Source organism: Rhinolophus ferrumequinum, chromosome 15 (assembly GCF_004115265.2).
Source record: "Rhinolophus ferrumequinum isolate MPI-CBG mRhiFer1 chromosome 15, mRhiFer1_v1.p, whole genome shotgun sequence".
NCBI lineage: Eukaryota > Metazoa > Chordata > Mammalia > Chiroptera > Rhinolophidae > Rhinolophus > Rhinolophus ferrumequinum.
The window spans coordinates 47786891-47857579 of NC_046298.1; the positions used below are offsets into that span (position 1 = coordinate 47786891).

General features: G+C 46.4%; 4 protein-coding genes across 11 annotated transcripts in view; all 4 read right to left on the bottom strand.

Annotated features, from left to right (window-relative positions):
* Positions 1-203: 203 nt before the first annotated feature.
* On the bottom strand, positions 204-3284 carry LOC117034517 (L-lactate dehydrogenase A chain-like). Its single transcript, XM_033127538.1, has 2 exons — positions 2287-3284; positions 204-2116 (listed from the first exon to the last, which is right to left on the bottom strand). Exons 1-2 carry the CDS (start codon positions 2978-2980, stop codon positions 1848-1850), a joined length of 963 nt encoding a protein of 320 aa, XP_032983429.1. The 5' UTR covers positions 2981-3284; the 3' UTR covers positions 204-1847.
* LOC117034506 (leukocyte immunoglobulin-like receptor subfamily A member 5) lies at positions 3281-27560 on the bottom strand. 6 transcript variants are annotated; one of them, XM_033127514.1, is made up of 7 exons: positions 27380-27560; positions 27185-27220; positions 6273-6557; positions 5823-6125; positions 5414-5512; positions 3578-3628; positions 3281-3435 (listed from the first exon to the last, which is right to left on the bottom strand). In XM_033127514.1, exons 1-7 carry the CDS (start codon positions 27411-27413, stop codon positions 3281-3283), a joined length of 963 nt encoding a protein of 320 aa, XP_032983405.1. In that variant the 5' UTR covers positions 27414-27560. The 6 variants fall into 6 exon arrangements, with proteins under 6 accessions (XP_032983405.1, XP_032983408.1, XP_032983409.1 ...); XM_033127512.1 differs by lacking the exons at positions 3281-3435; positions 3578-3628; positions 5414-5512; positions 5823-6125; positions 6273-6557 and adding exons at positions 23759-24093; positions 25467-25585; positions 25861-25959; positions 26270-26572; positions 26717-27001; XM_033127517.1 differs by lacking the exon at positions 5414-5512.
* A 32112-nt stretch (positions 27561-59672) lies between these two features.
* Positions 59673-65008, bottom strand: LOC117034513 (leukocyte-associated immunoglobulin-like receptor 2). 3 transcript variants are annotated; one of them, XM_033127532.1, is made up of 6 exons: positions 64956-65008; positions 63670-63763; positions 63182-63217; positions 61625-61921; positions 59994-60044; positions 59673-59851 (listed from the first exon to the last, which is right to left on the bottom strand). In XM_033127532.1, the coding sequence occupies exons 2-6, from the start codon at positions 63701-63703 to the stop codon at positions 59697-59699; spliced, it is 573 nt and encodes a 190-aa protein (XP_032983423.1). In that variant the 5' UTR covers positions 63704-63763; positions 64956-65008; the 3' UTR covers positions 59673-59696. The 3 variants fall into 3 exon arrangements, with proteins under 3 accessions (XP_032983423.1, XP_032983422.1, XP_032983424.1); XM_033127531.1 differs by lacking the exon at positions 64956-65008 and adding an exon at positions 64050-64068; XM_033127533.1 differs by lacking the exon at positions 64956-65008 and having other exon boundaries at positions 63182-63271; positions 63670-63756.
* Positions 65009-69204: 4196 nt separating this feature from the next.
* Positions 69205-70689, bottom strand: part of LOC117034516 (leukocyte-associated immunoglobulin-like receptor 1) — a 6808-nt gene continuing 5323 nt past the window's right edge. Inside the window, exons 5-6 of the mRNA XM_033127537.1 lie at positions 70435-70485; positions 69205-70292 (exon numbers count right to left, since the gene is read on the bottom strand). Of these exons, the coding sequence (XP_032983428.1) occupies positions 70224-70292; positions 70435-70485 (120 nt within the window). The 3' untranslated portion in view covers positions 69205-70223. The remainder of the gene's footprint in view (positions 70293-70434; positions 70486-70689) is intronic.

Genomic DNA, 70689 nt, shown 5'->3' on the forward strand with positions numbered 1-70689 from the left:
TGCGTTGCTGGCAGCAACGCCCCTGGGCCCCAAAGTTTGTTCATGTTTTACCTTTTGCTGCACAATGGGCCAAACACAGGGGTGTGGGATGTCTTCAGGCTCCCCAACGTCTTCCGCCAGGAACTCCGGGGGAGCATGTGTTTCAGACCCCGACCATGGAGGTCCTCCTGGAGCTGACAGACTCGGGTCTCCAGTGCTTCCTCTTGAGACTGCAGGTCCCACATTCAGGCTGCTTCAGCGAGCACGTCCTCTTTGGAGCTACGCAGTGCAGTGAGGAACGTCCAGCCCACATGGCTGGCAGCGACTTTCGCCTGTTCCAGCAACTGCTCAGTTAAAACCTGTCAGGCCTTTTCTATGCGGGCCGGAGAACCATCCATATCTTACCACCCTCCACGGGAGCCCAGCTCCTGAGAACAGTGGCCAACGGATACCGCACACTGTGTGGGGCCATATATTCTCTTGTCCCTGGACGAACAGCTCTCTTATCTGGCCAGGACCCTGCCCACTGCACCACGTGTCCGAGTGGGTAAGGGGTCCACGGCTCTGGGAGCTAGAAGAAGATACATGGAACCGAAGGCAGACATACTTTACTCAGGCTTATTGGGCACAATCTGTCCCATCACAGGATGCAGCCAGCAGCCCCCGTCCTGTCTCAGCAGCCCTCCTCATGAAATGGCCAGTCCCCTTTATACCATACAGAGACAAAGGTGGCTCACAGCCAGGGTGCTTACATAAGGTTATTTACAGTATGTCTGCAAGGTGGACGGCGCCTGCACTGCGTTGCATCTTATAGGACCGGCAGGTCTCCAGGTCAGGGCCAGCAACTGGCCGGGGAGGGAACCTGACCAAGGCTATTTTCCCTGCAGGGCCTCCTGAGACCATAGAGTGTTGGATGCCAGGCGTATGAGACTCCTTGCTCTGCTGTGACAAATTTGCACAAGCATGATGGCTCACAACATGCTTTATTATCTTACGGTTCTGGAGGTCAGAGACCAAACTGGTCCTCACTGGGCTGAAATCCAGGTGTCTGCAGGGCTGCGTTCCTTCCTGGGGACTTAAAGGGAGAGTCCATTCCTTGTCTTTCCAGTGTCTAGAGGCCCCGCATTCCTTGACATGTGGCCCCTTTCTCTGTCCTCAAAGCCACCCCTGCCGGGCTGTCCTTCCCAGGTGGCATCACTCTGACACTGATCATCTGCTTCCGTCCCCACGTTTGAGGAGACTGGTGATGACACTGGCTATCATGAATACTGCTGCTGTGGGCGTGAGAGCACAGACGTTCAGCTGTCATTTCTTTGAGTGTGGGCCATTCCTTCGCTGAGTTGTGTGGTGATTCTGGGCTCAGGTTTTCAGGAGCTGCCACGTCACCTTCCGGTGGCTGCACCATTGTGCAGTCGCACCAGCAGGGCACCAGGGTTCCGATTCCTTCAATTCCTTTCCACATTCATCCTGATGAGTGTGAAGTGATATCTCACTGGGGCTTTGGTTTGTGTTTCCTTCCCTGGACTTATTTATTTATTTTTTTCACTGTTCAAGGTTTATTTGGTGTTTTTGTTGGTATGACACTTGGATAGTTGGCTGCATTATTAATATGTAGAGTTTTCATTTCACATTAGTCTCCAGTATACGCTGACACATATAGTACATAAAAGAAGATCCCTTAGAACATGCAATTTTGGATTTATACATTGGATCCCCAGCTGTGGGACTGGAGGAAAAAAAGTTGGATTAGGCACACAGGGTAAAGGAACCCGAGTTATGTAACACACAGTAAACACACATCTAGATTGAAGGGCAACTGTAGCATCGTGTGCACCATTGGCAGTGCTGGTGCCTCTGAGCGGGTGGAACTATTCCACACTAACCAGGTTAGGACGAGGTAAGTGCCATCCAGCATCAGGATGTAGCCGCAGGGTTTTATGAACCATTCCTACTGCTAACTGTAGGAAATTGATGTTTTCCCTAGGCTGCCTCAATAATATTACTGCTTTAGTACAGATCAGATAAAAAGGACAATATGTATAACCTCCAACTAAAATCCTGTTGTACCCTAGACAGTGAAATGGCACGACATTAGAAGACTTTAAAACTGCAGCTCTTTTTGGATCCCCCAACGAAGGAAGATGTCATCTTTTATTCCATAGAGACCCTTAATCATGGTGGAAATTGGATGCACCCGCCTAGGATTCTTCATCATACTTTCTGCCAAATCTGCCACGGATAGTCCAATGGCCCAGGATCTGTAGCCTTTCAGTTCGATCACCTCATAAGCACTGTCAACCATCTGTCTGTGAACTTCTTTCCACTGTTCCTTATCAGTATCAGTGCCTAAATTAGGGTACAGAGACTTCAGGGAGACACCAGCAACATTCACTCCACTCCATACAAACACACTCGAGTCTCCATGCTCCCCAAGGACCCACCCCTGACAGCTTGATGGGTGAACTCCCAGCCTTTCCCCCATGAGATAACGGAACCGGGCTGAATCCAGATGGCAACCACTTCCAATAACACGGTTTTTGGGAAAGCCACTAATCTTCCAAGCCACATAGGTCAAGATGTCCACTGGATTGGAAACAATAAGCAATTTGCAGTTGGGGCTGTATTTGACGACATTAGGAATGATGAATGTAAACAAGTTCACGTGACGCTGGACCAAATGAAGACGGCTTTCTCCCTCTTGCTGACGTGGCCCAGCTGTGATAATCACCAGCGTGGAGTTTGCAGTCACATGACAATCTTTGCCAGAGACAATCTTTGGTGTTCTAAGGACAAGGCTGCCATGTTGGAGAGCCATCGTCTCTCCCTTCAATTTGTCTTCCGTGACATCAGCAAGAGCAAGCTCATCTGCCAAGTCCTTCGTTAGGATACTGATGGCACAGGCCATGCCAACAGCACCAACCCCAACGACTGTAATCTTATTTTGGGGGCTTTGTTCTTCCTCCAGAAGATTCACAGTCAGCTGATCCTTGAGAGTTGCCATAGTGAAGTTAGGACCAAAAGGAATCTAGTCCGGGGAGTGCACGGCAGGTGAGCGGGCGTCTGTGGTGCGCAGAGTCGGATCCGGACTTGGCGGCAGAAGCTCCGGTACCTCCCTGGACTTTTGATCGAAGAAACTGGGAACCGACAAGACCACAGATCAAGGAAGGCAGACACCATTCCAGGAAGGGAAGAAGTGGGGTGCAGGGAGGCCCAGGGCAGGTGCAGTTTGAGCCCCTGGGTAAGGCGGGTGACAGATGTGAGTCTTGGAGCCCTGGGGAGGTCCCTCCTGGGACGCTGGGGTCTAATCTCTCTGGTTCGTACCCTCCTGAGTTCTGTGTGGGGACGTGCGCTGGCTGTGCCCATCTTCTGCCAGAATCACCACCAGGATCAGCAAGACCACACTGGCCAGGCCGATACGGATACAGTTCCCCACCATGTAATTCTGGGAGGCAGGGGCTGGAAGCAGAGGACAGGGGTCACTACCAGGCGGACAGGACCCAGCCCAGCCCTGGACCTAGGAGACAGGGCATCCTTGTCCTTTGGGCACAGAACCTGTCCTGCCCAGCGCTCCCCCTGGACACACTCCCAGGTGACTTACCTGTCTGGGAGCCCACTTCTGTGGGCAGGGGAGTGACTTCACCGGGGCCTCCTAGGAGTCAGAAAGAGTGGATGGACGTCTCATTCAGCCTCACCTTCCCCCCGTTCTCAGGCTGACCGGCCTCCTGAGCCCCAACCAGGCCCCTGCCTCCCCTGAATGCCTCCACTCCACCCTCACCCCGCGAACGCTGAGTCCACAACCCCATGTACCACAAACAGTCAAGTTTGATCCAGTGCGAGTCTCCCCCCTCATGGCTCTGAAACACCCCAGAAATGAACAGGCCTTTTGGTGTAGGAGGATGCAAGATTTCACTGCCCGCTCAGTGTCCTCTGAACCACTGAGAGAAGCGGGACCCCTGCCCCACTGCCACCACACTGCCCACTCCCCAGCTGAGCCCCTCGGTGTGGACGCCCAGACTGAGAGGTCTCTGCTCCCCAGCCCAGGAGGGGGCTCAGTGTGGGGAGTGAGGGGGCCCTGTGAAGGGGACAGGAGAAGGGCTGAGCCTGAGCTCCCTGGTCAGTTCAGCTGTTTCTGGCCCCGCACGTCCTGCAGCATCCACACCTGGCCCCTTTCTCTCCACCTATCAGTATACATGACGCTGTCTGGACTCCCAGAATAGCAGACAGGGAAACATGGGGGCACAGGGATGGCACTCTCTCTGCTTCCACTTGGCTGAGGCTCTGGGCTGAGGGTCTGAGGAAACTGAGGCTCACAGACATAAATCTGATGACGTAAGTCACCCAGCCTGAAAGTGGCAGAGCTGGGATTTGAACCCAGAACTGTGCTCTCCTCATGCTGCTCCACCAGGCAGACACCAGCTTCATGCTGTGGTGGCTCTTTCTCTGACTGTAATGGCCTGTTCCCTGGTCCCTGCGTGCTCCAGCTCTCTCCTTTAGCTAGAGCTGAATGCACTTCTGCACTGTCACTCCCACTCAGCAACCCATCAGAGACTTTGGGGGACCTAAATAGGACCACTCAGAGCCACGGCCCGTGTGGGATGGACTCTGTGCCATCCTCAAACCTCAAGTCTTTCCAGGATCTGTCTTCTGTCCTGCTGACCTCACACTCCCCATGGGACCTGCCTGGACTTTTCCATGTGCATATCTGGGAGGGGACACAAGGATGGATCTGCCATTTCTTGAGCACTGGGTGGGTCCACCCTATGCTGAGAGCTTCTGCTTCTGGGGTCTCACCTAAATCTTTCAGCAAACCTATGAGGGAGATGGTAGGAGACATGTTCCACGGACAATGAAACTGGGACCCAGGGAGAGAATGTGGCCTGTCCATGGTCCCACAGCAAGAAATCAGCAGAGCTGGGATTTAATATCCTGTAGAGCCTGGTCTCCAAGCCCTTGTTTATTTTTGTTTGATTTTGACGTTTCTCCTTTGCTTAGAACAGGCTGAGCACCAGAGAGCTGATAGGAAAGTGCTCGGGACGTCACCTGTGTCATTGCTCTGATCTTCCCTGTCACCTCAAACACCCAACATTGCCCGTTCTTCACTTCTGCACACCTGAGGTGGTGTCCTGCATGGACAGGACTGAGATGTCCTTTGAGATATACTGTACTACACGGGAGAAATTGAAACCCAGATAAGAAGGGACCTGTGCAAAATCACCACCTCTGGGAGCATTGAGATCCCCTCTGCCCGTGGATCCCACCCCATATATCTCCCTCTGCCTTGACCGCCCCACCCGTCATCTGTCAGCCTCAAAGCCCCTGGACTCTTCTGGTGCCCCCTGCCCTGGATCTCTCCCCGACTCGCAGCCTCCCGGGAGACAATTCAGTCCTTGAATATCTGAGGGACGTTATATCCTCTGAGAGACTCAGAACTAACCTGGGGTGGTCTGTGCTCCCTCTGAGTAAAGTGAACCCGGGGACTTGCCAGCTGTGGAGGTGGGTCCAGTGAATGAGGGATTGGGGTCCCCTGAGGGTCCTGGGCAAAGGACAAGAGAAGGATGAGCGCCTGGCGCTTCCCACAGAGACCCTGTATTTGTTCACACTCTTCTTCTGCCCTATGGCCTCCACCAGGCCATCCTTTCAAGACCTGGAGAATTCTGGTGACAGGTATGTGGAAGGGGCAGGGCTGGGAGGGCCCTGTTGTTTTCCATCCCTCTCAGGGGCAGATCCCCATTGGGATGACACTCCCTTAGAACCCCCTCACTCCCTTCCTAGATGGGGGCTGACCTGGGTAGGGTCCTGAGCTGATTGTACAAACATAAAGAAAACAGGTTTGGGCTCCTCACCTGAGACCAGGAGCTCCAGGAGGTCACTGGGGAGTGACCACACCTGGGGGGTGTTCCTGTAACAGCCATAACATCTGAATGTCCACCAGTGGCTGGGGGTCACTGGGCCCACAGGGAACAGGGCCTGGGAATCCCCACTGGGGTGTAGCTTTGAGACCATTATCCAGGGGGGGCTGTTTTCTCCTTCCTTAGTCAGAATGAACCTGCCAAATCTCTCCCGTGAGCCACACAGTAGGGTCACGTTCCCTCCTGAGGTCACAACAGGGCTCGGCAGGGCTGAGAGGTAGGGTTTGCTGTAGGATCCTAGGAGAGAAGGAGGCAGCATATTAAATGGGGCTCACACCTCCCTTCCTCACACCCCCACGGCTGGATGTGAGGGGGAGACATATTGAGAGCAGACCCCCTTCCTGAGGGCACAGGCTGAGAATGGGACCCTGACTATCCTCTCACCTGTCACCACCAGCTCCAGGGGGTCACTGTGCTCTGACCAGCTCGTGGATCCGAAATAGTAACAGCGATATCTCCCTGCAGTGTGCTCTGTCATGTGTGTGATGGAGAATGTGGCCTTGTCCACGGGCTCCAGTGGCTTCCGTGTATACCAGGGTGCTGTGCTTCCCTCTTTATCCACACGGAACTCCTGGGCCTTCAGGGTCCCCTGACACCAGATGGTCACAGGGCTCCCCCAGGGGATCACAGAGCCTGGCTCAGCCTGGACTGTGGGCTTGGGGAGGGACCCTGGAAGGAATCAGAGGCTGGGTTAGAGACACTCTCCACTCCCATTTCCCAGCTCTCCACCCCAAACCTCCCAGGCGTTCCCCATCTGTCAACCCAGATCTGTTCTCCATCTCCAGGAGTCCATGGGATGGTCCAGTGTCCCCAGTGAAGAGATGGGAACGGGGACACCTGGGGATAGACTTACCTGCCTGTACTTGGGTCCTCGGCCCCACACTCAATCCTGGAAGAGAGACCCCGTGAGAGATTTGCCCCTGAGTTCTGAGCAGATCTCTCCTCCCTGTGAGCCTCCTGAGCCCAGGGGTCTCCTGAGTGGCCAGAGTCTGCTTGTGGGGCAAGTTTCTCCCAGACCAGGGCTTCCCTCCCCCTTGTGAATCTCACCAAGGCAAAGCAGGATTGTGAGGGTGGGGATCATGGCCTCTCCTTCCTCCGGTTTGGGCTGTGCAGATGCAGGAAAGCACAGAGCTCTCAGGACAGACAGACGCACAGGGTGTGGTCACTCAGAGGATGTCCCTCCCTCTCATGGGGTTGTCACATCAGCAGCTCCAAAGAAAGAGGAACAACCCCTCCTCAGGAGCCTTTTATCATTTCTAGGATGGAACAGCAAATAGACCTAGTGAGTTCCTGAGATACCTCTCCCAGGTGAGGTGACCCAGGGCACGTCCCTTTCCTGTAATAGCCTCTCCCATGGGGTCTCCTTCATCCTCAGCTTGTCCACCAGCACCTCCCTGTGGGGTCCTGACCATGGACAATGGGCACCCAGGCCCTGGAGAAGCTTCAAGAAGACATGGGTTCCTGCTGCGGAGCTCAGATCAGCAGAGAAATACATTTGACATCTCACTGTGCAGTTCAGGGAGCATGACTGTGACAATGAGCACAAAGGGAAACACAGGGAGATAACGGAAGGAAACGTGACCTTTCCTCTGGCCCAGAGTGTGGCTTTCTTTCTATCACAGCCCCCATCATGGACTTCTCCCTTCTCTCAGTGACGGCATGTACCCTGCCTTCCTGGAACAAACCTCTGAGTCATTCCTGCTCCTCAGTTCCCCTTGTTCCTTGGCAGAGCTGTCCCCTCATCCTGTGATCCCACAGGTAAGCTTTAGGCGACTTTTATTTGGGTTAGAGTTTTAATTTTTAAGAGAAAGATGACCTTTATGTCAGTACTTATCTGTCACCCACTGCCTATGTGACCTGGACAATAACACATTATCTACTTCGTTGTCTATTTCCTAGTTTGGATCACACTGTCATAAATCCCACTCTTCAGTAATTCCAGGTGTCACTGGTTCCTGGTTCATGACAGGGGATCAATCACTGTTGACTTTTAGACCAGGTCATGGTGTCAGACTTCAGTCAAGATGGATGTTTGTTGTGTTCACTCCAGAGCCCTTGTCTGCTTCAAATACCAATAAACGCTACTCAGTATTTCTGAAATATGTAGAAATAATCATTTGCAGAAAAAGAGAAATGAAATTTCCACAAATAGACAGGAAACCACACAAAAGAATAGAGAACAAAGCTGAGTAGCTGCCTGTACCCGGGACCATCCAAGGGCCATAGAGTGGAGATTTCCAGCTATGTGGACACAGAGAGGGACCTCAGATCCTCACAGGAAAGGAGGGTTAAGGCTCAAGTGAAGGTTGGAAGCTGTGGTACTCCCTACCTAGTGTTTTTGGGCACAGGAATATCTCTGCTCACTCATCCAGGCCCATGGTCAGCACTGAGTCACCTCCCTGTGAGTGTGTGTGGAACAGATTCATTGCAAGTTTTGCTGATACGTGAGCATGAGGCCAGCAGTGACACATCCCTGTCTAGCCCTGAGCAGGAGCTAAGTCTGAGAGAGTGGACACCACGGAGCAGGAGAAGCTGCAATTATCTCTCCTGGTCAGCCTGACTCCCAGGACAGCCCTGGAAGAAACCTTTCTTGGAAGATCAGGTGTGTGGGAGGAGTGCCTTCCAACAAGAATGGACAATAGAGGGTAATCCTAATAATGACAAACAGTGCTATAGACAACAAGCTACTGATAATGGGGAGCATCATATCCAACAAAATATAATCAATAGGAAGATATGAAAATTACTTAGAATTAAGCATGTTTAAATATCTGAAAAAATAAAGGGGAATACTGAATTTTTGAGACAAAACTATGAATTAAATTACAGAAAAAAAGGCAGTTATTAAATTATTTAGAAATATTAGAGATGAAAAATCCAATAGAATGAACACAGTAAAAATGCATTCCAAAAAAAATTAAAAACAAAACAAAAATGCATTCCAAGAGATTGCAATATGGCAAAGTAGACAAACACTGTGCCTGCATCTTTCTGTGAACACGTTAAAATTACAACTAAATTATAAAACAATCAATCTGGAGAACTATCTGAAGTCTAGCTGAACAGAAGTCCTACAATAAAAAATATAAATAAGAAGCCACATATGAATGGTGTTTTCAGGTGAGCCTCTTGAAATTTACAACAAATTGAACAACTCTAACTCCACAAAGGACTCCCTCACAGCAGACAGGCAAGACTAAGAGGCACATTACTGAAATCACCTAAAGGTGGGCAAATTGCACGACTAGGGGAGGAGGAAAGGAAAAAGTGCAGAAACTGGATGCGTGGGCACAGGACGCAGACGTAGCTCGGTGCTCTGTGCTCGCTGCATTCTGGAACTACCACAGCTGTGGGAGAAGGAAGAATTCAGACTGCTAGTGCTCCACTTATGGCCCACAGGTCTGAGGGGACAGCATATAACATGGCTGAACCCAACACTCATGGCAGAGACCTCGGAGCAAAACTGAGGGAAGAAGACTGAAAATGGTGGTTTAAGACCTCACTGCCTAGCAGAGAATGGAAGCCTTAGGCACTGAGCCTAGCCAACCCCTCCCTACCCTCCCAGAGCTCTCCCCACCTCTACCAGTCCAGTGCTAGAAGCAGAACAGTAGCAGTGTCAGATCAAAAGAACAGAATATTTCCAGTTCTGAGAACTGTGGACCGCAGACAAGGACTCGCAGCCCAACTAGTTCTGGCAGAGGGGAGGAAGCTGTGGAAGCAAGACTGACTGTGGTGGTGGTTGCCACCGTTGCTCTGGGCCACATTTCACAACCCACCATGCCCCTGTCCCCACCTATCTGAGCGAATTCCTGCAGGCATAAACAGAGCTGCTGAAACACATTGTCTCTGAATCTGGTGCAGGTAGAGCTTTGGAACTTCAGAATCTCTCCACATCACACCAAGGATGCGATGCCCTATGACCCAGGAGAACTGTTCACAGAGGAGAAGCCCTCCTTCCATGGAATCCCCCCTTTGTGTGAGAAGCTGGAATAGTGCAGAGAAAATATAACACTACAGCATGAGAGAGAATAAAAGGCTGCGGTTGAAGAGAAAATAAACATTCTACCAACACGTACTGGAAAACAAAAGAAAGACCTCTTCCAAAAATACCTTAACATAATAAAGGCCATATTTGACAAACCCTCAGCTAATCTCATAATTAACGGTGAAAACCTGAAGCCCTTTGCTCTACATTCAGGAACACAACAGGCCTGACCCCTATCACCTCTGCTTTTCAACATAGTGTTGAAAGTCCTCGCCAGAGCATTCAGGCAAGAGAAAGAAATAAAAGGCATCCACATTGGAATGAAGATATTCAATTGTCACTCTTTGCAGATGACATGATGCTATATATAGAAAACCCTGAAGACTCCACTAAAAAGCTATTAGTTAGAAACAATCAACGAATACAGTAATGTGGCCAGCTACAAAATCAACGTACAAAAGGCCATTGCATTCCTATATACTAACAATGAAATCTCAGAAAAAGAAATGAAAAAAAATTCCTTTTGCAATTGCAGCAAAAAGAATAAAATACCAGGAATAAACTTAACCAAGGATGTGAAAGACTTATATGCTGAAAACTACAAGACATTTTTAAAAGAAATTGAAGAAGACACAAAGAAATGAAAAACATTCCATGCTCATGGATTGGAAGAATCAACATAGTTAAAATGGCCATATTACCCAAAGCAACATACAGGTTTAATGCAATCCCCATCAAAATCCCAATGGCATTTTTTAAAGAAATAGAACAAAAAACCATCAGATTTGTTTGGAACCACAAAAGACCCCGAATAGTCAAAGCAATCTTAAGAAAAAAGAACAATGTTGGAGGTATCACACTCCGTGACTTTAGCTTGTACTACAGGGGTACAATAATCAAAACAGCATGATGTTGGCAGAAAAACAGACACATACACCAATGGAATAGAATTGAGAACCCAGAAATAAAACCCCATAAACATGGACAGACAATTTTTGACAAAGAAGCAAAAATCATACAATGGAGAAAAGACAGCCGCTTCAATAAATGGTGCTGACAGAATTGGATAGCCACGTGCAAAAGAATGAAACTGGACTGCTATCTGTCACCATGTACCAAAATTAATTCAAAATGGATCAAAGACTTAAGCGTAAGACCTGACACAATAAACTGCATGGAAGAAAACATAGGTACTAAAATTATGGACCTCAAAGAGCATTTTATGAATTTGACTCCAAAGGCAAGGGATGTAAAAACTGAAATAAATGAATGGGACTATATGAAACTTAAAAGCTTCTGCACAGCAAAAGAAACCATTGACAAAATAAAGAGGCAGCAAACTGAATGGGAGAAGATTTTTGCAAACAGTGCCTCTGATAAAAGGGCTAATATCCAAAATATACAAGGAACTCATGAAACTCAACAACAAAAAAACAAACAACCCAATTGAAAAATGGGCAGACGACCTGAAGAGACATTTCTCCAAAGAGGACATACAAATGGCAAATAGACATATGAAAAAATGCTCAACATCACTAATCATCGGAGAAATGCAAATAAAAACTACAATGAGATATCACCTCATCCCAGTTAGAATGGCTATCATCAACAAGACAAATAGTAACAAGTGTGGGAGAGGCTGTGGAGAAAAAGGAACTCTCATACACTGTTGGTGGGAATGCAGATTGGAGCAGCCGCTATGGAAGGCAGTGTGGAGGTTCCTCAAAAAGTTACGAATAGAATTACCATATGACCCAGCATTCCCTCTCCTGGGTATCTACCCAAAAAATCTGGAAATATTTATCCATAGAGACATGTGAGCTCCAATGTTCATTGCAGCTTCATTTACAGTGGCCAAGACATGGAAACAACCAAAATGTCCTTTGATAGATGAATGGATGAATGAACTAATCAGAAACAGTTTTGGAGACAAAGAGGAAAAACTGATGATTGCTAGATGGCGGGAGGGGTGGGGGGTAGGGGGGCGGGTGAGGGGATTGGAGGGCAGTTGGTGACCACAGGATAGCCACGGGTTTGAAAATTAATCTGGGGAACGTAATTTGGTGGTTACCAGAGGGTAAGTGGGTTGGGGGGTAGGGGATGAGGGTGAGGGGGATCAAATGTATGGTGATGGAAGGGGAGCTGACTCTGGGTGGTGAACACACAGTGTGATTTATGGATGATGTGAAACAGAATTGCACACCTGAAATCTATGTAATTTTACTAACAATTGTCACCCCAATAAATTAAAAAAAAAAAAAAGAAAATCCCCCCCCCCAAAAAAAAAGAACTTGTGGTATATATACACAACGGAATAGTATTCAGTGGTAAGAAAAGATGAAATAGTACCATTGGTGACAACATGGATGGATCTTGAGATTATAATGCTAAGCAAAATAAGTCAGACAGAAAAAGTAGAGAACTATATGATTTCACTGATATGTGGTATGTAAAACTGAAAACAAAAAAAGTACAAGACAAAAAATGAAGAAACAAAAACTCACAGGCATAGACAATAATTAGAGGGTAAGGGGGGAGAGGGGGCTCTACAAGAGGGTAAATGGGGTCAAATATATGGTGATGAAAAGAGAACTGACTCTGGGTGGTGAATACACAATGTGAGATATAGATAATATATTACAGAATTGTACACCTGAAATCTATGTAAGTATACTAACAATTGTCACCCCAATAAACTTTAATAAAAAAAAAAAAGGAGAAGCCACGTCGAGACTGCTAGAGGGGCGGAGATGTGAAAGAGGCCTCAAACCCCTGTGTGGCACTTGAGAATCAGGAGGGATATCTCAGCCACAGTGGTTTGCCCCAGAGGAGTGAGGAGCCCAGCCCCCTACACCAGGCTCCCCAGCCCAGGGTACTGGTGCCAAGAAGAGGAGACCCCACAACATCTGGCTGTGAAAACAAGTGGGGATTCAAACAATTTTGGTGGGACAGAAGGCTTTGGGAAACCCAGATTTTCTCTTAAACAGCCAGGGCACAGACTCACTCTCTCTCAGCACTCACCTTGGGCTCCAGGAGAGAGACAGTGACTCTGAGGGCCTCAGAGACATACAGGGGGCAGACAGAGGTATGTGTTTTCAGGGGGAGGAATGGAAGACAATTGATATTATCCCAGCGAGGTGTCCTCTTCCCATGCAGCAGGCAGGCAGGGCCCATCTTTCCTGTGTTTAGCCCTCCCCCACAGACCAAATCTGAATCTGACTGGCTTGGTGAGCTCCACTGTTCCACCCTGCTGACCCAACTGGGACCCTGCCCCACCCAAGGCAATTTCTCTGAGAGCAGCCAGCCCCACCCACACTCTTTCTGGAAAACTACTGGAATCCACAGTCTCTAGGTGGGCAGTGACTAGCCTCAGTGTGCTCTGAAGTTTTTGCTGATTTGTTTTAGGTTCAGCACTGGCACTAAACCAGAGTCTACATTAACCTGGTAAGCACATCTCTTCCCACTCTAGTGACTCCCTGAGACCCTGCCTCACCCAACTCGTGTACAGCATGAGGCTTTATCAGTGGCTGAACCTTAAGGGAGCTGGCAGGTGCGAGCAGGCCTCCGGGTATCCTGGCTTTTTGTGGAGCTACCCTAGGCCTGGTGCTGGCGGCAGCCATCCTCAATTCACAGCGTGGCCTCTCGCATGTGCCTCCAGGTTTAGCACAGGCAGAGAACAACTGCGGATCACTTTGTAGCTCCTACCAGGTAGCTGTCAGCCAGTCACAGGCAGTGGCTGACCTGGGCCTGCACCACAACCCCTCTCAAGGGGCCCCATAACCAACGTACTTGGCGGTTGGCTTCAGATCAGAGCAAAGCATAACCTAATTAGCCCCACAAGTGACATGCACAAAGGGCGGTCTCAACAGGTACCAGAACCCACTGGGACAAATCCTACTGAGTGGGGTAAGCCTCCCACAAAGCAGCCCATAACTATGGATGTGGCCAAACCCCACAGCCAGCCAGCCTGAGGGTCAATCACACCCACTGACATGCCAGTAGCAATCAAGGCTCAACTATAACAGAAGAGCACACACAATCCACACAAGGGACTCTCCTGGAGCACCCAGAACAAATGACCATGGAAACTGTGCCACTGGGTCCCACAGGACACCTACTACATAAGGCCACCCTGCCAAGACTGGGTGACATAACAGATCTACCTAATACATAGAAACAAACACAGAGAGACAGCAAAATGAGGAAACAAGGAAATGTGTCCCAAATGAAAGAATAGGAGAAAAATCGAGAAAAAGAACTAAAAGAAATGGAGGCAAACAATCTACCAGAGAGACAGAGTTCAAAACAATGTTTATAAGGACGCTCAAGGATCTTCGTGAGAATTTCAAAAAAAAGATTGCAAGAATGAAAAAAAAAAGGACATAGAAACCATAAAAAAGAACCAGTCAGAAGTGAAGAAAACAATAACTGAAATGAAGAATGCACTAGAAGGAATTACCAGCAGACTAGATGAATCGGATAATCAAGTCAGTGATTTGGAAGACTAGGTAGCATAAAATATCATTTTAGGACAGGAAAAAGAAAAAAGAATCCAAAAAAAAAAATGAGACTAGTTTAAGAGATCTCTGGGACAACATCAAGCATAATAACATTTACATCATACGGGTACCAGAAGAAGAGAGAGCAAGGGATTGAGAACCTATTTGAAGAAATAATGACTGAAAACTTTCCTAACCTGGCAAAGGAAATAGACATTCAAGCCCAGGAAGCCCAGAGAGTCCCAAACAAGACAAACCCAAACAGGACCACACCTAGGCACATTATAATTAAAATGGCAAAGGTTAAAGACAAAGAGAGAATTCTAAAAGCAGCAAAAGAAAGGCAACTTGTAATTTGTAAGGGAGCTTCCATAAGATTGTCAGCTGATTTCTCAACAGAAACTTTGGAGGCCAGAATGGATTGGCAGGAAACATTCAAAGTGATGAAAAGCAATGACCTACAACCAAGACTATTCTATCCAGTAAGGCTATCATTGAAAATTGAAGGACAGATCTTTAAAGAGCTTCCCAGACAAGAAAAAGCTAAAGGAGCTCATTATCACCAAAACAATATTATAAGGAATGTTAGAGAGACTTCTTTAAGATGGAAAAAACCCTCAAAATTATAAATAATAAAATGGCAATAGCTACATGTATATGAGCAATTACTTTCCATGTAAATGGATTAATGTTCCAACCAAAAGACATAGGAGGGCTGAATGGATAAGAAAATAAAACCCTACAAAATGTTTGTAGATTCCTGACCATTGTGCTGTACACCAGAAGCTGAAGCTGAATAATATTGACTTTAACTATAATTAAATGTATATAATTTATTTATAATAAATATTTATACTTATTATAATAAATACTTATATTTATTATAAATATACATATATAGTTATGGGATGTGGAATACAGCATAGGGAATAGAGTCAATGGAATTGTAACAGGTATATACGAGGTTAGAGGGGTAGTAGATTGGAGCAGGGTTTATTACTTTGTGACAGGTATAAAGGTCTATTACATTGTTTGGTACACCTGAAACTAATTTAAAAAAAGTAAGCAAATCCCTTACACATGCTGCCTACAAGAGACTCACTTCAGATTGAAAGTAAAAGACACACTGAAAGTAAAAGACACATAGAAAATAAAAGGTTTGAAAATGATATTTTGGTAGAGGAGGGTAAACAGGGTCAAATATACGGTTATGCAAGGAGAACTGACTCTGGGTGGTGAACACACAAAGTGATACATAGACAATGTATTACAAAGTTGTACACTTGAAACCTGTGTAATTTTACTAACCATTGTCACCCCAATAAATTTTAATTTAAAAAAGGAAAATGATATTTCATGAAAATGGAAATTAGAAAAACAAAAAATGCTGGGGTAATAATACTTATACTAGACAAAATAGACTTTAAAACAAAGTTTATAAGAAAAGACATTGAAGGACCCAGTAATTCCACTTCAGGGTATTTATCCAAAGAAACCTAGAGCACTACTTCGAGGGGACGTGTGCATCTATATGTTCGTTGCAGCACTGTTTACAATGGCCAAGATGTGGAGGCAGCCTGAGTGTCTGTCGATGGAAGAACGGATAAAGAGGAGGTGGCACATATATACAATGGAAAATTGCTGGACCATGAAAGGGAACGGGCTCTTGCCATCTGTGGCAGCATGGATGGACCTGGAGGGTATTGTGCGGAGTGGAGTGTCAGATGGAGAAAGACATATGCAATGTGATTTTACTTCTGTATGGAATCTAAGAACAAAATTGACAAATAAAACAGAAACAAACTCATAGATACAGAAAACATTTTGATGGTTGCCAGATGGGATAGACCTAGAGAACATTATGCTAAGTGAAATAAGTCAGACGGAGAAAGACAAATACCATATGATATCACTTATATGTCTAAAGAATTGAATAAATGAGCAAAGTAATCAGATGTAGTCTCATAGATATAGAGGAAAAACTGATGGTTGCTAGATGGGAAGAGGTGGGGATGAAGGAGAAGGGGAAGGGCTTAGAAAGCACAAATTGGTCACTACAATATTGCCACAGGATATGAAAGACAGTTTGGGGAACACAATAATGTTGTAAAGATTTTGTAGGGTGTCAGATGAGCACGTGTCTTATTAGGGAGACTACTTCATGGACAGTGTAGATGCCTGACCACTGCAGTGTACACCTGAAGCTGAAGCTGAATAATATTGAATGTCAACTATAATTTAATATATATATATATATAAAATCTATATATCTATATTTATATCTACATCTATATCTATATCTACTTAGTCACAAGATGTGGAGTACAGCATAGGGAATAGAGTCAATGGAATTGTAACAGCTATATACAATGTCAGAGGGGTAGTAGATTGGGTTAGAGGGGTATTACTTTGTGAGGGGGCTGTTAATGTCTAGTTAGTAATAGTTTTACATTGTTTTGAACACCTGAAACTAATAAAAAATAAATGTTTAAATATTACATTGCTTTATAACTAAAAAAAACTAAAAAAATTTTTTTAAATTAGAAAAAAAGAAACAGAAGCAAAAAATAAATAAAATAAAAATAATGCATTCCATCAATGACAAGACACAAGCGAAGGGCCAATTATGAAATTGGAATACAATATTGAGGAAATTTTCCAGAATACAGCTTAGAGAGACCAGAAATGGAATTCAAGATACTTGAATGAGGAGCTCCAATGTCATATCTATTGTGTCAGAAGGAAAGAAGTGAGAATGATGCCTAATAACAGTTCAAGAGATAAATAATTCAACACATTAGAGAGATGAAGAAAAACCCACTAAGTATTAGGGTTATATACTAGAAACAAAACCTGTATCTTGAACTTCATTGTAATTAAGAGAATGAAGATGCATTTGAGAGGGTAGGTACAACTTTTTCAATGCTGCCCTCCCCCCAGGTGACACAACATTGAAAGGGAGAGTAGTGGGTGAGTGCTTGGCTTCCCCAAGCACAGCTGTGTGGGGCTCTGCACCTACAGAGAAAGCCTACAGAATGGGAGAAAATTGCAAACCACGTATAAGATACAGTGTTAATATCCAACATATGTAAAGGACTCATACAACTCAATAACAAGACAAACAATCCAAGTTAAAATGGGCAGAGGAAATAAATAGACATTTTTTTCCCAAAGAAGACACCCAAAGGGCCAACAGGTACATGAAAAGATGCTCAACATCACTCATCATCAGGGAAATGCAAACCAAACCACAATGAGATATCACCTCACACCTGTCAGGGTGCCTATCTACAAGATGACAAGAGATAAAAAGTGCTGGCAAGGATGTGAGAAAAGGGAACCCTTGTGCGCTGTAAGAATGTAAATGGGTGCAGCTACTATGGAAAACAGTATGGAGGCTCCTCAAAATATTAAAAATAGAAACTTACCACATGATCTAGCAATTCTAATCCTGCGCTTATATCCAAAAGAAATAAAAACAAGATACCCAAAAGATATATGTACTCCCATGTTTATTGCAGCATTATTCATAATAGCAAAGCTGCAGAATCAACCTAAGTGCCCATCAATGGATGAAAGGATAAAAAAAGATGTGAAATATATACAATGGAATATTATTCAGTCATTAGAAGGAAGGAAATCCTGCCATTTGTGACATCATGGATGGATCTTGAGAACATTATGCTAAGTGAGATAAGTCAGATACAAAAAGACAAATACTGTCTGATTTCACTTATATGTGGAATCTGAAGAGGTTGAATTTATAGAAACAGATTAGAAGAATGGTTGCTAAGCGATGGGCGTGGGGGATAGAATAGCAGTTTTTTTAAAGTATTTTTTTAATTAAAATTTATTGGGGTCACAATTGTTAGCAAAGTTACATAGATTTCAGGTGTACAATTCTGTATCACATCATCTATAAATCACATTGTGTGTTCACTACCCAGAGTCAGTTCTCCTTCCATCACCATATATTTGATCCCCCTTTCCCTCATCTCCCACCCCCAACCCCCTTACCCTCTGATAACCACTAAACTGTTATCTGTGTCTAGGAGTTTTTGTTTCTCATTTGTTTGTCTTGTTCTTTTAGCAGTTGTTTTTAAGGGGACAAACTTGCAAGAGTAATCAATAGGTCCTACAGATCTAAGGCAGAGTATAGTGAATATAGACAACAATATTGAGGTATAATCACTGCACTTGCAAAGAGACTAGAACTTTATCCAGTAGCTAAAAAAAAGAAGAATAATTATGTAATAGGATAGAGGTGATAGTTACACTACAACGCAATCATATTACAATATACACTTGTAAATGTATCAGATTAGCATGCTGTACACCTTAAACTTACACAATGGTATATGTCTAATACATTTTAGTTTAAAAAAAGAAAGTAAACTATTTAAGGGCATCTGGTGCACAAAGAAGCCATACACATAATAAAAAGAATTCAAGGGAATTGCTGTGCCTTGACTTCCAGAACATAGAATGTGAGGGACTGAATGATGGCCTCACACAGACCCCACGTCCTGATTTCCAGAGCCCGTGAATAAGTTATTTACCTGGCAAAAGAGACTCGGCAGATGTGATGAAATAAAGGACCTTGAGGTGCAGAGATTACCTTGGAATCTCCAGGGAGCCTTAATGTGACCACAGGTCCTTAAATGTGGATGAGGGTGGCGGGGGGAGGGTCAGAGAAAGAAATGTGATGATGGGAACAGGTGGGGAACAGGTAGCACGAGAAGGACTTGCCCGGCCATTGCTGGCTTGGAGACGGAGGAAGGACCCTGAGCTGAGGGATGTGGGTGACCTGTAGACGCTGGAAGAGGCGAGGAAATGGATGCATCCCTGGAGCCTCCGGAGAACACAGCCCTGCAGACATCGTGACTTTAGCCCTGGGGACCTGTATCGCTGATTGGCAACCAAACACGGCCAAGCAAACAATAACCCTGTAGCAGTGTCCACTGCTCTGAACGCACAAGTGCATTCCAGGCTTTGGGCAGGGGTCCTATATAATCTACTTGCCAACGAGTGAGGGGCACTCTCCCTCGCGTAAGCTGTTGTGTCTCTCAAGGGAGATTTAGCCGTTGGGGGCTAAAGTTTTAGCCATCCTGGGCACAGACGACACAGTCATAGCAGGCATCTGCTATCTCCTGCCATTTCAAGGGCAGACCCCAGTGTCTGCTCACCTGCCACATGGTTCGGCTCCAGCGTGCTGCAATTCCCTACTCAGCCAATGGGCCACATCAGTAGCAGGGGCCCGTTCTAATCACCGGACCTGTGCTAGGGCATCTGCTTCATCATTACCTGGGGACACTAAGGGGGAGTGACCTGTGACATGCATTAGGGTCACCTTTTTCTGCCCTAGGTCCCAGAGGTCCTGCCACATGGCTTGACCCCACAGTGGACTGTGTCCTACCAACCAGTTTTGGTGTTTCCACATGGGGAGCCAAACGTTAGGCCCCGGAACACCACCCAGCTGTCAGGACAAATAACTAGGGTCCCGGGTTTGTGGCTGATTATCATCCACACAGCCCGTAGCCCTCTGGCTACTCTGGCCCATCCCAGTATCAAACCAAATGGTGTCTGTTTTGGGTTGAACTCCAATAGCCGTTCAAACGGCAGCAGCTCCCCAGCTACAGCCATCAGTAAACCAGGCATCCTCAGGAACTGGGGGCTGTCCTTCTCTGTAGGGCGAGGGTTCCAAGTCCTCCCCCTTAGGCAGAGCGCTTGGCTCAGCCTGGCCTACAAGCTCCACAGGCCCCAGGACCTGCTGTAGCTCTGTGCTCAGGAGGCTTGAACTGAGGGTGCTACATTGTTCCACGTAGGCTCCCCATTTGGCGAGGGTGATGGTCTGTGCCACCCCCGTTTTGGGCCCGTGGTTCCATGTACGGACCTAACCTTGAACGGGTTAGGTTGTACGAATCAACACCAGGGCCATTCCTGTGGTGGCTTCTCTGGCCTCCAAAGCTGCGTATACAGCGGCCAACTGTTTATCAGGGAGTAGCGGACTTCTGCTCCTTTCCACAATTGGGACCAGAACCCCACTGGTGACTGGAGATGCTCCTGTCGTTGCCAGAGGCCCCAAATCTAACCCTCTTGGGTAACATGAACATCAAGTTCAAATGGGCCACCAGGGTCTACCACTTGTAGAGACTGTGCCTGCTGCAGTGCCCGTTTTGTGGCAGCAAGTGCTTGTTCTATAGCTTCTGTCCAATCCAATGGGGCATTCTTCTTTGCCACGGAATATAAGGGTCTTGCCATCTGTGCTAAATGGGGCATAAACACCCACCAATACCCCAGCAGACCCAAATGCACTTGTAGTTGGGAGACCTCGGTCAGTCGGGGAAATGCCTGTATTTTATCAATAACAGCTTCTGGTATGACCTTTGTCTTACCCGACCACACAACACCCAAAACCTTGGCAGATAAGCCAGGGCCCTGGAACTTTCCCTCATTCACCCCTCAGCCACATGACTTCAAGCGGCAGAGGCGAGAGGGAGCTGCTTGCTCTAACTCTGAAAGAATCAGATGTTAGTAATATGTCATCAACATAGTGAAACAAGATCACAGGGGACGGGTGATCCCACGGTGCCAAGTCCTGGGCCACGAGTCCATGGCCAACAGTGGGGCCGTGCAAGTGTCCTTGTGGGAGGACTCCAAAGGTCCACTGATGCCTGTCCCCAGTAAAGGCAAACTGCTCTTGACTCTCAGGTGCAATGTGAATAGAGAAGCAGGCATTCGCCAGATCCACTACCTATAGTGGCCCGTTCCCAGGCGGGCAGTCCAGCGGTCCATCAAATCATACATGGAACGCACTGCAGCGTGCAAAGGAGGCCCCACCTTGCTCAGGTCCTCGTAGTCCACAGTCATTCGCCAGGTCCCATCCGTTTCTTCACTGCCCATACAGGGGATTTAAAGGCACTGCGCATGGGTCTCACACTATGTGCTTTCTCGGGCTCTAACACTGTGTGGCCAATCTCCTCCTCTTCCCCAGCAGGCGGGACTGTCTCACCGTAACCACTCGCCGGGGCTGTGGCAACACTTGAGCGGGATTATGAGCACGCCCACAGGTCACTGCTTTCACCACCCGGATCCAGAGGCGGAACTCTCCACCAGGTCTGCAAGCTGAGGCCCTGCAGCGCGTCCACCCTTGGAATATATTCCGGGATAGGGGAGACTTATACCGTGTGTGTTCGAGGGGAAGCCTTCCTATACCCAGTGGTAAGGAAACAGCTTTTACCATCACAGTCTTTCCCCCGTAGCCATCAATGCAGATGGCTGGTCCGGGGAACAGTTCTGGGTTCCCATAAACAAGACTGCAGTCTGCGCTGGTGTCAACCGGGGCCAAAACCCTCTGCACATTAGAGGGGAACGGATGTATGGACAGTTCCACATGGGGCCTACAATCCCCGCTCGTCCCCTCTGACCGGGTGCCTTGGCCACCCCCTAGTCAAACTGGAAGGAGCTGGCCTCCTGCGGTCTCATGAATTCATGAAGGGACACAGATCGCTGCCAAATGGACGGATGTACCATCACAGAGGCGAGCTTTTCCATTTCGCCTGGGGAGCAGAGAATGCTGTCTGCTTCTTGTCCCACAAGCGCAGCAACCAAGGCGGCAGTGGCTCTGCAGGGCACTGCTTCCCCAAGTCTCACAACAACGTGGGAGTCTAGGGAGTGTAAGTTGTGAACTCAGTCACTGGTGCGTTGCTGGCAGCAATTCCCCTGGGCCCCACAGTTTGTTCATGTTTTACCTTTTGCTGCACAATGGGCCAAACACAGGGGTGTGGGATGTCTTCAGGCTCCCCAACGTCTTCCGTCGGGAACTCCGGGGGAGCGTATGTATGGACGTCCTCCTGGAGCTGACAGACTCGGGTCTCCAGCGCTTCCTCTTGAGACTGCAAGTCCCACATTCAGGCTGCTTCAGCGAGCATGTCCTCTTCGGAGCTACGAAGTGCAGTGAGGAACGTCCAGCCCACATGGCCGGCAGCGACTTTCGCCTGTTCCAGCAACTGCTCAGTTAAAACCTGTCAGGCCTTTTCTATGCGGGCCGGAGAACCATCCATATCTTCCCACCCTCCACGGGAGCCCAGCTCCTGAGAACAGCGGCCAATGGATACCGCATACCGTGTGGGGCCATATGTCCTCTTGTCCCTGGACGGACAGCTCTCTTATCTGGCCAGGACCCTGCCCACTGCACCACGTGTCCGAGTGGGTAAGGGGTCCGCGGCTCTGGGAGCTAGAAGAAGAGGCGTGGAACCGAAGGCAAAGTAGACATACTTTACTCAGGCTTATTGGGCACAATCAGCCCCATCACAGGATGCAGCCAGCAGCCCCCGTCCTGTCTCAACAGCCCCCCTCATGAAATGGCCAGTCCCCTTTATACCATACAGAGACAAAGGTGGCTCACAGCCAGGGTGCTTACATAAGGTTATTTACAGTATGTCTGCAAGGTGGACGGCGCCTGCACTGCTTTCCATCTCATCAGAACGGCACGTCTCCAGGTCAGGGCCAGCAGCTGGCCAGGGAGGAAGCCTGACCAAGGCTATTTTCCCTGCAGGGCCTCCTGAGACCACAGAGTGTTGGATGCCAGGTGTATGAGACTCTTTACTCTGCTGTGACAAATTAGCACAAGCATGATTTCTCACAACACGCTTTATTATCTTACGGTTCTGGAGGTCAGAGTCCAAACCGGGCCTCACTGGGCTGAAATCCAGGTGTGTGCAGGGCTGTGTTCCTTCCTGGGGACAGTCCATTTCTTGTCTTTCCAGTCTCTAGAGGCCCCGCATTCTGTGACATGTGGCCCCTTCCTCTGTCCTCAAAGCCACCCCTGCCGGGCTGTCCTTCCCATGTGGCATCACTCTGACACTGATCATCTGCTTCCGTCCCCATGTTTGAGGAGGCTGGTGATGACACTGGCTATCATGAATACTGCTGCTGTGGGCGTGAGAGCACAGACGTCAAGGTTCTGCTGTCATTTCTTTGAGTGTGGGCCATTCCTTCGCTGAGTTGTGTGGTGATTCTGGGCTCAGGTTTTCAGGAGCTGCCACGTCACCATCCGGTGGCTGCACCATCGTGCAGTCGCACCAGCAGGGCACCAGGGTTCCGATTCCTTCACTTCCTTTCCACATTCATCCTGATGAGTGTGAGGTGATATCTCACTGGGGCTTTGGTTTGTGTTTCCTTCCCTGGACTTTGATCCAAGACATTGGGGACCGGAGGAGACCACAGATCAAGGAAGGCAGAGACCATTCCAGGAAGGGAAGAAGTGGGGTGCAGGGAGGCCCAGGGCAGGTGCAGTTTGAGCCCCTGGGTAAGGCGGGTGACAGGTGTGAGTCTTGGAGCTCTGGGGAGGTCCCTCCTGGGACGCTGGGGTCTAATCTCTCTGGTGGGCGCCCTCCTGAGTTCTGTGTGGGGACATGAGCTGGCTGTGCCCAGCTTCTGCCAGAATCGCAACTAGGATCAGCAAGACCACACCGGCCAGGCCGATGCGGATACAGTTCCCCGCCATGTAATTCTGGGAGGCAGGGGCTGGAAGCAGAGGACAGGAGTCACTACCAGGCGGACAGGACCCAGCCCAGCCCTGGACCTATGAGACAGGGGATCCTTGTCCTTTGGGCACAGAACCTGTCCTGCCCAGCGCTCCCCCTGGACACACTCCCAGGTGACTTACCTGTCTGGGAGCCCACTTCTGTGGGCAGGGGAGTGAGTTCACCGGGGCCTCCTTGGAGTCAGAAAGAGTGGATGGACGTCTCATTCAGCCTCGCCTTCACCCTGTTCTCAGGCTGACCGGCCTCCTGAGCCCCAACCAGGCCCCTGCCTCCCCTGAATGCCTCCACTCCACCCTCACCCCGTGAACGCTGAGTCCACATCCCCAGGTCCCACAAACAGTCAAGTTTGTTCCAGCGCGAGTCTCCCCCCTCATGGCTCTGAAACACCCCAGAAATGAACAGGCCTTTTGCTGTAGGCGGATGCAAGATTTCACTGCCCGCTCAGTGTCCACTCAACCGCTGATAGAAGCGGGACCCCTGCCCCACTGCCACCACACTGCCCACTCCCCAGCTGAGCCCCTCGGTGTGGACGCCCAGACTGAGAGGTCTCTACTCCCCAGCCCAGGAGGGGGCTCAGTGTGGGGAGTGAGGGGGCCCTGTGAAGGGGACAGGAGAAGGGCTGAGCCTGAGCTCCCTGGCTCCTCACATCCTGCAGCATCCACACCTGGCCTCTTTCTCTCCACCTCTCAGTATACATGACGCTGTCTGGACTCCCAGAATAGCAGACAGGGAGACGTGAGGGCACAGGGATGGCACTCTCTCTGCTTCCACTTGGCTGAGGCTCTGGGCTGAGGGTCTGAGGATACTGAGGCTCACAGACATAAATCTGATGACCTAAGTCACCCAGCCTGAAAGGGGCAGAGCTGGGATTTGAACCCAGAACTGTGCTCTCCTCATGCTGCTCCACCAGGCAGACAGCAGCTTCATGCTCTGGTGGCTCTTTCTCTGACTGTAATGGCCTGTTCCCTGGTCCCTGTGTGCTCCAGCTCTCTCCTTTAGTTAGAGCTGAATGCACTTCTGCACTGTCACTCCCACTCAGCAACCCATCAAAGACTTTGGGGGACCTAAATGGGACCACTCAGAGCCGCGGCCTGTGTGGGATGGGCTCTGTGCCATTCCCAAACCTCAATTCTTGCCAGGATCTGTCTTCTGTCCTGCTGACCCCACACTCCCACATGAGACCTGCTTGGACTTTTCCATGTGCGTATCTGGGAGGGGACACAAGGATGGATCTGCCATTTCTTGAGCACTGGGTGGGTCCACCCTATGCTGAGAGCTTCTGCTTTGGGGGTCTCACCTAAATCTTTCAGCAAACCTGTGAGGGAGATGGTAGGAGACACGTTCCACAGACAATGAAATTAGGACCCAGGGAGAGAATGTGGCCTGTCCATGGTCCCACAGCAAGAAATCAGCAGAACTAGGATTTAATATCCCGTAGGGCCTGGTCTCCAAGCCCTTGTTTATTTTTGTTTGATTTTGACGTTTCTCCTTTGCTTAGAACAGGCTGAGCACCAGAGAGCTGATAGGAAAGTGCTTGGGACGTCACCTGTGTCATTGCTCTGATCTTCCCTGTCACCTCAAACACCCAACGTTGCCCGTTCTTCACTTCTGCACACCTGAGGTGGTGTCCTGCATGGACAGGACTGAGATGTCCTTTGAGATATACTGTACTACACGGGAGAAATTGAGACCCAGATAAGAAGGGACCGGTGCAAAATCACCACCTCTGGGAGCAGTGAGATCCCCTCTGCCCGTGGATCCCACCCCATATATCTCCCTCTGCCTTGACCGCCCCACCCGTCATCTGTCAGCCTCAAAGCCCCTGGACTCTTCTGGTGCCCCCTGCCCTGGATCTCTCCCCGACTCGCAGCCTCCCGGGAGACAATTCAGTCCTTGAATATCTGAGGGACGTTATATCCTCTGAGAGACTCAGAACTAACCTGGGGTGGTCTGTGCTCCCTCTGAGTAAAGTGAACCCGGGGACTTGCCAGCTGTGGAGGTGGGTCCAGTGAATGAGGGATTGGGGTCCCCTGAGGGTCCTGGGCAAAAGACAAGAGAAGGATGAGCGCCTGGCGCTTCCCACAGAGACCCTGTATTTGTTCACACTCTTCTTCTGCCCTATGGCCTCCACCAGGCCATCCTTTCAAGACCTGGAGAATTCTGGTGACAGGTATGTGGAAGGGGCAGGGCTGGGAGGGCCCTGTTGTTCTCCATCACTCTCAGGGGCAGATCCCCATTGGGATGACACTCCCTTAGAACCCCCTCACTCCCTTCCTAGATGGGGGCTGACCTGGGTAGGGTCCTGAGCTGATTGTACAAACATAAAGAAAACAGGTTTGGGCTCCTCACCTGAGACCAGGAGCTCCAGGAGGTCACTGGGGAGTGACCACACCTGGGGGGTGTTCCTGTAACAGCCATAGCATCTGAACGACCACCTGTGGCTGGGGGTCACGGGGCCCACAGGGAATAGGGCCTGGGAATCCCCTCTGCGGTGTGGCTGTGAGTCCATTGTCCAGGAGGGGCTGTGTTCTCCTTCCCTAGTCAGAATGAACCTGTCAAATGTCTCCCATGAGCCACACAGGAGGGTCACGTTCCCTCCTGAGGTCACAACAGGGCTCGGCAGGGCTGACAGGCTGGGTTTGCTGTAGAATCCTAAGAGAGAAGGAGGCAGAGCGTTAAATGGGGCTCACACTTCCCTCACACCCGCTAGGGCTGGGCTGTGAGGGGAGACACCCTGAGAGCAGACCCCATTCCTGAGGGCAGAGGCTGAGGCTGGAACTCAGAGTGTCCTCTTACCTGTCACCACCAGCTCCAGGGGGTCACTGCGCTCTGACCAGCTGGTGGAGCTGAGATAGTAACAGCGATATCTCCCTGCAGTGAGCCCTGTCATGTGTGTGATGGAGAACGTGGCTTTGTCCCCGGGCTCCAGTGGGTTCCGTCTGTCCCAGGGCATTTTGCTTCCCTCTTTATCTACACGGAACTCCTGGGCCTTCAGGGTCCCCTGACACCAGATGGTCACAGGGCTCCCCCAGGGGATCATAGAGCCTGGCTCAGCCCAGATGGTGGGTTTGGGGAGGGTCCCTGGAAGGAATCAGAGGCTGGGTTAGAGACACTCCCCACTCCCACTTCTTAGCTCTCAGCCCGAACATCCCAGACACTCCCCATCTGTCAACCCAGATCTGTTCTCCATCTCCAGCTGCCCATGGGATGGCCCCTTGTCCCCAGTGAAAAGATGGGAACGGGGACACCTGGGGATAGACTTACCTGCCTGTACTCGGGTCCTCGGCCCCACACTCAATCCTGGAAGAGAGACCCTGTGAGAGATTTGCCCCTGAGTTCTGAGCAGATCTCTCCTCCCTGTGAGCCTCCTGAGCCCAGGGGTCTGCTGACTGACCAGGTTCTGGTTGTGGGGCAAGATTTCTCCTAGACCAGGGCTTCCCTCCCCCTTGTGAAGCTCACCAAGGCAAAGCAGGATTGTGAGGGTGGGGATCATGGCCTCTCCTTCCTCTGGTCTGGGCTGTGCAGATGCAGGAAAGCACAGAGCTCTCAGGACAGACAGACGCACAGGGTGTGGTTACTCAGAGGATGTCCCTCCCTCTCATGGGGTTGTCACAACAGCAGCTCCACAGAAAGAGGAACAACCCCTCCTCAGGAGCCTTTTATCTTTCTAGGATGAAACAGCATATAGACTTAGTGAGTTCCTGTGATACTTCTCCCAGGTGAGGTGACCCAGGGCACGTCCCTTTCCTGTAATAGCCTCTCCCATGGGGTCTCCTTCATCCTCAGCTTGTCCACCAGCACCTCCCTGTGGGGTCCTGACCATGGACCATGGGCACCCAGGCCCTGGAGAAGCTTCAAGAAGACATGGGTTCCTGCTGCGGAGCTCAGATCAGCAGAGACACACATTTGACATCTCACTGTGCAGTTCAGGGAGCATCACTGTGACAATGAGCACAAAGGGAAACACAGGGAGATAACGGAAGGAAACGTGACCTTTTTTCTGGCCCAGAGTGTCGCAGTGGTGGGCAATGCCCCCTGCAACTAAGATTGAACATGGCACCTTGAGCTGAGCTCCCAGATGGCTCAGTTGGTTGGAACGCGGGCTCTCAACCACAAGGTTGCCGGTTCGACTCCCGCAAGGGATGGTGGGCTGCGCCCCCTGCAACTAGCAATGGCAACTGGATCTGGAGCTAAGCTGTGCCCTCCATAACTAAGACTGAAAGGACAACAACTTGAAGCTGAATGGCACCTTCCACAACTAAGATTCAAAGGACAACAACTTGACTTGGAAAAAAAGTCCTGGAAGTACACACTGTTCCTCAATAAAGTCCTGTTCCCCTTCCCCAATAAAAAGAAAAGAAAAAGAAAAAAAAGAAATGAAGAATGAAATAGCCAGCTTAGGTAATAGAGCTGACCAGTTGGAGGAAAGAATCAGTGATATCAAAGATAGAAATTTTGAAATGACATGGATGGCAGAAGAAAGAGACTTGAGTCTTAAAAGAAATGAAAGAACTCTACAAGAACTTTCTGACTCCATCAGATAGAGCAATATAAGAATAATGGGCATACCAGAAGGAGCAAAGAGAGAAGGGAGCAGAGAGTATATTCAAACAAACAGTCGACGAGAACTTCCCAGACTTGTGGACAGAACTGGATCCTCAAATCCAAGAAGCAAATAGAACACCCAATTACCTCAATCCCAACAGGCCTTCTCCAAGGCACATCATATTGTAGCTGTCAAAAATTAACAACAAAGAAAGAGTCCTCAAGGCAGCAGGGAAAAGAAGACAGTAACTTACAAAGGAAAGTCCATTAGATTATCATCAGATTTTTCAGCAGAAATTCTACAAGTCGGGAGGGAGTGCAAACAAATATTCAACTACTGAGAAAAATTATGACCCAAGAATAATATATCCAGCAAAGATATCCTTTAGATATCAAGGAAGAATAAAGATCTATCCAGACATACAGAAGCTGAGGGAATTTCCTAATACGTGACCTGAACTACAAGAAATACTGACGGTGGCTATTTGACAAGCATAAATAGGGCTAATTTGTGGCAACCAAATCATAAAAGGGGGAGAGGAAAGGTCTGAACTGGAATACGGGAATGGAGAAAGTAAGCATGCTGAAGAAAATGGAATACTCTAAAATATCAAACTTTCTTTTACATAAACTTAATGGTAATCACTCAAAAAAAATCCAGAACTGAAATGTATAACTTAATAAAAGAAGAAACAGAGGGAAACATCATAGAATACCACCACACAGAAATAATAGACAACAACAAAAAGGCAAAGAAACAATGGAGACAAAGTCTTACCAGAAAACCAAAGACAGAATGACAGGAAATCCTCATATATCAATAATTACCCTAAATGTAAATGGACTGAACTCACCAATAAAAAGGCACAGAGTAGCAGATGGGATGAAGAAACTGAATCCAACCATATGCTGTCTCGAAGAGACACATCTCAGCTACAAGGAGAAACATAGACTCAAAGTGAAAGGGTGGAAATTGACACTCCAAGCAAATGGTACCCAAAGAAAATCAGGTGTATTCATACTGATATCGAATGAAAACAGACTTCAGGATAAATAAGGTAACAAGAGACAAAGATACACATTTCATAATGAAAAAGGGGACTATACAACAAGAAGACATAACAGTAAGAGTCATCAATATTTATGCCCCCAAACAGGGAGCACCAAAACATACCAAGCAACTACTAAAAGAACTAAAGGGAGAAATTGACCAAAACACAATTATACTAGGGGACCTAAACACATCATTGACAGCTGTGGATAGATCATCCAAACAGAAACTTAATAAAGATTTGTCAGCCTTAAATGACACTTTAGATGAAATGGACATAATTGACATTTATAGAGCACTTCACCCTAGAACATCAGACTATACATTTTTTCTAGTGTACATGGAACATTCTCAAGAACACATGTTGGGACATAAAACTAGCCTCAGCAAATTTAAGAAGATTGAAATCATCCCAAGCATGTTCTCTAATTACAAAGCTTTGAAATTGGACATCAACTGCAAAAAGAAAGATAGGAAAACCCACAAATATGTGGAGATTAAATAATATACTTTTAAAGAACGACCGGGTCAAAGAAGAAATTAGAGGAGAGATCAAAAGATACATAGAAACAAATGACAATGAAAATATATCCTACCAAAATTTTTGGGATGCTCGAAAGCAGTTTTTTGTTTTTTGTTTTTTTTTAACGGGGAAAATTTTTAATTTCATATGACATTTTCAGAGACGACTCCCTTTCAATCTAGGAATACCATGCTTGGAGTGAACGAACAGCAGCAACTGGTTCCCTTTGACCGAAAAACTCCAAAGGCTATACAAAGAAATTTCTAGATGCTGGGTGGGAAGCTGAGTGGATTAAGTGCTGGACTAAGTACCAGACTTAACAGAAACTGTAGGTTCAAATCCCAGCAGGGTCAACTCAGCCATGATGATCTTCTAGGTAAAGTGAGTACCAGACAGCTTCCTGCTCTCTGACAAACTTATGAGGGCCCCCCACACTGTTGCTGATGTTTGTGAGGACACGTAAGAGAGGGGAAAGCTTTGCAATCATTTCAATAAACAAATACACTGTCTCTTACTTCCAGTTACAGGTGGGAAAAATCACATCTCTGCAACACGCCGTGCATACAATGGAGTAGAACCACCATCCAGATGCCCAAATGATACAAGATCCTTTGAGGTAAGCTTTGTAAGCACACAACAGTTTAGATTTCTAACAGTCCATTCTTGCCCAATGCAAGTCTATAAATAAACCTAAAATTACCCACAAACCTGTTATTTTTCTTTAGTTTTTAAAGGCCATCAAATCCTTGGAGATAGTATCGCCCTCCAGCTGTTAATATTCAGAAGTAACACACTCACAGCAGTGTCTCCATTGGGCTCATCACTGCTCCAGTCAATGGTGCATTTCAGAGCTGGGAACATTTCCAATGAAGTTCTCTCTGCTAGTAGTACACCACTGCTTCAACAATCCACATTAGGTCAGCATTTAACGGAGGGTCTCCCTCCCTCTTAAGCAGGTTGTCCAAGAATATGAGTTCAACCACTGGCTCAAGAGAAGCAGAAAGTCTTCTCAATGGTTCAAAATTCATTTTATGTTCAACTACAGGCCTTCTGCAAACTGAGGATCTGAGCTCTTTAGGGCAGTGACTATAATTCTTCCTGGATGCAGAAGGCCAACAAGGTGATTGTCACACATCAGCACAGAGTGAAAGCCATTACATATTAGTAGCCAGTGAGAAACAAGGTTCAGGACCCTGTACGGCAGAGGAGAGCAGTGTAACACGCCGGCAAGCAGAGTGGTGCAAGGAAAGCTGGATGGCATGTTCATCCATTACAGCCACTGGTTGGCTCTGAAGTCTAAGATGGATACTCACTACTGTACTGGCTGGTGCCTAGGCAGTAAGTAACAAGTCATCAGACAAAATTTTAGGTGGAACCACGGGTTTGGAAAGTTCTGGGATCCAACATAATGTCTATAGGAGCATCAGTGTTAAAATAAAAAGCCAGTATCGGGGAAACAGGTAGGGTTCCCTCCCTTGGAATACTGGAAAAAGATGTAAAGACCGTATCTTCAAGCGACCAAGTGGATCTTCTAATACACTGAGTCCTGTGGCTTTCTGCCGGACCCGGTGCAGGGCGTCCACGAAGCCCTCCGTCTTCATGCCCACCGGAGCGCTCTGCCCCTGCACCAGCTCCGCCATTACCGCCCCCGCCGCCGCCGCCACCGCTCCGCTCCCCAGGCCGGCCTCCCACCTCAAAAGCAGTTTTAAGAGAGAAATTTATACCATTACAGGCCTATCTCAAGAAACAAGAAAAATCCCAAATAAATAACCTCATGTTACACCTTAAAGAACTAGAAAAAGAAGAACAAGTGAAACCCAAGGTCAGCAGAAGAAAGGAAATAAGAAAAATCAGAGTAGAACTAAATGAAATAGAGAACAAAAAGACAATAGAAAAAATTAATGCAACAAAGAGCTTGTTCTTTGAAAAGGTTAATGAAATTAACAACCCCTTGGCTAGACTCACTAAGATAAAAAGAGAAAGGACACTAATAACAAAATCAGAAATGAAAGGGGAAGTTATCACTGATGCCACAGAAGTACAAAGGATCATCCAAGAATACTATGAAGGACTATATGCCACCAAATTCAATAACCTAGAAGAAAAGGACAAGTTCTTAGAAACATATAGCTTCCTAGACTGAATCACAAAGAACTGGAAAATCTAAATAAACACATCACCAGTAAGGAAATTGAATCAGTCATCGGAAACCTTCCCAAAAGCAAAAGTCTGGGACCAGATGCCTTCACTAGTGAATTCTACCAAACCTTCAGAGGGGTCTAAAACCTGTCCTACTCAAACTCTTTTAAAAAACTGAAGAAGATACAATACTCCCTAACTCATTTCATGAGGCCAATATTACTGGATGGCAAAACCAGGTAAGGACAACCACAAGAAAAGAAAATTACAGACCTATATCTCTGATGAATACAGATGCAAAAATCCTAAACAAAATTCTAGCAAATCGAATGCAACAATGCATTAAAAAGATTATTCATCATGACTAAGTGGGGTCCATCCCAGGGTACAAGAATGATTCAACATACGCAAATCCATCAATGTGATACACCACGTAAACAAAATAAAGAACAAAAATCATATTGTTATATTAATTGATGCAGAAAAAGCATTTGACAAGATACAACATCCATTTATGATTAAAACCCTTAATAAAATAGGCATAGAAGGAAAATACCTTTACATAATAAAGGCCATATATGACAAACCGTCAGCTAATAGCATAATTCACAGTGAAAAACTGAAGCCCTATCCTCTATGTTCAGGAACATGACAGGGCTGGCCCCTATCACCTCTGCTTTTCAACACAGTGTTGGAAGTCCTTGCCAGAGCGATCATGCAAGAGAAAGAAATAAAAGGCATCCCAATTAGGAATGAAAAATTTAAATTGTCACTCTTTGCAGATAGCATGATGATATATGTAGGAAACCCTAAAGACTCCACAAAATGGCTATTAAAAAACAGTAAACGAATACAGTAAAGTTGCCAGCTATACAAATCAATGTAGAAAAGTCCATTGCATTCCATATACTAACAATGAAAACTCTGAAAAAGAAATAAAGAAAAAAAATCCTTTTGCAATTGCAATAAAAAGAATAAAATACCTAGGAATAAACCTAACCAAAGATGCGAAAGACCTATATGCTGAAAACTATAAGACATTTTTTAAAGAAATTGCAGAACACAAAAAGAGATGAAACGACATTCCTTGCTCATGGATTGGAAGAATCAACATAGTTATAATGGCCGTATTACCCAAACCAATATACAGATTTAATGCAATCCCCATCAAAATCCTAATGGCATTTTTAAAAGAAATAGAACAAAAAATCATCAGATTTGTATGAAACCACAAAAGACCCCACAAAGCAATCCTAAGAAAAAAGAACAATGTTGGAGGTATCACACTCCCTGACTTCAGCTTGTACTACAGGGCTACAATAATCAAAACAGTATGGTATTCACAGAAAAACAGACATACAGACCAATGGAATAGAATTGAGAATAGAACGCAGAAATAAACCTACATAAATACGGACAGATAATTTTTGACAAAGAGGCAAAAAACATACGATGGAGAAGAGACAGACAGCCTCTTCAATAAATGGTGCTGGGAGAATTGGAAAGCCACAAGCAAAAGAATGAAACTGGACTGCTATCTGTCACCACGTACCAAAATTAATTCAAAATGGATCAAATATCTAAGAATCAGACCAGAAACAATAAACTGCATAGAAGAAAACATAGGTACTAAACTTATGGACATTGGGCTTCAAGACCATTTTATGAATTTGACTCCAAAGGCAAGGGAAGTAAAAGCTAAAATAAATGAATGGGACTACATCAAACTTAAAAGATTCTGCACAGCAAAAGAAACCATTGACAAAATAAAGAGGCAACCAACAGGATGGGAACAGATTTTTTCAAAAAATGCCTCCGATAAGGGGCTAATATCCAAAATATACAAGGAACTCATATAACTGAACAACAACAAAAAAACCCGAAACAACCCCATTGTAAAATGGGCAGAGGACCTGAAGAGGCATTTCTCCAAAGAGAACGTACAAATGGCAAATAGACATATGAAAAATGCTGAACATCACTAATCATCAGATATGCAAATAAAAACCACAATGAGATATCACCTCACCTCAGTCACAATGGCTATCATCAACAAGACAAATAGTAACAAGTGTTGGAGAGGCTGTGGAGAAAAAGGAACCCTCATACATTGTTGGTGGGAATGCAGACTGGTGCAGCCGTTATGGAAGGCAGTGAGGACGTTCCTTAAAAAATTACGAATAGAATTACCATATGACCCAGCAATCCCTCTCCTGGGTATCTATCCAAAAACTCTGAAAACATCTACACATAAAGACACAAGTGCTCCAATGTTCATTGCAGCTTTGTTTACGGTGGCCAAGACATGGAAACAACCAAAATGTCCTTCGATAGATGAATGGATAAAGAAGTTGTGGTATATATACACAATGGATATATACACAATGGAATACTATTTGGTGGTAAGAAAAGATGATATAGGACCATTTGTGACAACATGGATGGATCTTGAGACTATAATGCTAAGCAAAATAAGTCAGAAAGATGGCCACGGGGTTTGAAAATTAATCTGGGGAACGTAATTTAGTGGTTACCAGAGGGTAAAGGGGTTGGGGAGTGGGAGATGAGGGTAAGGGGGATCAAATATGTGGTGATGGAAGGAGAACTGACACTGGATGGTGAACACATAATATAATTTATAGATGATGTGATACAGAATTGCACACCTGAAATCTATGTAATTTTACTAACAATTGTCACCAAATAAATTTAAAAAATAAATAATATAATTAAAAAGAAAAAAAAGAAAGAAAAAGCAGAGAGCCATATGATTTCACTGATATGTGGTATATAAACCAAAAACAACAAAAGAACAAGACAAACAAATGAGAAACAAAAACGCATAGACACAGACAATAGTTTAGTGGTTACCAGAGGGTAAGGGGGTTGGGGGTGGGAGATGAGGGTAAGGGGATCCAATATATGGTGATGGAAGGAGAACTGACTGCGGGTGGTGAACACACAATGGGATTTATAGATGATGTAATACAGAATTGTACACCTGAAATCTATGTAACTTTACTAACAATTGTCACTCCAATAAATTAAAAAAAAAAGTAATGGAAAAAAGGAAAATAAAAAAGTCACACACAGGCTGAAAGTGAAGGGTTGGAGTAAGATATTTCATGTTAATGAGAAAAAAGTTGGAGTTGCAATACTTCTATCTGAGAAAATTGACTTTAAAATGAAAAATATTTTAAAAGACAAAGATGGGCACTATATAATAATAAAGGGATCGATCAAACAATAGGACTTAACCCTAGTAAACATCTATGCACCCAACATAGGAGCACCTAAATATATAAAACAGATATTGACTGACATAAACACAGAGATCAACAGTAACGCTATCATAGTAGGGGACTTCAACACACCTCTGACAACAAGGGACAGGTCTTTCAGACATAAAATTAATATGGAAACAACAGCTTTAAATGACACATTGGACCTGTTGTATTTAATCGATATTTTCAGAGCATTTCACCCCAAAGCTGCAGAATATACGTTTTTCTCAATTGCACATGGAACATTTTCCAAGATAGACCACATGTTAGGCCACAAAACAAGTCTTCATAAATTTAAGAAAATTGAAATCATACCAGTTGTCTTCTCTGACCACGGTGCTATGAAATTAGAAATCAACTACAGGAAAAAAACTGGAAGACACACAAATTCATGGAGTCTGAATAACATGTTACTAAATAATGAATGGGTCAACCATGAGATCAAGGAAGAAATCAAAAGATATCTCAAGACAAATGAAAATGAAAACTCAATGACCCATAATCTACGGGATGCAGTGAAAGCAGTCCTAAGAGGGAAATTCATAGCATTGCAGCCTCCCTAAAGAAACAAGAAAAAATCACTAATCAACAGTTTATCTTCACACTTTAGGGATCTGGAAAAAGAAGAGCAAAATAAGCCCAATGTGAGTACAAGGATTGAGTTAATAAAGATCAGAGCAGAAATAAATGAAATAGAAACCAGAAAAACAATACAAAAGATCGATGAATCCAAGAGTTGGTTTTTAGAGAAGATAAACAAAAGTGACAAAACTTTAGCCAGACTCATCAAAAAAAAAAAAAAAAGAGAGAGAAAAGACCCAAATTAATAAAGTCAGAAATGAAAGAGGAGAAGTGACAACAGACACTACAGAAATACAAAAAAATTTAAGAAATTGCTACGAGCAACTATATGCCAACAAACTAGACAATCTGGAGGAAATGGACAATTTTCTGGAAGCATACAACCTTCCAAGGCTAACTCAAGAAGAAACGGAAAACCTGAATGGACTGATTACCACCAGGGAAATTGAATCAGTGATCAACAAGCTCCCAAGAAACAAAAGCCCTGAACCAAATGGCTTTATGGATGAATTTTACAAAACACTCAAAAAAGAATTATCACCTATTCTCCTCAAGCTCTTCCAAAAAATCCAGAAGGAGGAAGGCTCCCAAACACTTTTTAAGAGGCCAGTATTACCCTGATCCTAAAATCAGACAAAGACACTAGAGAAATAGGAAACTACAGGCCAATATCTCTAATGAACATAGATGCAAAAATCCTCAACACAATATTAGTGAACAGAATTCAGCAATATATTAAAAAGAACCTACACCATGGTCAAGTGGGATTCATTCCTGGTATGCAAGTTTGGTTCAACATTCGCAAATCAATTAATGTGATACACCACATTAACAAAATGAAAAATAAAAATCATATGGTCATATCAATAGATTCAGGAAAGGCATTGGACAAAATCCAGCAGCCATTTATGATAAAAAAACCTTAGGAAAATGGGAATAGAGGGACCATATCTCAACAAAATAAAGGCCGTATATGATAAACCCACAAGTAACATCGTACTCAATGGAAAACGCTAAAACCATTCCCCCTAAGATCAGGAACAAGGCAAGGTTGCCTTCTTTCTCCACTTCTATTCAACATAGTTCTGGAAGTTCTAGCCATAGCAATCAGACAAGAAAAAGAAATACAAGACATCCAAATAGGTAAGGAGGAAGGAAAATTGTCATTACATGCAGATGACATGATGCTATATATAGAGAACCATAAAGACTCCACCAAAAAGCTATTAAACTGATAAATGAATTTAGTAAAGTAGCAGGATACAAAATTAATATTTAGAAATCAGTTGCATTTGTATATACCAATAATAAAATATCAGAGGGAGAAATTAAGAAAACAATCCCATTTACAATTGCTTCAAAGACTATAGAATGTCTGGGAATAAATTTAACCAAAGAAATAAAAGATCTGTACTCAGAAAATTATAAGACACTGAAAAGAGAAATTAAAGAAGATACAAATAGATGGAAAGACATACCATGCTCATGGATAGGAAGAATCAAGATCATTAAAATGTCCATATTGCCTAAAGCAATATACAGATTCAATGCAATTCCTATCAAACTAGAAATAGAACATATAATCCTAAAATTAAATGGAACCATAAAAGACCCCGGATAGCCTCAACAATCTTGAGAAATAAGAACAAAGTGGGACGTATAACGATACCTGACATCAAATTATACTACAAGGCTACAGTAATCAAAACAGCATGGTACTGGCATAAAATCAGACACATAGATCAATGGAACAGAATAGGGAGCCCAGAAATAAATCCATGCCTATATGGCCATTTAATCTCCGACAATGGAAGCAAGAATTTATGGTAGGGTAAAGACAGTCTATCCAATAAGTGGTGCTGGGAAACCCGGACAGACACATGCAAAAAAAAAATGAAGCTGGACCACTTCCTTACACCATATACAAGAATAAATTCAAAATGGCTTAAAGACTTAAATGTAACATCTGAAACCATAAAATTCCTTGAAGAAAATATAGGAAGAAACTTTACAGATATTACCTGGAGTAAGATTTTTACTGATATATCCCCTTGAGCAAGGGAAGTAAGAGAAAAAATAAACATGTGGGATTACATCAAACTAAAAAATTTTTCCCAGCAAAGGAGACCATCAATAGAACAAAAAGGAATCCTACTGAATGGGAGAAGATATTTGCCAATGATATATCCGATAAGGGGTTAATATCCCAAATTTATAAAAAAAAACTCGCTCAACTCAACTCCAAAAATACAAATAACCCAATTAAACAATGGGCAGAGGACCGGAAGAGACATTTTTTCTAAAAAGGACATACAGATGGCAAACAGACATAAGAAAAAATTCTCAACCTCACTAATCATTAGAGAAATGCAAATAAAAACCACAATGAGATATCTCAGCCTAGTCAAAATGGCTATCATCAAGAAATCAACAAACAACACGTGCTGACGCGGATGTGGAGAAAAGGGAACTCTTGTGCACTGTTGGTGGGAAGGCAGATTGGTGCAGCCACCGTGGAAAACAGTACGGAGTTGTCTCAAAAACCTCAAAATGGAACTACCTTATGACTCAGCAATTCCACTCTTAGGTATCTAGCCAGAGAAATCCAAAACTCTAATTTTAAAAAATTTATGCACCCCTATGTCTATTGCAGCATTATACACAATAGCCAAGACAAGGAAACAACCGAAATGTCCATGAGTAGACGACTGGATTAAGAAAATGTGGTACATTTATACAATGGAGTATTACACAGCCATAAAGAAGAAGAAAATATTAACATTTGCAACAATATGGATGGACCTAGAGAACATTATGTGAAGTGAAGTCAGACAGAGAAAGACAAATACCATATGATCTCACTTATATGTGGAATCTAAAGAGAACAATAAATGAATGAACTAATCAGAAACAGTCTCAGGGCCATAGAGGAAAAACTCAGGGTTGTTCGATGGGAGGGGTGGGTGGGATAAGGGGGAAGGTGAGGGGATTAGAAAGCACAGTCGGTAACCACAAGATTGCCATGGGGAAATGAATGTCAATTTGGGGAATGCAATCAATAATGTTGTAAAATTTTGTAGGGCATTCGATGGACACTGTCTTATTAGGGAGACCACCTCAGGGATGATGTACTGTACACCTGAAGTTGAAGCGGAACAATAATGAATGTCAAGTATAATTTTATATATAAAAGAAGTGGAGTACAGCATTAGGCATAGTGGAAATGTAATGGCTGTGTGCAATGTCAGAGCGGTAGTGGGTGAGGGAAGGGGGGTTATCACTGTGTGAGAGTTATAAATGACAAATGTCTAACTATTACATTGTTTTGTGCACCTGAAACTAAAAAAAAAAAAAAGAAGAGGACAAACGAATGAAGAAACAAAAACTCACAGATATAGACAATAGTTAGAGGGTAAGGGGGGCGAGAGGGCTCTAGAAGAGGGTAAACGGGGTCTAGTATACAGTGATGGAAAGAGAACTGACTCTGGGTGGTGAACACATAATATGAGATATAGATAATATATTACAGAATTGTACACCTGAAATCTATGTAACTATACTAACAATTGTCACCCCAATAAACCTTAATTAAAAAAAAAAAAGAAGAAGCCATGTCAAGACTGGTAGGAGGGCGGAGATTTGAAAGAAGCCCCAAACCTCTGTGTGGCACTTGAGAATCAGGAGGGATATCTCAGCCACAGAGGTTTCCCCCAGAGGAGTGACGAGCCCCAGCCCCCTACACCAGGCTCCCCAGCCCGGGGTACTGGTGCAAGGAAGAGGAGCCCCCACAATATCTGACTGTGAAAAACAGTGGGGATTTTGACAATTTGGGTGGGACAGAAGACTTTGGGAAACCCAGATGTTCTCTTAAACAGCCAGGGCACAGACTCACTGTCTCTCAGGCATTCACCTTGGGTTCTGGGAGAGGGACAGTGACTCTGGGGGCCTCAGAGACACACAGGGGGCAGACTGAGGTATGTGTTTTCAGGAGGAGGAATGGAGGACAATTGGTATTATCCTAGTGAGGGGTCCTCTTCCGATGCAGCAGGCAGGCAGGGGCCATCTTTCCTGTGTTTAGCCCTCCCCCACAGACCAATTCTGAACCTGACTGGCCTGGTGAGCTCCACTGCTCCACCCTGCTGACCCAACTGAAACCCTGCCCCACCCAAGGCAATTTCTCTGAAAGCAGCCAGCCCCACCCACACTGTTTCTTGGAAAACTACTGGAATCCACAGTCTCCAGGTGGGCAGTGACTAGCCTCAGTGTGCTCTAAGGATTTTGCTGATTTGTTTTAGGTTCAGTACTGGCACTAAACCAGAGTCTACATTAACCTGGTAAGCACATCTCTTCCCACTCTAGTGACTCCCTGAAACCCTGCCTCACCCAACTCGTGTACAGCATGAGGCTTTATCAGTGGCTGAACCTTAAGGGAGCTGGCAGGTGCGAGCAGGCCTCCGGGTATCCTGGCTTTTTGTGGAGCTACCCTAGGCCTGGTGCTGGTGGCAGCCATCCTCAGTTCACAGCGTGGCCTCTCCCACGTGCCTCCAGGTTTAGCACAGGCAGAGAACAACTGCGGATCACTTTGTAGCTCATACCACGTAGCTGCCAGCCAGTCACAGGCAGTGGCTGACCTGGGCCTGCACCACAACCCCTCTCAAGGGGCCCCATAACCAACATGCTTGGCGGTTGGCTTCAGACCAGAGCAAAGCATAACCCAATTAGCCCCACAACTGGCATGCCCAAAGGGCGGTCTCAACAGGCTCCAGAGCCCACTGGGAAAAATCCCACTCAGTGGGGTAAGCCTCCCACACAGCAGCCCATAACTATGGATGTGGCCAAACCCCACAGCCAGCCAGCCTGAGGGTCAATCACACCACTGACATGCCAATAGCAATCAAGGCTCAACTATAACAGAAAAGCACACACAACCCACACAAGGGACTCTCCTGGAGCACCCAGAGCAAGTGACCAGGGAGACTGTGCCATTGGGCCCTATAGGACACCTACTACATAAGGCCACCCTGCCAAGACTGGGAGACATAATAGATCTACCTAATACACAGAAACAAACACAGAAAGGCAGCCAAATAGGAAACAAAGAAATGTGTCCCAAATGAAAGAATAGGAGAAAAATCCAGAAAAAGAACTAAAAGAAATGGAAGCAAGCAATCTACCAGAGAGACAGAGTTCAAAACAATGGTTATAAGGATGCTCAGGGAACTTAGTGACAATTTCTAAAAAGAGATTCCAAAAATGAAAAGAAAAAAAAAACGGACACAGAAACCATAAAGTGAAGTGAAGAATACAATAACTGAAATGAAGAATGCACTAGAAGGAATCACCAGCAGACTAGATGAATTAGATAATCAAATCAGTGATTGGAAGACTAGGTAGCATAAAATACCATTTTAGGACAGCAGAAGGAAAAAAGAATCCAAAAAATGAGGATAGTTGTCATTTTTTGTCCCAGAGGGGACAACATCAAGCATAATAACATTTACATCATAGAGATACAAGAAAAAGAGAGAGCAAGGGATTGAGAACCTATTTGAAGAAATAATGACTGAAAACTTTCCTAACCTGGCAAAGGAAATAGACATACAAGTCCAGGAAGCTCAGAGAGTTCCAAACAAGATAAACCCAAACAGGCCCACACATTGACACATTATAATTAAAATGGCAAAGGTTAAAGACAAAGAGAGAATCCTAAAAGCAGCAAAAGAAAGGCAACTAGTAATTTATAAGGGAGCTTCCATAAGACTATCAGCTGATTTCTCAACAGAAACTTTGCAGATCAGTAGGGATTGGCAGGAAGCATTCAAAGCGATGAAAAGCAACGACCTACAACCAAGACTACTCTACCAGTAAGGCTATCACTGAAAATCGAAGGACAGATAGAGAGCTTTCCAGACAAGAAAAAGCTAAAGGAGTTTATCACCACCAAAACAATATTATAAAGAATGTTAGAGGGACTTCTTTAAGACGCAAAAAAAAAAAACAACAACAACAACAACAAAAATCAGAATATTGAATAATAAAATGGCAATAGCTACAGGTATATGAACAATTACTTTCCATGTAAATGGATTAATGCTCCAATCAAAAGACATAGGAGGGCTGAAGGATAAGAAAACAAATCCCTACAAAATCTTTGTAGATTCCTGACCATTGTGCTGTACACCACAAGCTGAAGCTGAACAATATTGAATGTTAACTATAATTAAATATATAAATATATTTACAATAAATACTTACTTTATATATATATTTGGAATGTGTAGTACAGCATAGGGAATAGAGTCAATGGAATTGTAACAGCTATATACTATGTCAGAGGGGTAGTAGATTGGGGGAGGGGTTATCACTTTGTAAGGGGTGTAAATGTCTAAGTATTACATTGTTTGGTAAACCTGAAACTAATTTTAAAAAAGTAAACAAATCCCTTACACATGCTGCCTACAAGAGACTCACTTCAGATTGAAAGTAAAAGACACACAGATAGAAAGTAAAAGGTTTGAAAATGATATTTTGGTAGATGAGGATAAAAGAGGTCAGATATATGGTTATGGAAGGAGAACTGACTCTGGGTGGTGAACACACAATGGGATTTATAGATGATGTGATACAGAATTGTACACCTGAAATCTATGTAATTTTACTAACAATTGCCACCCCAATAAATTTTAAAAAATAAATAAATAAAAATTGTTTACTTGAAAATTATGTAATTTTACTAACCATTGTCACCCCAATAAATTTTAATTTTAAAAAAGAAAATATTTCATGAAAATGAAAATTAGACAAACAAAGAAAGCTGGGGTAACAATACTTATAACAGACAAAATAAACTTTAAAACAAAGACTATAAGAAAAGACAATGAAGGACCCAGTAATTCCACTTCAGGGTATTTATCCAAAGAAACCTAGAGCACTACTTCGAGGGGACGTGTGCATCTATATGTTCGTTGCAGCACTGTTTACAATGGCCAAGATGTGGAGGCAGCCTGGGTGTCTGTCGATGGAAGAACGGATAAAGAGGAGGTGGCACATATATACAATGGAAAATTGCTGGACCATGAAAGGGAACGTGCTCTTGCCATCTGTGGCAGCATGGATGGACCTGGAGGGTATTGTGCGGAGTGGAATGTCAGATGGAGAAAGAATGTGATTTCACTTCTATATGGAATCTAAGAACAAAATTGACAAATAAAACAGAAACAAACTCATAGATACAGAAAACCTTTTGATGGTTGCCAGATGGGATGCACCTAGAGAACATTATGCTAAGTGAAATAAGTCAGACAGAAAGACAAATACTATATGATCTCACTTATATGTCTAAAGCATTGAATAAATGAGCAAAGTAATCAGAAATAGTCTCATAGATATAGAAGAAAAACTGATGGTTACTAGATAGGAGAAGGGAAGGGACTTAGAAAGCACAAATCGGTAACTACAATATTGCCACGGGATATGAAAGACAGTTTGGGGAATACAATCAATAATGTAAAGATTTTGTAGGGTGTCAGATGGGCACATGTCTCATTAGGGAGACTACTTCAGGGACAGTGTAGATGCCTGACCACTGCAGTGTACACCTGAAGCTGAAGCAGAATAATAACGAATGTCAACTATAATTTTATATATATCTTTATCTATATAGTCACAGGATGTGGAGTACAGCATAGGGAATAGAGTCAATGGAATTGTAACAGCTATATACAATGTCAGAGGGGTACTAGATTGGGTTAGGGGGGTTATCACTTTGTGAGGGGGGTGTAAATGTCTAACTATCACATTGTTTTGAACACCTGAAACTAATAAAAAGTAAATGTTGAAACATTACATTGTTTTGTACACCTGAAACTAAAAAAAAAAAAAACCTAAAACCTAAACTAAAAAAAAAAAAAAAAAGCAAAAAATAAATAAAATAAGAATAAAAATGCATTCCATCAATGACAAGACATAGGTGAAGGGCCAATTATGAAATTGGAATACAATATTGAGGAAATTTTCCAGAATACAGCTTAGAGAGACCAGAAATGGAATTCAAGATACTTGAATGAGGAGCTCCAGTGTCATATCTATTGTGTCAGAAGGAAAGAAGTGAGAATGATGCCTAATAACAGTTCAAGAGATAAATAATTCAACATGTTAGAGATATGAAGAAAAACCCACTAAGTATTAGGGTGCATATACTTAGAAACGAAACCTGTATCTTGAACTTCATTGTAATTAAGAGAATGAAGATGCATTTGAGAGGGTAGGTACAACTTTTTAAATGCTGCCCTCCCCCCAGGTGACACAACATCGAAAGGGAGAGTAGTGGGTGAGTGCTTGGCTTCCCCAAGCACAGCTGTGTGGGGCTCTGCACCTACAGAGAAAGCCTACAGAATGGGAAAAAAATTGCAAACCACGTATAAGATACAGTGTTAATATCCAAAATATGTAAAGGACTCATACAACTCAATAACAAGACAAACAATCCAAGTTAAAATGGGCAGAGGAAATAAACAGACATTTTTTTCCCAAAGAAGACACCCAAAGGGCCAACAGGTACATGAAAAGATGCTCAACATCACTCATCATCAGGGAAATGCAAACCAAACCACAATGAGATATCACCTCACACCTGTCAGGGTGCCTATCTAGAAGATGACAAGAGATAAAAAGTGCTGGCAAGGATGTGAGAAAAGGGAACCCTTATGTGCTGTTGGTAAGAATGTAAATGGGTGCAGCCACTATGGAAAACAGTGTGGAGGTTCCTCAAAAAATTAAAAATAGAAACTTACCACATGATCTAGCAATTCTAATTCTGCGCTTATATCCAAAAGAAATAAAAACAGGATACCCAAAAGTATATGTACTCCCATGTTTATTGCAGCATTAGTCATCATAGCAAAGCTACGGAATCAACCTAAGTGCCCATCGATGGATGAAAGTATAAAAAAAGATGTGAAATATATACAGTAGAATACTATTCAGTCATTAGAAGGAAGGAAATCCTGCCATTTGTGACATCATGGATGGATCTTGAGAACATTATGCTAAGTGAGATAAGTCAGGTACAAAAAGACAAACACTGTATGATTTCACTTATATGTGGAATCTGAAAAAGTTGAATTTATAGAAACAGATTAGAAGAATGGTTGCTAAGCGATGTGCGTGGGAGATAGAATAGCAGTTTTTTTTAAGTAAGGTTTATTGGGGTGACAATTGTTAGTAAAATTACATAGATTTCAGGTGTACAATTCTGTATTATATCATCTATAAATCACGTGTGTTCACCACCCAGAGTCAGTTCTCCTTCCATCACCATATATTTGATCCCCCTTATCCTCATATCTCACCCCCTAACCCCTTGCCCTCTGGTAACCATTAAACTATTGTCTGTGTCTATGAGTTTTTGTTTCTCATTTGTTTGTCTTGTTCTTTTTTTGTCTTTGGTTTATATACCGCATATCAGTGAAATCATATGGTTCTCTGCTTTTTCTGTCTGACTCATTTCGCTTAGCATTATACTCTCAAGATCCATCCATATTGTCACAAATGTTCCTATATCATCTTTTCTTACTGCTAAATAATACTCCATTGTGTATATATACCACAACTTCTTTATCCATTCATCTATCGAAGGACATTTTGATTGTTTCCATGTCTTGGCCACCGAAAACAAAGCTGCAATGAACATTGGAGCACACGTGTCTTTATGTGTAGATGTTTTCAGATTTTTTGGGTAGATACCCAGGAGAGGGATTGCTGGGTCATATGGTAATTCTATTCGTAATTTTTTGAGGAACCTCCACACTGCCTTCCATAATGGCTGCACCAGTCTGTATTCCCACCAACAGTGTATGAGGGTTCCTTTTTCTCCACAGCCTCTCCAACACTTGTTACTATTTGTCTTGTTGATGATAGCCATTCTGACTGGGGTGAGGTGATATCTCATTGTGGTTTTTATTTGCATTTCTCTGATGATTAATGACGTTGAGCATTTTTTCATATGTCTCTTTGCCATTTGTATGTCCTCTTTGGAGAAATGTCTCTTCAGGTCCTCTGCCCATTTTTCAATTAGGTTGTTTGTATTTTTGTTGTTGAGTTTCATGAGTTCCTTGTATATTTTGGATATTAGCCCCTTATCGGAGGCACTGTTTGCAAAAATCTTCTCCCATTCAGTTGGTTGCCTCTTTATTTTGGCAATGGTTTCTTTTGCCGTGTAGAAGCTTTTAAGTTTCATATAGTCCCATTCGTTTATTTTAGTTTTTACTTCCATTGCCTTTGGAGTCAAATTCATAAAATGCTCTTTGAACCCAAGGTCCATAAGTTTAGTACCTATGTTTTCTTCTATGCAGTTTATTGTGTCAGGTTTTATGTTTAAGTCTTTGATCCATTTTGAATTAATTTTGGTACATAGTGACAGATAGCAGTCCAGTTTCATTGTTCTGCACGTGGCTTTCCAATTCTCCCAGCACCATTTATTGAAGAGGCTGTCTTTCCTCCATTGTACGTTTTTAGCTTCTTTGTCAAAAATTATCTGTCCATATTTATGTGGTTTATTTCTGGGTTCTCAATTCTATTCCATTGGTCTATGTGTCTGTTTTTCTGCCAATACCATGCTGTTTTGATTATTGTAGCCCTGTAGTACAAGCTAAAGTCAGGGAGTGTGATACCTCCAGTATTGTTCTTTTTTCTTAAGATTGCTTTGGCTATTCGGGGTCTTTTGTGGTTCCAAACAAATCTGATGATTTTTTGTTCTATTTCTTTAAAAAATGCCATTGGGATTTTGATGGGGATTGCATGAAATCTGTATATTGCTTTAGGTAATATGGCCATTTTAACTATGTAGATTCTTCCAATCCATGAGCACGGAATGTCTTTCCATTTCTTTGTGTCTTCTTCAATTTCTTTCAAAAATGTCTTATAGTTTTCAGCATATAGGTCCTTCACATCCTTGGTTAAGTTTATTCCTAGGTATTTTATTCTTTTTGCTGCTATTGCAAAAAGAATTGTTTTTTGTATTTCTTTTTCTGAGATTTCATTGTTAGTATACAGAAACGCAATGGACTTTTGTACGTTGATTTTGTAGCTGGCAACTTTACTGTATTCATTGATTGTTTCTAATAGCTTTTTGGTGGAGTCTTTAGGGTTTTCTATATATAGTATCATGTCATCTGCAAAGAGTGATAATTTAATTTCTTCATTCCCAATGTGGATGCCTTTTATTTCTTTCTCCTGCCTGATTGCTCTGGCGAGGACTTCCAATACTACTTGTTGAAAATCAGAGGTGATAGGGGACAGCCCTGTCATGTTCCTGAACGTAGAGCAAAGGGCTTCAGTTTTTCACCATTAATTATGAGATTAGCTGAGGGCTTGTCATATATGGCCTTTATTATGTTAAGGTATTTTCCTTCCATTCCTATTTTATTAAGTGTTTTAATCATAAATGGATGTTGTATCTTGTCAAATGCTTTTTCTGCATCAATTGATATAATCATATGATTTTTGTCCTTTATTTTGTTTTTGTGATGTATCACATTGATGGATTTGCGGATGTTGAACCATTCTTGTGCCCTGGGGATGAACCCCACTTGGTCGTGATGAATGATCTTTTTAATGCATTGTTGTATTCGATTTGCTAGAATTTTGTTTAGGATTTTTGCATCTGTATTCATCAGAGATACTGGTCTGCAGTTTTCTTTTTTTGTGTTGTCCTTACCAGGTTTTGGTATCAGGGTAATGTTGGCCTCATAAAATGAGTTAGGGAGTACTGTCTCTTCTTCAATTTTTTGGAAGAGTTTGAGCAGGATTGGTATTAGATCCTCTTTGAAAGTTTGGTAGAATTCACTAGTGAAGCCATCTGGTCCCGGACTTTTGCTTTTGGGAAGGTTTTGGATGACTGATTCAATTTCGTTACTGGTGATCGGTCTGTTTAGATTTTCCAGTTCTTCATGGTTCAGCCTTGGAAGGCTATATGTTTCTAAGAACTTGTCCATTTCTTCTAGGTTATTGAATTTGGTGGCATATAGTCCTTCATAGTATTCTTGGATGATCCTTTGTATTTCTGTGGTGTCCGTGATAACTTCCTCTTTTTCATTTCTGATTTTGTTAGTTAGTGTCTTCTCTCTTTTTATCTTAGTGAGCCTAGCCAATGGTTTGTCAATTTTGTTAATCTTTTCAAAGAACCAGCTCTTTGTCACATTAAGTTTTTCTATTGTCTTTTTGTTCTCTATTTCATTTAGTTCTGCTCTGATTTTTGTTATTTCCTTTCTTCTGCTGACCTTGGGTTTCACTTGTTCTTCTTTTTCTAGTTCTTTAAGGTATAACATGAGGTTATTTATTTGGGATTTTTCTTGTTTCTTGAGATAGGCCTGTAATGATATAAATTTCCCTCTTAAAACTGCTTTCGCTGCATCCCAAAAATTTTGGTAGGATGTATTTTCATTGTCATTTGTTTCTATGTATCTTTTGATCTCTCCTCTAATTTATTCTTTGACCCAGTCGTTCTTTAAAAGTATGTTGTTTGACCTCTATGTATTTGTGTTTTTTCCTGCTTTCTTTTTACAGTTGATATCCAATTTCAAAGCCTTGTGATCAGAGAATATGCTTGGTATGATTTCAATCTTCTTAAATTTACTGAGGCTGATTTTATGTCCCAATATATGGTCTATCCTTGAGAATGTTCCATGTACACTTGAAAAGAATGTATAGTCTGATGTTTTAGGATGAAGTGCTGTATATATGTCAATTATGTCCATTTCATCTAATGTCATTTAGGGCTGCTATTTCGTTATTTATTTTCTGTTTGGATGATCTATCCATAGCTGTCAATGATATATTTAGGTCCCCTAGTATAATTGTGTTTTGGTCAATTTCTCCCTTTAGTTCTGTTAGAAGTTGCTTGGTATATTTCGGTGCTCCCTGATTGGGGGCATAAATATTGATGACTGTTATGTCTTTTTGTTCTATAGTCCCCTTTACCATTATGAAATGTCCATCTTTGTCTCTTGTTATCTTTTTCACCCTGAAGTCTGTTTCATCTGCTATCATTATGGCTACACCTGATTTTCTCTGGGTATCATTTGCTTGGAGTGTCAATTTCTACCCTTTCACTTTGAGTCTATGCTTGTCCTTGTAACTGAGATATGTCTCTTGGAGACAGCATATGGTTGGGTTTAGTTTTTTTGATCCAATCTGCTACTCTGTGCCTTTTTATTGGTGAGCTCAGTCTATTTACATTTAAGGTGATTATTGATATGTGAGGATTTCCTGTCATTCTATCTTTAGTTTTCTGGTAAGGCTCTGTCTCCATTGTTGTTTTGCCTTTTTGTTGTTGTCTATTATTTCTATTTGTTTGTATTCTATGATGTTTCCCTCTGTTTCTTCTTTTATTACAGTATATATTTCAGTTCTGGATTTTTCTTGAGTGGTTACCCTTAAGTTTAAGTAAAAGAAAGTTTGATATTTAGAGTATTCCATTTTCTTTAGCACGCTTACTTTCGTCATTCCCATATTCCGGTTCAGGCCTTTACTCTCCCCCTTTTTATGTTTTGGTTGCCACAAATTGTCCCTGTTGATGGTGGTTGAATAGCCTCCTTTAGTGTTTCTTGTAGTGCAGGTCGTGTATTAGAAAATTCCCTCAGCTTCTGTATGTCTGGAAAGGTCTTTATTCCTCCTTCATATCTAAAGGATATCTTTGCTGGATATATTATTCTTGGCTCATAATTTCTCTCTTTCTATAGTTTGAATATTTGGTTCCACTCCCTCCTGGCTTGTAGAGTTTCTACTGAAAAATCTGATGATAATCTAATGGGCTTTCCTTTGTAGGTTACCATCTTCTTTTCCCTGGCTGCCTTGAGGATTCTTTCTTTGTCGTTGATTTTTGACAGCTTCAATATAATGTGCATTGGAGAAGGCCTGTTGGGTTTGAGGTAATTAGGTGTTCTATTTTCTTCTTGGATTCAAGGATCCAGTTCTGTCCACAAGTTTGGGAAGTTCTCATCAACAATTTGTTTGAATATATTCTCTGTTCCCTTCTCTCTTTCTTCTCCTTCTGGTATGCCCATTATTCTTATATTGCTCTTTCTGATGGAGTCAGAAAGTTCTTGTAGAGTTCTTTCATTTCTTTTAAGTCTCAAGTCTCTTTCTTCTTCCATCTGTGTCATTTCCAGGTTTCTATCTTCGATGTCACTGATTCTTTCCTCCATCTGGTCAACTCTACTACCTAAGCTGGTTATTTCATTCTTAATTTCTTCTATTGAGTTCCTAATCTCCAGAAATTCTATTTGGTTCTTTTTTAAAATTTCAATCTCTTTCGTAAAATGCTTATGTTGTTCTTTGATTGTGTTTCTGAGTTCATTAAACTGCCTTTCTGTGTTTTCTTGAATCTGGTTGAGTTTTTCCAGAACTGCAATCTTGAATTCTCTGTCGTTTAAGTCACATATTTCCATATGTTGAAGTTCCTTTTCTGGAGACTTTTCACTTTCTTTCTGAGCTGCCTTGTTGCCTTGGTTATTCATGGCAATTACTGATTTATTATTTCTCTTCCTAGACATCTACAGGAGTGGCTTCTGCAACAAGTTGATAGGAACAGGTGTTTCTTTTGTTTTCCAGTACTTGTTGGTAGAATGTTTTATTTTCTCTCCGACTGCAGCCTTTTATTTCTCTCACATGGTAGTGCTATGTTTTCTCTGCACTATTCCAGCTTCTCACACAATGAGGGGATTCCCTGGGAGACGGGCTTCTCCTCTGTTAAAGTTCGCTTGGGTCACAGGGCGCAGTGTCCATGTGGGTATGTGGAGAGCTTTTGAAGTTCCAAAGCTCTTCCTGCACCAGATTCAGAGCCCATATGTTTCAGCAGTTCTGTTTACTCCTGCAGGGATCCGCCCAGATAGGTGGGGACGGGGCAGGGTGAGTTGTGAGAGGTGGCCCAGAGCAATGGCAGCGACCACCACCACAGCCGGTCCTGCTTCCACAGCTCCCTCCCCTTTGCCGGAACTAGTTGGGGTGCGAATCTGTGTCTGCGGTCCACAGTTCTCAGAACAGCGAATATTCTGTTCTTTTGATCTGACACTGCTACTGTTCCGCTTCTAGCACCGGGCAGGTGGGGGCGGGGCGAGCTCTGGGAGGGTGGCTGTCTCAGTGCCTATGGCTTCCATTCTCTGCTCGGCAGTGAGGGCTTAAACCACCGTTTTCAGCCTTCTTCCCTCAGTCCTTGCTCCGAGGTCTCTGCCATGAGCATTGGGTTCAGCCGTGTTATATGCCGCCCCCTCAGCCCTGTGGGCCATAAGCGGGGCCCTAGCAGTCCGAGTCCTTCCCTCTCCCGCAGCTGCGGTAGCTCCGGAATGCAGGGAGCTCGGAGCACTGAGCTGGGTCTGAGTCCTGCGCCCGCCCGCGCGGCTCCGTGTCCGCACTTCTCCTTTCCCTCCTCCACCGGTTGTGCGATTCGCCCACGTTTCGGTGAATTCAGTAGTGGGCCTGTTCCTCTTGCCTGTCTGCTGTGCAGGGAGTCCTTTGTGGAGTTATTGTTGTTCGATTAGTTGTAAATTCCAGGGGAGCTTTACAGAGGCTCACCTCACGCTGCCATTTTGATCAGTTTTAACTTTTGAAACCTATAAATGTTTCTGTAGTGCAGAACACGATTACGTCATAAAAGATGGGAAATGCACATGACATGAATATAAACCAATAAAAATGAAGATAAGCTTATATCCAATAACCACAGCCACAGGATAAAACCAAAAAGTGTAACCATATGAATCTGTTAGGACTTGTGGTTCATATAAGGACACAAGGACAACATAAAAGGCAGTAAATAAACCCTGCAGTGTCACACTGGGGTGGGAACACCTGTGAATTGACACTGCATCCTCCCTGGCACGCAGTGGTCCACAAGGAACACAACCCCTGCAGCCTTGAGTTCACATAACCCCAGGCTGTGTTTTATAAGTATTGTTCCCACTGGAAGGAACCCACGGACTTGGAAGAAAGGTTGTCCCAGGCCCAGGGCAGGAGGGACACGCACAGGCCTGGGCTGCATTTACTCCGAAAGCAGGACAGAGCACAACAGAGTGGGTCCTCTCAGAAGGCACAGCAGGGCCCGAAAGGACCTTCGTTGGCCAGGTTTGGGAAGCTGAGCACCAAAACTAACAGCGAGGACGGACCCTGCTCTAAGTAGGACACAGGGTCCTGTAGGCACCCCGGGTGCGGGAAGAGTCCTCGCTCCTCCCGGAGACTGACACACAGTCTGGAGCAGAGAGAGTTCTGCACAGTTTGTGACGAAGGGAGCCCTGAGTGAGGTCAGTAAACCTTCCCCTCACATTCTTCTGTCTGTGTGGGGACAGGGTTGGGGGGTTGCAGTCACCCTGCACGGCCCTGCTCTGCAGGAGATGCGGATGACTGGGGCCTTGTCCTTGTCCCACCTCCTGGCCACATGGGGACCCAGCGCTGGTACAGCCCACCCACGGCAGTGCCACAGAGTGAAGTCGCCGCCTCCACACCCCAGAGCACACTGTGTGCCCGGCTGGGCTTCCTACTCTGGTGGTCAGAGGTTTGAGGAGACCTCTGGGGATGGGGTCAGAGTCTGCCCCCGAACCAGTTTCCAGAAGCTGGGGGGCCTGTCCGAGTGGGTAGAAGTCCCGGGATCTGTAGCTCTGGGAGCTGGAAGAAGATGCATGTAACCGAAGGCAAAGAAACATATTTTTTTCAGGCTTATTGGGCACAATCAGCCCCATCGCTGTTTGCAGCCAGCAGCCCCCATCCTGTCTCAGCATCCCACCTTGTGAAACAGTCAGCCCCCTTTATACCATACAGAGACAAAGGTGGCTCACAGCCAGGGTGTTTACACAAGGATATTTACAGTATGTCTGCAAGATGGATGGGGACTGCACTGCGTTGCAGCTTATCTGACTTGCAGGTCTCCAGGTCAGGGCCAGCAGCTGGTCAGGGAGGAAGCCTGACCAAGTCTGTTTGCCCTACACAACACCCCTTCAGGGTTCCTCACCGGCCAGTTTGTCTCCTCAGGCATGGGCCTTCGCTGCAGACCTCTTGCTAACAGGCAGAGCCCTGCACCCAGACGCCGCAACAGCAACACAAAAACAGCAGAAGGCCACGAGGAGAGAAGCCCCTCTTACCAACAGGACAAGGGCCCATCTCCATGGGGAGGAAAGTTGAGCCCACCATTCTTGCAGGGGGTCTCCTATCAGGCGCTGAACGCCATCAATCTCTCCGCTAGGGCAGACAGCGCCTGGCTTACATCCTCCTTGTTATCAGCAATGTACACACAACATTCAGTATGCACAATGGCACAGGTCCCTCCCTGGGCGGCAGTTCAAATGTCCAAAGCCATCCGGCTTTAGAGGACTGCCTTCCTCATCTGGTCTACTTCCTCCGCCAGGAGGCCCAGGGCCCGGTGCGTTTGGCTGAGAGCTCGGCCAGTGTGCGCGGCAAGTGCAGTTACTTGTGTTTCCACCACAGTGGAACTGGCTTGGGAACTAAGGATAGCCAAGGCATAAAACCCCGGTGGTGCTCGGCTCTAAACGACTCTCAATCTTGGGGTCGACTTTCTAGTGTGGGTCGTACACTAGCTGGGAGGTATGGCCACCTCCATGTGCAACGCCGTGTCCACATGGCAGGGAGGTAGGGCCAGCCATAGAGCCACAAACCCACAGGCTCCCGTCGGGGACAATCCTCGTTGCTTTTGGCCATTCCAGCACATGTGACCCTCGGGGACTGGGGTTATGCTCTGACATAGGGCGGCAGGCACACAGCTTATGTCTCCGGTGCCGGTCTGTCATTCCGAACACAAAGGAACGGCCTGGGTAAGCTCTATACCTTCACTCGTGAGCCACCTCCTCCCGTCCCACACTGCATGACCCGGCCTCAGCTTGGTGTGGTTTCTTTGCTCCCTCATGAAGGAGAGGACATGTCACCAAGTTGTGTTCCAGCCCGCCTGTCAAGGGTTCCATCCTCGCAACCAAGTCCAGTTCTCTGCAGTAACTGGATACATAAGCCATGGCAACCCCTCTGCGGCGCTAGTGAGAAACTACAAATCCAACAGCTGGAGATGTTGGTCACTCGAGCATAAGTGTGGGCCCAGTCCACCATGGTATTGGCCCATAGGGACCTACGGGCAGAAACAAATAGTAGTCATAGGAACCAACAATGGCCAATCCCTCCCATCTGGGAGGGTACATGCCAGCTTTTTGTCCTGGGAAACGAAGGTTGCTGCTATGGGCACCTTTCCCGGTTTGTGGTACCAGACCTTTATGGCAGTACTTGGGGTCCCTTGCATGGTATAAACATGTAATAGAACAGGGGACCACATGATAAGTCACAGCAAGAGCACAAAAGTCCCTCGCAGAATTGTCCCAGTGTCAGGGCCTCCGTGGACCACAGTCACCTGTGGTGGCCACTAGGCCACCACCCCTGGAGTCACTTGCAAATCGTGGTCAAAGGAGCCCCCCATGGGGCTCTCAGGCCCAACCCACAACAGTGGGGACTTTTGACCCGCCAGGGCCAAGTGTATTGCCGTCGTTCTCCTGCTTTCAAGCATGTGGGTGCTGGTAACAGGATGTTTCCATTTCTGCCGTATCCCGGCTGTAACAGGGTCTCACTGGTAGTGACTTGTATTTGCATGGGAGTGCCTGTCGGATGCAGCAGAGCTCCTACTGGTAGGGCCCACCCTTTCGTGGCCTCTCGTTCAAGCTCTTTAAAACGTCCCAGAGGTGTGAGGTCCAGTCACGAGTTGTGGGAGGGTGTTTCGACCCCTGGAGGCCTTGCTTCAACAGGCCGTTGTAATGCTCAATCATGCCAGCTGTTGTGGATTGTACGGGGTATGGGACAACCATTGCACGTCCATCCTGGCAGCCCATCACTGCACTTCTCGCCCCGTAAAGTGAGTATCCCTGTCACTTTCGATGACCTGGGGGCTCCCGTACAGGGCAGACAGCTGTGTTAGGGCAGCTCCTGTATGTCGCTGATTGGCAACCAAACACAGCCAAGCAAACAATAACCCTGTAGCAGTGTCCACTGCTCTGAACGCACAAGTGCATTCCAGGCTTTGGGCAGGGGTCCTATATAATCTACTTGCCAACGAGTGAGGGGCACCCTCCCTCGCATAAGCTGCTGTGTCTCTCAAGGGAGATTTAGCCGTTGGGGGCTGTCCTGGGCACAGACGGCACACTCATAGCAGGCATCTGCTATCTCCTGCCATTTCAAGGGCAGACCCCAGTGTCTGCTCACCTGCCACATGGTTCGGCTCCAGCGTGCTGCAATTCCCTACACAGCCAATGGGCCACATCAGTGGCAGGGGCCCGTTCTAATCACCGGGCCTGTGCTAGGGCATCTGCTTCATCATTACCTGGGGACACTAAGGGGGAGTGACCTGTGACATGCATTAGGGTCACCTTTTTCTGCCCTAGGTCCCAGAGGTCCTGCCACATGGCTTGACCCCACAGTGGACTGTGTCCTACCAACCAGTTTTGGTGTTTCCGCATGGGGAGCCAAACGTTAGGCCCCGGAACACCACCCAGCTGTCAGGACAAATAACTAGGGTCCCGGGCTCGTGGCTGATTACCATCCACACAGCCCGTAGCTCAGCCCACTGGCTACTCTGGCCCGTCCCAGTATCAAACCAAATGGTGTCTGTTTTGGGTTGAACTCCAATAGCCGTTCAAACGGCAGCAGCTCCCCAGCTACAGCCATCAGTAAACCAGGCATCCTCAGGTACTGGGGGCTGTCCTTCTCTGTAGGGCGAGGGTTCCAAGACCTCCCCCTTAGGCAGAGCGCTTGGCTCATCCTGGCCTACAAGCTCCACAGGCCCCAGGACCTGCTGTAGCTCTGTGCTCAGGAGGCTTGAACTGAGGGTGCTACATTGTTCCACGTAGGCTCCCCATTTGGCGAGGGTGATGGTCTGTGCCACCCCCGTTTTGGGCCCGTGGGTCCATGTACGGACCTAACCTTGAACGGGTTAGGTTGTACGAACCAACACCAGCGCTGTTACTGTGGTGGCTTCTCTGGCCTACAAAGCTGCGTATACAGCGGCCAACTGTTTATCAGGGAGTAGCGGACTTCTGCTCCTTTCCACAATTGGGACCAGAACCCCACTGGTGATCGGAGATGCTCCTGCCATTGCCAGAGGCCCCAACTCTAACCCTCTTGGGTAACATGAACATCAAGTTCAAATGGGCCACCAGGGTCTACCACTTGTAGAGATTGTGCCTGCTGCAGTGCCCGTTTTGTGGCAGCAAGTGCTTGTTCTATAGCTTCTGTCCAATCCAATGGGGCACTCTTCTTTGCCACGGAATATAAGGGTCTTGCCATCTGTGCTAAATGGGGCATAAACACCCACCAATGCCCCCACAGACCCAAATACACTTGTAGTTGGGAGACCTCGGTCAGTCGGGGAAATGCCTGTATTTTATCAATAACAGCCTCAGGTATGACCTTTGTCTTACCCGACCACACAACACCCAAAACCTTGGCAGATAAGCCAGGGCCCTGGAACTTTCCCTCATTCACCACCCAGCCACATGACTTCAAGCGGCAGAGGAGAGAGGGAGCTGCTTGCTCTAACTCTGAAAGAATCAGATGTTACTAATATGTCATCAACATCGTGAAACAAGATCACAGGGGACGGGTGATCCCACGGTGCCAAGTCCTGGGCCACGAGTCCATGGCCAACAGTGGGTCTGTGCAAGTGTCCTTGTGGGAGGACTCCAAAGGTCCACTGATGCCTGTCCCCAGTAAAGGCAAACTGCTCTTGACTCTCAGGTGCAATGTGAATAGAGAAGCAGGCATTCGCCAGATCCACTACCTATAGTGGTCCGTTCCCAGGCGGGCAGTCCAGCGGTCCATCAAATCATACATGGAACGCACTGCAGCGTGCAAAGGTGGCCCCACCTTGCTCAGGTCCTCGTAGTCCACAGTCATTCGCCAGGTCCCATCCGTTTCTTCACTGCCCATACAGGGGATTTAAAGGCACTGCGCATGGGTCTCACACTATGTGCTTTCTCGGGCTCTAATACTGTGCGGCCAAACTCCTCCTCTTCCCCAGCAGGCGGTACTGTCTCACCGTAACCACTCGCCGGGGCTGTGGCAACACTTGAGCGGGATTATGAGCACGCCCACAGGTCACTGCTTCACCACCTGGACCCAGAGGTGGAACTCTCCACCAGGGCTGCAAGCTGAGGCCCTGCTGCGCGTCCACCCTTGGAATATATTCCGGGATAGGGGAGACTTATACCGTGTGGGTTCGGAGGGGAAGCCTACCTATACCCAGTGGTAAGGAAACAGCTTTTACCATCACAGTCTTTCCCCCGTAGCCATCAATGCAGATTGCTGGTCCAGGAACAGTTCTAGGTTCCCATAATCAAGACTGCAGTCTGCCCTGGTGTCAACCGGGGCCAAAACCCTCTGCACATTAGAGGGGAACGGATGTATGGACAGTTCCACATGGGGCCTACAATCCCCGCTCGTCCCCTCTGACCGGGTGCCTTGGCCACCCCCTAGTCAAACTGGAAGGAGCTGGCCTCCTGCGGTCTCATGAATTCATGAAGGGACACAGATCGCTGCCATAGGGACGGATGTACCATCACAGAGGCGAGCTTTTCCATTTCGCCTGGGGAGCAGAGAATGCCGTCTGCTTGCCCCACAAGCACAACAACCAAGGCGGCAGTGGCTCTCCAGGGCGTTGCCGGCACCGCTTCCCCAATTCTCACAACAACGTGAGAGTCTAGGGAGTGTAAGTTGTGAACTCAGTCACTGGTGCGTTGCTGGCAGCAACGCCCCTGGGCCCCAAAGTTTGTTCATGTTTTACCTTTTGCTGCGCAATTGGCCAAACACAGGGGTGTGGGATGTCTTCAGGCTCCCCAACGTCTTCCATCAGGAACTCCGGGGGAGCGTGTGTTTCAGACCCCCGACCATGGAGGTCCTCCTGGAGCTGACAGACTCGGGTCTCCAGCGCTTCCTCTTGAGACTGCAGGTCCCACATTCAGGCTGCTTCAGCGAGCACGTCCTCTTCGGAGCTACGCAGTGCAGTGAGGAACGTCCAGCCCACATGGCCGGCAGCGACTTTCGCCTGTTCCAGCAACTGCTCAGTTAAAACCTGTCAGGCCTTTTCTATGCTGGCCGGAGAACCATCCATATCTTCCCACCCTCCACGGGAGCCCAGCTCCTGAGAACAGCGGCCAACGGATACCGCACACCGTGTGGGGCCATATGTTCTCTTGTCCCTGGACGGACAGCTCTCTTATCTGGCCAGGACCCTGCCCACTGCACCACGTGTCCGAGTGGGTAAGGGGTCCGCAGGTCTGGGAGCTAGAAGAAGATACATGGAACCGAAGGCAGACATACTTTACTCAGGCTTATTGGGCACAATCTGTCCCATCACAGGATGCAGCCAGCAGCCCCTGTCCTGTCTCAGCAGCCCTCCTCATGAAATGGCCAGTCCCCTTTATACCACACAGAGACAAAGGTGGCTCACAGCCAGGGTGCTTACATAAGGTTATTTACAGTATGTCTGCAAGGTGGACGGCGCCTGCACTGCGTTGCATCTTATAGGACCGGCAGGTCTCCAGGTCAGGGCCAGCAGCTGGCCGGGGAAGAAGCCTGACCAAGGCTATTTTCCCTGCAGGGCCTCCTGAGACCATAGAGTGTTGGATGCCAGGCGTATGAGACTCCTTGCTCTGCTGTGACAAATTAGCACAAGCATGATAGCTCACAACATGCTTTATTATCTTACGGTTCTGGAGGTCAGAGTCCAAACCGGACCTCACTGGGCTGAAATCCAGGTGTCTGCAGGGCTGCGTTCCTTCCTGGGGACTTAAAGGGAGAGTCCGTTCCTTGTCTTTCCAGTGTCTAGAGGCCCCACATTCCATGACATGTGGCCCCTTCCTCTGTCCTCAAAGCCACCCCTGCCGGGCTGTCCTTCCCATGTGGCATCACTCTGACACTGATCATCTGCTTCCGTCCCCACGTTTGAGGAGCCTGGTGATGACACTGGCTATCATGAATACTGCTGCTGTGGGCGTGAGAGCACAGACGTCAAGGTTCAGCCGTCATTTTTTTTTTTTTAATTTATTGGGGTGACAATTTTTAGTAAAATTACATAGATTTCAGGTGTACAATTCTGTATTAGATCATCTATAAATCCCATTGTGTGTTCACCACTCAGAGTCAGTTCTCTTTCCATCACCATATATTTGAGGTTCTGCTGGCATTTCTTTGAGTGTGGGCCATTCCTTCGCTGAGTTGTGTGGTGATTCTGGGCGCAGGTTTTCAGGAGCTGCCACATCACCTTCCAGTGGCTGCACCATCTTGCAGTCCGACCAGCAGGGCACAAAGATTCTAGCTTCGCCACTTCTGTGCCACACCTGCTACTTTCCCCTTAAATTATTTTCTTTTAATCAGTCTTCCTGATGAGTGTGAGGTGATATCTCACTGTGGCTTTGGTTTGTGTTTCCTTCCCTGGACTTCTGATCCAAGACATTGGGGACCTGAGAAGACCACAGATCAAGGAAGGCAGAGATCATTCCTGGAAGGGAAGAAGTGGGGTGCAGGAAGGCCCAGGGCAGGTGCAGTTTGAGCCCTTGGGTAAGGCGGGTGACAGATGTGAGTCTTGGAGCCCAGGGGAGGTCCCTCCTGGGACGCTGGGGTCTAATCTTTCTGGTGGGCGTCCTCCTGAGTTCTGTGTGGGGACGTGTGCTGGCTGTGCCCAGCTTCTGCCAGAATCGCCACCAGGATCAGCAAGACCACACCGGCCAGGCCGATATGGATACAGTTCCCCGCCATGTAATTCCGGGAGGCAGGAGCTGGAAGCAGAGGGCAGGGGTCACTACCAGGTGGACAGGACCCAGCCCAGCCCTGGACCTATGAGACAGGAGCTCCTTGTCCTTTGGGCACAGAACCTGTCCTGCCCAGCGCTCCCCCTGGACACACTCCCAGGTGACTTACCTGTCTGGGAGCCCACTTCTGTGGGCAGGGGAGTGACTTCACCGGGGCCTCCTAGGAGTCAGAAACAGTGGATGGACGTCTCATTCAGCCTCGCCTTCCCCCCGTTCTCAGGCTGACCTGCCTCCTGAGCTCCAACCAGGCCCCTGCCTCCCCTGAATCCCTCCACTCCTCCCCACCCCGAGATCCCTGAGTCCACAACCCCAGGTCCCACCAACGGTCAAGTAGAGGATTCCCGGGCAGCACACAGATGGAAAATTTAGACCTGCCTTTGATCAAACTTGCTCCAGAGGGAGTCTCCCCCTTCCTGGCTCTGAAACCCCCCAGAAATGAACAGGCCTTTTGCTGTGGGAGGATGCAAGATTTCACTGCCCGCTCAGTGTCCACTCAACCACTGAAAGAAGCGGGACCCCTGCCCCACTGCCACCACACTCCCCACTCCCCAGCTGAGCCCCTCGGTGTGGACGCCCAGACTGAGAGGTCTCTACTCCCCAGCCCAGGAGGGGGCTTAGTGTGGGGAGTGAGGGGGCCCTGTGAAGGGGACAGGAGAAGGGCTGAGCCTGAGCTCCCTGGTCAGTTCAGCTGTTTCTGGCCCCGCACGTCCTGCAGCATCCACACCTGGCCCCTTTCTCTCCACCTCTCAGTATACATGACGTCGTCTGGACTCCCAGAATAGCAGACAGGGAGACATGGGGGCACAGGGATGGCACTCTCTCTGCTTCCACTTGGCTGAGGGTCTGGACACCCCTCAGAACACCCCACGCCCCCTTGTTACATTAGCCCCAAGCAGCTGGTCCCTGGTCCATGGACAAACAAGACGGGTGGGAGCCTCGTCACCTGGCCACAGGGTCAGAGGGTCCCGGAGGCTGACCCCACCTAGCAGGATACTGTACCCCCATTGCCCCAGGTCAGTCACAGGGTCGGGATAAACTAGGCAGACACCCCCAGGCCTGGACGATGAGGGCCACTCCTGGACAATGTGCACTGACCCAAGGTATGCCTGAGTTACAGCAGAATAAATAAAAAAGGGACAGAAGATACTCGGTGTTAAAGGAAGAAGTTCCCCCTCCCTCCATCCCTCCGTGAGGGGTATCACCCTCCTCACTGAACCCGGACTCCAGGAGACATCTCAGGGGCTGACCACACGCAGGGAAGGACAGCCTCAGCCCAAAGGGGCCTGAAAGCACTGTCCTGCCTGGTCAGGGCCCCCCTGGACCATGTGACTTGCCCAATTAAGGGTGGACCTAAACACAGGGGACATGTGGCCTAGGCCTCTCATAAAGTGGAAAGGAGGGTTTAACACCATGCTGAGCAAAAGGACACATGTTCCCTTGAAGGGGGTCTGTCCCCACCTGATCTCTGGAAGCCCACTCCCCACCCAGACCAGCAGGGCCAGTTCCCTGCCCACCCGGATGCTCAGCTGAGTGTCCAGGCCATCATGGTGTCCAGATGGGGCCAGGACTCCAGGGCCCTGAGCTGGGTGTGAAGGCCGAGGGACATGTGTGCAGACGGGCAGGGGAACAAGAGGGCTGGGCGTCCCCAGGAGGTCAGGGACCCTGTGGACAGAGGACACAGCTAGGGACAGAGTCCAGGGACCTGGGACAAACCTGAGGGCAGAACAGGGACTTCCTCACCTGTCAGCACCAGTTCCAAGGCCTCACTGAACTCAGACCAGCGAGACCCTTTCTTATAGACACAGCGATAAGGCCCAGCAGTGACATCACTCACTGCGCGGATGGGGAATCGGGCCTCCGCTCCCGGTGATCCGTGTTGAGATGTGATTTTCTGATCCGTGAAGTCAAAAATATTCTCCTTCTGCTTCAGGCGGAATAGGTCAGCCCCAGCAGGGCCCAGGCACAGGATGGTCACAGGCCGCCCCCGGGGGACCACAGGGCCTGGCTGGGCTCTGATGGAGGGTCTGGGCAGGAGCCCTGGGAGGAAGCAGAGCAGGACCTCAGGTGCGTTCTGAGGAAATCACCACACTTCACAATTCACCCATTTTAAGTGTGTTCAATGTGTTTAGCAACTGTACAGAGTGGTGCATCCATCACACTCCAATTTTAGAACATTTCCATTATCCTCCCCCCAAAAGCCCCCCCTGCCCATTCTAGGTGGGTGTGAATTCTCATCACTGCAGAGTTATTTCCCCACAGGACACAGGGACCCCGAGTCTTGGTCACATCTTGGACTTTTCTAGGGTGGAGTGGTAGGTGTCAGAGCAGCCTGGGGGCCCGGTGAAATCTCCCTGCCCTCGGCCACTTTCTAGGGAGACAAAGAGGGCTGGGAGGAAGGCACAAGATGAGGACGACCAGGTCATTGGGGCGACAAAGGAAGCAGGAGTCTGAGTCAGTAGGAATGATCTGGGCCTCCTGTCTCCAGGGCAAGTCCTCTGTGCAGCGCCCACCTCTGTTCCCTCTGTATTGTCAACCTTCTCCTCAGCCTTATATCCATTTGCTTGTTTTTGAGGCTTTTGAAAAGCCCATGTGTCTCCACTAGGCTGATGTAGGGGTTGGGGAGGAAGAGAGGGTTTGTAGCCCTGAAACAGGAAGATGGCATCAAAGTTATACAATCGGGATAGAGACAGGCAGGAGCTGACAAAAGTTCATTCATTCATTCATTCATTCATTCTGTCTTTCATCCATGTCTCACTTCCTATCTCCCCAGTCATTGATGACCTCCATGTGCCATTGGGTCCACAAACACGAGAAACACGCACACAGTCCCTGCCTTTGTGGGCTGAAAGACAGAAGCTGATTAAAGAATTGTGCAAATCCGCAGCTATGCAGTGTGATACGTGCCCGCGGGTGAGTGTGGGAATCTCGAGGCGGGTGGAGGCAGAGCTGACCTCCTCTGGGAGTCAGAGGGAAGAGACATTGAGCTGACACCCCAGGGCCAAACGTGAATTACCCAAGCTGAGCGATAGGGGGCGCCGGGCACTCAACAGGGAGATGTCACCTGGGGAGGAGGCCAGGGTCTAGCGGAGAAAATGGTGTTTGTGAAAGTGAAAGAAAGCCAAAGTTTCTGCAGATAAGTGAGTCAGGCCGCGTGAGGACAGACAGTGCAGACAAAGAGATCTGTGGGTCTCATTTTATCTGAAGATAAACCGTGAGAGGACTCTAAGGAAAATAATATTTAGCCTGAAACTAAAAATATATATATATGAAAAACGAAATTTGTAAATGTAGACTCACCATTTTGCATGTGAATCATCTGGCCCAGACAGAGCACTGGAAGAGAAGCTCTAGTGAGGAAAACGCCCAGCCTCTGGTTTCCTCACAGGGCTGCGATCAAGGGGCATTTGATGGAGCCGGAAGCGAGCCCCCGATAGCTTCCAAACCGCCGTCCTCAACATTATATCTAAGCACAGTCTTTCTCCTTGCTCTGAAAGTCTCAAGATAAACCCCCAATCTCCTCTTCCAAACAGGTACTCCTCCCCCAGTCCTTCTTCCAGTCTGAACTAGTCCCCATACCCAGATCCCAGCTTCTAGGGCTGAACCTTCCATGGCCAGACTTAGGTCTGGCCCAGAGCTGAGGGGGCAGCTCCCCGGACGGGACCACTTTGCTCCCCCAGGGTCCCAGAGTCTCCTGGACTGGACTGAGGACTGAACAAGGACACAGACCCTTCCCCAAGTCCCACCCCCTGTGTCCCTGGAATGTTGCCCCTCCATTCCAGACTCACCGAGGCCCAGGACGGTGGTGGGGTGAGGGGCCATGGCCAGGCCCTGCTGCCAGTGCCGTCCTGGAGCCAGTGGGTGCAAGGACGGAGCCTGCAGCTGACACAAGAGGACAGGAAGTGTTGCCCTGGGGCCGTCTTGGGGTTTCCACATCAACTACCTCACCCAAAGGGGAAGCACACTCTCCCATCCTTTCCACTCTTCCTGCTAAGGAGACAGAGGGAGGGTCTTGGCTTCCATGTCTCTCCTCCATGCTCAAGTGAGGCCGATCTCATCTCCAACGAACCCCCTGGGTGTGGACCTCATTGTCATCTACCAGACAAGGAGGAGCGTGGATTTGTGCCTCAAAGTGACTTTACCTTCAGTCCCAACCCCGTAACCTAACCATCTGTTCTTGGGCATGGCGACGCTCCTTTATGCCGACATGTCCTCATATTTAAAATGGAAGTCTGAACTCTCCCTCCAAGCATTTAATGTTATGATACGTGTTAAATTCCCAGCAAGGCACAGAGTGCACTGAAAATGTCCTACTAACACGGGCTCTATCCCCACCTTCTCCCAGTGGCATTAGAACCAGAGGAATAGGTGGCCCATCAGCATATGAGAATCCTAACGGCATTGATCAGTTTGGAGAGAGACCTTGGGACCTGGCCCTGGGGTTGGGGCCAATGGGGCACCCAGCTGGGTGCTGGGATGAAAGGCCGGACCAGGCTGGTGATGGCGTTTGTGCATCACAAAACTACAATGACAATCACATTGCAATATAAATGCATCAAATCTATACGTTGTACACCTTAAACTTACACAATGTTCTATGTCAATCATATCTCAATTTTAAAAAAAGATGAGTTAGCATCAGAATAGTTGAAATATTCCAGAGATACTCTGGCCTGGTCACTCCATGTTGACCAGTCCTCCTTCTGGGATGTGATGGGCCTGCCGTCCACTCTTGTGGGTAGACTGGGTTCTTGAGCTGGACCCTGGACCCATCTGCATGTTATATCCCTGGGTCTTGCCCTCATTACATGGAGTAATTGATCAGGTCTCAAAGACCCCTGTTTCTGAGCATCCCCAGCTTGGCTCAGCCAAACGGGAGTGTCTGCAGTGGGGTCTACAGGACAGAGTCTGACTGGGCCTGAATGTCCATGGATCTCTGCTTTGGGTGTTTCCAGTTCAACTGCAAAGCCCTCCCTAAGCGTCTGTGTTAGCCCACGCCTCTGTGCTCCACTCCTCCTGCTAGAAGAACCTTGGTGTTCAGCCCAGAAAGCACCTAGGGCAGGGGTGGACTCACCTACTTGCATCTGGATCATCTGGCCTTGATGGAACCCTGGAAGGAAACCTTCATGACTGGTGATGCCCCTTCATCTGGATCCTGTCGTCTTGGCTGTAACCCTTGGCAGCTGGCCTGGGCTTGGACAGTGGATGAATTGACTTTCCACAGGCTCCCACCCTCAGCTCTGCGTTGTGGAAGGCCACGTATACAGGACAGGATTTTCCACTATCACCCTCTCTTCTCATCCCTTTCTGGACTCACTGAGACAAACACACAGGCAACGAATGTGGGAGACGCAAAAGGCTTCGGCTGCACCCAAAGAAGGAGGCAATCCAAACTAGAAAGCGCACAGGATGTGGTGTGCTAGCATGTCGCAGTTTAAATAACAACCATACATAAAAGCGAGCAGTTTTCCTTCCAGTCTGTATAGGTCTCTGACTTCCCCAGATTGGAGCAGAGAAGGGAGCACAGCTTCCTGAAATTTTTCTACAGGAGACACAACGCCGAGTTAGGCAAACTCATCACCTAATCAGTGCCCAGCACAAATGCATTTGTGCCCCAAGCCTCAGATCCCAAATGCTCACATTGTGGTTTTTACCAAACTCACATCGAAGCTCAAATATTTTTACTTTCCTTAACTACAAGGTCTTATTATTATAATACACAATATTCCTCTACCAACTAAATATGTAAATATATTATTCTTGAAAAATAAAAAGAAACATTTGAAACACACAAATTTAAATGATTATTCCAACTAGAAATTTGAGTCAGTGTCACTTATAAAGATATGAATCTTCCTTCTGGAGGTCAATGAAGTACTGAATGTACCGTAGAAATCCATTTAATAGAAAAGTACGATACATATAGAAACTATTTCTTGAGGGTTTTATAAAAAATCCTCTGATTCATTAGCCAAATAAGATTTCCCTCTCCGTCTCCTCCCTCTTCCTCCCCTCATTTCTGTCTCTCTCATCATCTGTGTAGCTTTCTCTCCTGTATCTATATGAATTTATCATTTATCTACATCTATGTGTTAAACATCATTATTGTCTCTCATCTATCTCTCATTTATCTACATTGTGTTTATATATCAATATCTATGTATCATCTAAGCATCATTTGTCTATGTATCATCTATCTATCTTCTCTATCTAGCATCTCTCTCTCTCTCTCTCTCTCCCTCCCCTGCCTCTCTCCCTCCCTTCCCCCCACTTTTCTTCCTGTTCCCGATTCCTAAACTTTATTTTCCTTAAGGACAGCCCTATAGCTCTGGCCCTTGGATTAACACAATTTTTCCTTGACTTAATGCTACACTCTGTGGTGTGCTGGAGTCAGCCAGCTCAAACCGGCTCCGAAAGCCACGTTCAATGGTGCCCCTTTGTAGCTGGAAATCAGCCGTGATGTGAGTATTTACACTACAGAAATTGGCAAATGCTACAAATCAGATATTTTTTCAGAGAGCTGACTGCTGCACATTTACCACCATGCTGCCGGTCAATGTCCAAAGGCCAATTTAGAGAAAATTAAATGGAGCATGTAGAGAAAACCCCTGTGAAATCATCGTCCTTCAGGAGAACTAGAAAACTGAAGAAGTCCTATCTGTGTCTTGGTGTACCCCATCCTGCCCCATTCCTTCCTCACCTCGAGTAAACAGCATCTGAAATCTCGTGCTCAATTTCCATTGCCTGTGTGTAGATACAGTGTTACCACATGTACACAGTATCTGTCTGCATGTATGTATGTCCACTGTCGTTTTAAACTTTATGACAAAGTAAAATGATTTGTTAAATCTTGTCAAATATAGAGTGAGCATGTGCCAATGTTTTATTAATTCATTAATGATGAAATAATCGTTTGGAATTTCTGTCTTTGTCAGATATTTGCCCTTTCCACTGATTTCCTCCTTTCCTGCATTCTTTGTTTCCATAGGTATTATTTTCCTTTTTCCTGAAATTTTATTCTTTTGGCACCCGTCTGTTGGTGGTGAATACAGCTTTTTGTTCCCTGAAATGTCTTTATTTCACGCCCATTGTTGAAGGGTGCTTTCCCTTGTTGTAGAGTTCTTGGCTGATACTTTCCTTCTGCTCTTTAAATATAGCCTCACCTGGTTGCCGGCGTTAATCATTTTCGTTGTGAGTAAAATGTAAATCTTATGGTTGCTCATTTGAGAATGAGTTCTTTTTCTTTCAGTACTCTTAAGATTTTGTCTTTGTGTTTCAGCAGTTTCACTATGGTGTGTCTCAGGGTGTGTGTGTGTGTGTGTGTGTGTGTGTGTGTGTGTGTGTGTCTGTGTTTGTTGAAATACAATAGACAAAAGATTCACACGTCAGATGCACAACTGGTTGAAGCCTCACTATCTGGGCACAGCCATGTCACCACCACCCTGGTTCATAAACGGAACATTTCTTGCTCCCACTTTATTCTGCTTTGCAGTAATTTCTCTCCAAGTGCAGTGACTACGCTGACTTCTAACAGCATATGTTAAATTTGCTTGTTTGGGTTCTTTACACAAATGTGAATATACTCTACTGTCTTTCTGTGTGGTTTCTTTTGTTCAACCAAAGGTTTGTGAGATTTATCCACAGTGATGCATGTGGAGGTGTCGGCCATCGATCCTCGTTGTTTTCGAGTATCCTGGTGTGTGAATATCCACAACGTACACTTTCTTTCTAGTGTTATTGGGCCTTCTTTAGCTTCTAGTTTAGGCTCTGAGGCATAGCGCTGCTTTGGATGTCTTACTGCATACCTCCTGATGAGTGGATATGAGCATTTCTGCTGGAATAAACCTAGGAGTGTAACTGCTGTGTTTCGTGCTGTGCACATATTCAGTGTTGGTAGGTACTGCCAAACATTGTTCAAAGTGACTGTATCAATTTATATCCAGTGCACTTCAGTGTTCTGACTGTGCCACATCCTTACCAATTCATCAAGCTGTCACCTTTCTATTTTAGCTTCGCTGGTGTGGGTAGTGATATCCTGTGGTTTTAGTTTGCATTTCTCTGATGACTAATGCAATTGGGGACATTTTTATATGGTTTGGGTTATTTGGATATTATTTTCATTTTTGCGAAATGTCTATTTGAGTTTTTTTCTTACTTCCTCATTAAAAAATGGTTTGACTATGTGTTTTTAACTAAACAGGAGGAAGATTTCTATTTTTATTGTTATATGTGTGAGTTCTTTGCCAGATACAGTCACTGTGAATACCACTCTAGCTGAGGTTTCACTCTCTTCTTTTATTAATTACAGTTTATTGGGGTGACAATGGTTAGTAAAGTTACATAGGTTTCAAGTGTACGAGTCTGTAATACATCATCTATACTCACATTGTGCGGGGGAGTGGGTGGTAGATGAGGGGGAACAGGATGAAATATTTGGGGATGGGAAGTTTCTCTCTCTTATTGGCCAATTTTGAAGAACAGAATTTCCAAATCTCATTATAGCCCAGTTGACCTATATTTCTATTTTACATTTAGTGCTTTCTTTGGTGTTCTGATTGAGAAATAACTGCCTGCAGCAAAGTAGGAAGAAACCCTGTGTGTGCCTCCCAAGTCCTGGAGTTCTAACACACAGCATGGTGACTGCAGTCGACAACACTGTGGTGTTACTTCAGAGTTGCTGCGGGACAAGATCTTCAATGTCTCCACTACAAAAAAAGAAATGACAATTACAGGATGTGATGGAGGTGTGAGCTCACGCTGCGGTGGGAACCGTGTTGCAGTATGTAAGTGCATCAAACCACCACCGTGTTCTCCTGTAAACAGTAACATAAACGGGGCCACTTTAACATGGAGCGGGAGTGCCATCCAGAGGAACTGCCTTGCGCGTCTTATGCTTCAAACCAAGAGCCCTCGCAAATTTAAAAAAAAAAACAAAAAAAAAACCAAGAGCCCTCGCAAATTTAAAAAAAAAAAACAAAAAAAACCCAAGAGCCCTCGCTCCTCCCTGAGACTGACGCACAGTCGGGAGCAGAGAAGGTTCCCCACAGTTGCTGACGAGGGGAGCCCTGAGGGAGGGCAGTGAGCCTTCCCCTCACATTCTCCTGTCTGTGTGGGGACAGGGACAGGTGGGGCAGTCACCCTGCACATCCCTGCGCTGCAGGAGATGCGGATGACTGGAGCCTTGTCCTTGGTCCCACCTCACGGCCACACGGGGACCCAGCGCTGGTACAGCCCACCCACAGCAGTGCCACAGAGTGAAGCCACTGCCTCCACACCCCAGAGCCCACTGTGAGCCTGGCTGGGCTTCCCACTCTAGGGGTCAGAGGTTTGAGGAGACGTCAGGGGATGGGGTCAGAGTCGGCCCCCGAACCAGTTTCCAGAAGCTTGGGGGCCTCATGAGACCAGTGTTAGATGCCAGGCGTATGAGACTCCTTGCTCTGCTGTGACAAATTAGCGCAAGTAGGATGGATCCCAACATGCTTTATTATCTTACGGTTCTGGAGGTCAGAGACCAAACTGGGCCTCACTGGGCTGAAATCCAGGTGTGTGCAGGGCTGCGTTCCTTCCTGGGGACTCCAGGGGAGAGTCCGTTCCTTGTCTTTCCAGTGTATAGAGGCCCCGCATTCCGTGACATGTGGCCCCTTCCTCTGTCCTCAAAGCCACCCCTGCCGGGCTGTCCTTCCCAGGTGGCATCACTCTGACACTGATCATCTGCTTCCGTCCCCACGTTTGAGGAGCCTGGTGATGACACTGGCTATCATGAATACTGCTGCTGTGGGCGTGAGAGCACAGACGTCTAAGGTTCAGCTGTCATTTCTTTGAGTGTGGGCCATTCCTTCGCTGAGTTGTGTGGTGATTCTGGGCGCAGGTTTTCAGGAGCTGCCACATCACCTTCCGGTGGCTGCACCATCGTGCAGTCCCACCAGCAGGGCACACAGGTTCTAGCTTCTCCACTTCCTTGCCACACCTGCTATTTTCCCCTTAATTTATTATTATTTTTTAAATCACATTTATCCTGATGAGTGTGAGGTGATATCTCACTGTGGCTTTGGTTTGTGTTTCCTTCCCTGGACTTCTGATCCAAGACACTGGGGACCTGAGGAGACCACAGATCAAGGAAGGCAGAGACCATTCCTGGAAGGGAAGAAGTGGGGTGCAAGGAGGCCCAAGGCAGGTGCAATTTGAGCCCCTGGGTAAGGCGGGTGACAGATGTGAGTCTTGGAGCCCAGGGGAGGTCCCTCCTGGGACGCTGGGGTCTAATCTCTCCGGTTCGTACCCTCCTGAGTTCTGTGTGGGGACGTGCACTGGCTGTGCCCAACTTCTTCCAGAATCGACACCAGGATCAGCAAGACCACACCGGCCAGGCCGATATGGATACAGTTCCCCGCCATGTAATTCTGGGAAGCAGGGGCTGGAAGCAGAGGACAGGAGTCACTACCAGGTGGACAGGACCCAGCCCAGCCCTGGACCTATGAGACAGGAGCTCCTTGTCCTTTGGGCACAGAACCTGTCCTGCCCAGCGCTCCCCCTGGACACACTCCCAGGTGACTTACCTGTCTGGGAGCCCACTTCTGTGGGCAGGGGAGTGACTTCACCGGGGCCTCCTAGGAGTCAGAAACAGTGGATGGACGTCTCATTCAGCCTCGCCTTCCCCCCGTTCTCAGGCTGACCGGCCTCCTGAGCCCCAACCAGGCCCCTGCCTCCCCTGAATCCCTCCACTCCTCCCCACCCCGAGATCCCTGAGTCCACAACCCCAGGTCCCACCAACGGTCAAGTAGAGGATTCCCGGGCAGCACACAGATGGAAAA

Excerpts from the sequence above, each read along its gene's own strand:
- LOC117034517 (XM_033127538.1), bottom strand. The coding sequence starts at position 2,980 with ATGGCAACTCTCAAGGATCAGCTGACTGTGAATCTTCTGGAGGAAGAA. Across the intron at positions 2,117-2,286 it reads ACAGTGGAAAGAAGTTCACA|CTTCGTTGGGGGATCCAAAA; the intron begins GACAGATGGTTG and ends GATGACATCTTC.
- LOC117034506 (XM_033127512.1), bottom strand. The coding sequence starts at position 27,413 with ATGATCCCCACCCTCACAATCCTGCTTTGCCTTG. Across the intron at positions 27,221-27,379 it reads CACAATCCTGCTTTGCCTTG|GATTGAGTGTGGGGCCGAGG; the intron begins GTGAGCTTCACA and ends TCTCTCTTCCAG. Across the intron at positions 27,002-27,184 it reads GAGGACCCGAGTACAGGCAG|GGACCCTCCCCAAACCCACC; the intron begins GTAAGTCTATCC and ends GATTCCTTCCAG.
- LOC117034513 (XM_033127531.1), bottom strand. Across the intron at positions 63,218-63,669 it reads CACCACCGTCCTGGGCCTCG|TGCTCTGTCTGGGCCAGATG; the intron begins GTGAGTCTGGAA and ends CTTCTCTTCCAG. Across the intron at positions 60,045-61,624 it reads CTTGGAACTGGTGCTGACAG|GAGGCCCCGGTGAAGTCACT; the intron begins GTGAGGAAGTCC and ends TCTGACTCCTAG.